This window comes from Tamandua tetradactyla, chromosome 7, assembly GCF_023851605.1.
Source record: "Tamandua tetradactyla isolate mTamTet1 chromosome 7, mTamTet1.pri, whole genome shotgun sequence".
NCBI lineage: Eukaryota > Metazoa > Chordata > Mammalia > Pilosa > Myrmecophagidae > Tamandua > Tamandua tetradactyla.
The window spans coordinates 20,043,185-20,115,273 of record NC_135333.1 but is presented as its reverse complement, the minus strand read 5'-3'; the positions used below and the strand labels follow the sequence as shown (position 1 = coordinate 20,115,273).

General features: G+C 43.9%; 2 long non-coding RNA genes across 2 annotated transcripts; one reads left to right on the top strand and one right to left on the bottom strand.

Moving 5' to 3' along the window:
- Nucleotides 1-31,577: 31,577 nt before the first annotated feature.
- LOC143689517 (uncharacterized) lies at nucleotides 31,578-38,892 on the bottom strand. The gene is made up of 3 exons (XR_013178814.1): nucleotides 38,664-38,892; nucleotides 32,744-32,940; nucleotides 31,578-32,361 (listed from the first exon to the last, which is right to left on the bottom strand). It is a non-coding gene; the product is annotated as an uncharacterized LOC143689517 (long non-coding RNA).
- Nucleotides 38,893-55,166: 16,274 nt separating this feature from the next.
- On the top strand, nucleotides 55,167-57,695 carry LOC143689516 (uncharacterized). The gene is made up of 3 exons (XR_013178813.1): nucleotides 55,167-55,215; nucleotides 55,544-55,931; nucleotides 57,586-57,695. It is a non-coding gene; the product is annotated as an uncharacterized LOC143689516 (long non-coding RNA).
- The last annotated feature ends 14,394 nt before the right edge of the window (nucleotides 57,696-72,089 follow it).

Below are 72,089 nucleotides of genomic sequence, written 5' to 3'. Positions count from 1 at the left end.
AAGGAAGTGTGTTGGGGTGCAAGGCCCCCCCATCACGTCCCACCATTGGGGGGCTGGGAAGGAAGGCGCCCGTCCGGTAAGGGGCTGCTGGAGCTGGGAGTGAGGCCACGGGCAGGCCGTCCTCTGAGTGCCAAAGGCAGGGGGCGAGGTGGCCGGGCACGAGGCTCTTTCTGGGGGCAGTGTGCTGTTGGCCAGATGGAGGGGCGGTGTCTGGAAGTCTGCCTCCTTCAGGGCTCTCTGCTCTCTGCAGGCCGGCAGGTCCTGAACCTGAGGTTTCTTCCCCGAGGAACAAGGGTCCTGCCTCCCCACCGCTAGGGACACCAGATTCGATGGGCAGGAGTCCTTGGAGCTTTTTTAAAAAAAACAAACAAATGCCTCCAGTTGCACCCTGACAGCAGCTCTGGCCTTGGGCAGAGGATGGCGACATGATGGGAGAACTTGGCCTCTCTACCTGTGCCCTGAGTACGCCACGCCACGTTGGGGGCTCGGTTCTGACGTCTGACCCTTGTGGGATCACAACCTCATGACAGAGATGTTGGGGAGCAAAGGGAGAGATGGGATGGTGGCATGTCTGTGTCTTTAGCACATTCTCTCGTTCCCCATCAGCAAGTATCTGAAACCTTTTCCCAGGCATTGCCAACGGGGAGTCAGCTATGGGCCACAGGGTGCCTCTTGCCATCCTGCGCGGGTGGTGTGGCGATAGAGTTGGTTGGTGGGACGGACACTGGCAGGGCCTTGGGATCGATGGGGCCGTGCTTGGCTCTGTTCTTTCACCGTGGCACAGGGCGCTTGGCCAAACCTTTCGCACTTGCTAGACAGTCAGGTACCCAAACACAGGGCTGCAACAGCTCACCATCACACCCCAAAGCTGGTCCCTCTTGGGGTTTGTGGTTTTGATTTGGATGGCTGTGAGCAGGCAGGGGTCCCAAAAAGGGATTGCATCTTGGGTGGACTTCCTTGCTTGGTCAGATAGCTGTTGCTTGGCACTCTTGAAGTTTCACAGTGTACATGCTATGGTTTGGGTTGGCTGATTGTTAAGACAATCAGTCACTTCTCTGGTTGGGCCATGTTTAAGAGTTTTTTTTTTAAATAAGTGAAGGTAAAAAAACATATAAGTCCACCTACAAATGAGGCATTGGCCTTTCCACACCTGCTGGTTAAGAATTTAATGCTGCCTGGCACATCCTGGAATGGCACAAGGATCATGTGGGGAGCTGGTCGGGGTAGTTGGGGCTGCTCGTCATTTGAACATCTGAGGAAGGGTTCACCAATGCCATGCCCACTAGAAGGGCTGTTGGAGTACTGGACAGGGTATTTATTAGAGGAGGGTTCCAGGCTGGAGGACACAGTACCCTGCGAGGACCCCAGGGCCTGCGAGGCTTGTGAGGCTCCTCGGACATGGCTGCTTCATCTGTCCATGAGAACACGAGACTGGGGCAGCTGCGAACGGTGGACCCTTTGGGGTGCTGGGGGAACCCCAAGCTCCATGTGCTGGTTTGAAAGGATGTATGTACCCTAGAAAAGCCATGTTTTAATCTTAATCCATTTTGTAAAGGCAGACATTTCTTCTAATCCCTATTCAGTACTGTGTGTTTGAAACTATAATCAGATTATCTCCCTGGAGATGTAATTCAATCAAGAGTGGTTGTTAAACTGGATGAGGTGGAGATGTATTTCCACCCATTCGGGTGGGTCTTGATTAGTTTACTGGAATCCTATAAAAGAGGAAACATTTTGGAGAATGAGAGAGATTCAGAGAGTGCAGAGAAGAACGACATAGCATGAGAAGCAGAGAGTCTGCCAGTTAGCAACCTTTGGAAAGAAGGAAAACACCTCCCGGGGAGCTTCATGAAACAGGAAGCCAGGAGAAGAAGCTAGCAGATGACGCGTGTTCACCACGTGCCCTTCCAGATGAGAGAGGAACCCTGACTGTGCTCACCGTGTGCCTTCTCACTTGGGAGAGAAACCCTGAACTTCATCGGCCTTCTTGAATCAAGGTATCTTTCCTTGGATGCCTTAGATTGGACATTTCTATAGACTTGCTTTAATTGGGACATTTTCTCTTCCTTACTTAGGACTTGTCAAATTCCCCTCTTTAAAAGTCATTCTGTTCCTGATACATTGCACTCCGGCAGCTAGCAAACTAGAACACTCCATGATAGGGTGGGGAGGTCCATGTCAGTCCCCAGCACCCCCCCCCCCACACACACACAGATATGAACCTGTTTGCATTCACAGGAAAGGTGGGGGTGGGGGGGCCCGGACGCCCATTTTTCCAGTCAGAAAATCACATGGTGGCACTACACTTCAGAGGGTTTTCTAGAGATCCCGGGGAGCAGCCCACACGCTGCTTCTCAGAAGTAAAGCGCCCAGAGACTGTCAGCTTCCCTCACTGAGGTGCCCAAGTCTGCCAGATGCAAATAGGTTTTCGTAAAACCCATGGAAACATCTGCTGAGAAAAATTAATGTGCTATAAAGTGCTTCTCTGGGGAGCCACATGCTTGCTTTTATCTCCTGCTTTTGTTTCTTGGAGGGGTCCAAGGTGTGGCTGGAGACCAGCCTGAGAGCCTTGGTGTCTGACCACGTGTGGGCCTGGGGGTCAGGACCAGCCTTCTGCCTTCCTGCCCTGGGTCCTCCAGGAGATGGAAACAACAAGGGGGACTGGCCGGGCTCTGAGCTCCAGGTGGGAAGAGTCTGGAGCTCAGAGACAGGGCAGGGCATGAAAGAGGCTGTCGTTTCAGGCTCCAGCCTCACGACATGTTTGGGGAGGGCCAGCTGAAAAGCCGCGATCAGTCGGCAAGACCCTCGTCGGTCCGCCCACATCCCAGCACTGATGGTGTCATGGTGTGCGGGCCTAAAGACCCCTGAGGGTGGCTGTGGTTGGGGTGGGTCCATGGGAGTAAGAGGCGCCTGATTCAACGTTCTCCAGATCCCAAACCGCGACCACCAGGAGATTTCACTGCTCTGACTGAAATGAAGAGGAAAGAAGCCAACGTTTATTGAATACAGTTTTCCCCTAAGTCTCATTTAATTTTCACAACAAGGGCCCGGCTGTGATGTTTCCTGGTGCCTGGTATACTGGCACACGGCAGCATTAAAAAAATATTCAGTGAATGAAACAATGAATGGGTATGTACTTTGAGGCAGGTGTATTTTCTCCATTTTACAAATTAGACATTGAGGTTTAAGGAGGCTAAACAATTTGCTGGAGGTCATCAAACCAGCAAATGACAGGAATAACATTTGAATCCATGGCAGAACTGCCAGGCCCTGCCTGTCCACCGTCTCACAAATCTGTCATGGCTGAAGCCCAGTGACCGCTGTGCCAGGGAGCCCTCTGCCTCTGAGTTAGCGTGGCTCCTGGGAACGGGCACAGGGTAAGCAGAGAGAAGCTGCGCTGATCAGTCTGGTGTCAAAAAACCTCTGGCCATTCAAATGGGAGAGGAGTCTGAGTACAGTGGGAGATTTGTCATCTGGACTTTTAGCGGTTCCAGCTTCCACGGATTCGTGTCTCAGTTCATGGGGAAGGGAGCACTAAAATTCTGTAATTCAGCTGAATCAGTTAGGCTATGTCCAGTTGCTTGTAAAGAAACCTCAACTCAAAATGTGACCTAAACAATATATATTATTATCGCATGAACCGGCAAAGTCCGTAGGCTCCACTGTTTGCTTGATTTTGGGGTTTGCCAAGGACCCAGGTTCTTTCCCTCTCTCTACTGTGCCACCATCAGTGTGGCATCCAGACACCACGATGCCCCAGCAAGGATGGAGAGAGTCTCTTCCAGGGTCTCTCCCTTAAGAGAGCAGAAACTTTTCTCAGAAATCCCCAGGTGGAGCTCCCCTCACATCTCAGTGGCTGGGACTGAGACACCTGCCCGTAGCTGAGTGGATCATTGGTAAAGGGGATGCAGTTACCAGGACTGGTTAGTTTATCCATCTGGGGAGGGATGGATGTTGGAGCGTCAACCAAGCTACTCCTAGATCATGGGTGCACGAGCAGCCCTGCTTCAGGAACTCTCGGGAAAACATTCCATTTAGAAACTCTCCTTCCTGCATTGCCACACACCTCTGCCCAGCGCGGGCAGCCTGAGGGGCCAGCGTGCCAGCCACACCAGCAGCAGCAGCAAGGGCAGTACCAGCAGAGTTGACGAGGTGACATGGTGCTTGGTCCCAGCAGCAGCAGTGATGCACCTTCACGAAGCTTGGTAGTCAGCCCAGGGCTCAGGTGGAAAAACCACCTGTGTGATCGTGGTATCTCTCCTGCCAGGTAAGTATGCATCTTTATTTTTAAATCGTTGTCCTTTGTCACGGGACATGATTATACCATGGTTGATTTTTAAAAATAGTCTCCTATCGGTATAAATCTGATAGCAATCAAATCTTTTGATTGTTTCCAAAATTTTGTTATTGCAAATGATGTTGCAGTGAAAAACCTTGTACCCATGTTATTTTGCATACATACAAGTATCCCTGGAGGATAAATTCTTAGAAGTGCAACTGCTATGTCAAAGGGTATATGTTTTGTTTTATTTGGCAAATTGCCCTCCATGAGTGTTGTACTGATTAATACTACAGCAAGGAATATGTAAGAGTGCCTACCCACCCCGGAACATTATCAACAGGATGTATTATCACATTTTTTGGAAATTTGCTAATCTGATAGGTGAAGGGTATCTCAGTGTGATTTAAAAAAATCTTTCTTGAGCTGTAATTTTCATATGATAAAATGGATTTTAATTGTACAGGTCAGAGCTTTGGCAGATGTGTACGCCCGTATAACCAACTCCCCAATCGTGATATAGAACATTCCACCACTCTAGAAGGCCCCGCCGTGCACCTTTCCAATCCACACCCCTATCCTGTCTCAGGAAATCATTGCTTTGACAATCCATCACTGCAGATTAGTCTTGCCTGTCCCAGAATTTCATATAAATGGAATCACACAGTATGTACTTTTTATGGCTGACTTCTTTAACTCAGCATGTTTTTGAGATTCATCCATGATGTTGCATGTATCAGTAGTTGATTCCTTTTTATTGCAGAGTAAAAACAGGAGTATTCCGCTGCATGAATATACCCCACTTTTGTTTTGTTTTGTTTTTCATTCACACGTTAAGGGACATTTGCATTATGCATTGGTTTCCTAGGGCTGCCATAACAAAGTACCACAAACTTGGCTTAAAACAAAGGAAATGAATTGTCCTACAGGTGGAGAGGCTACAAGTCTGAAATCATGGTAGAAGTCTGGGATCAGCAGGGCCTGTTCCTTCTGACACCTGTAGGGAAGAATCCTTTGCCTCTTCCTGGCTTCTCATGGTTTGTTGGCAGTCCTCAGCCTGTAGCTGCTGTGCTTCAGTCTCTGGCTCTGTAGTTGCATGGCCTTCATCTTTTTGTGTCTGTCTGTCTCTGTGTTCGAAATTCCCTCTTCTGTCACCCCCAGAGAACCTCTTTTGTTGCTCAGATGTGGCCTCTCTCTCTAAGCCAACTCTGCAGTGAATTCATTACCCTTCTTCCTATGTGGGACATGACTTAGAGGTATGAGTTTTGCTGGCAGTAGGGACAGAACTCCTGGCATAAGCTGGAACCCAGCATCAAGGGACTGAGAAAACCTTCTTGACCAAAAGGAAGAAGAGAGAAATGAGACAAAAGAAAGTTTCAGCGGCTGAGAGATTTCAAGCAGAGTTGAGAGGTTATCCTGGAGGTTATTCCTATGCATTATATGGATATCTCTTTTTAGTTTATGATGTAAACTAAACTAAATGGAGTGGCTGGAGGAAAGTACCTGAAACCGTTGAACTGTGTTCCAGTAGCCTTGATTCTTGAAGACGATTGGATATGATATAGCTTTTATCATGTGACTGTGTGATTGTGTCTGGTGCTCCTTTTATCCAGGGTATGGACAGATAAATTTTAAAAAAAGGATGAAATAAATAAATAAGAGGATGGTAAGGGGTAAAATAAATTCAGTAGATGGAAATACTAGTGATCAATGAGAAAGAGGGGTAAGGGGTATGGGATGGGCGAGTTTTTTCTTTTTCGTTTTGATTTCTTTTTCTGGAGTGATGCAAATGTTCTAAAAAACTATCATGGTAATGAATACACAATTATGGTGATGATATTGTGAACCACTGATTGTACACCATGTATGGAATATATGTTTGTGAAGATTAGTCAATAAAAATATTTTTTAAAAATTCCCTCTTCTTATAAGATCACTAGTCCTATTCGATTAGGGCCTGAATTAATCACATCTTCACAGATCCTATTTTCAGATAAGGTCACATTCATGGGATGGAAGTTAAGCCTGGAACATATGCTTTGTGTGGACATATTTTAACCCCTAACAGGTTGTTTTCAGTTTGGGACTATTACGAATAAAGCAGCTATGAGTATTCATGTACTTAGCAATTTGTATTAATCTGTTTTCACTTCTAGAAGTGGAGTTTCTGAGTAGCATGGAAAAAAGTATGTTTATGTTTGTAATAAACCACCCACCTGCTTTCCAAAATGGTTGTACCATTTTTCACTCCTACAAGCAAAGTATAAGTGCTCCAATAACTCTACATCCTCATAGCACTTGGTATTGTCTTAAAAAAAAATTAGTCATGCTATTGTGTGTATAGTGGTATCAATTATAGGTTTAATTTACACTTCCATGATAATTAATGATGTTGAGCATGTTTTCCTGTGCTTAATGGCCATTTTTGATCTTTTATGAAACATTTTTTCAAATACTTTCCCCAATTTTTATTGAGTTGTGCTTTTTAGTGTTGATTTGTGAGAGCTCTTTATGTATTTCTCAGTGAGATTTTAATTTGTAGTCTTTTATTATGTGTGAGGTTGAACATCTTTTTCCATGCCTTAGAACCATTTGTGCTTCCTTTTCTGTGAAGTGTCTATTAATAGCCTTTGCCCATTTTTTAATTGAGTTGTTAGTCTTTGTCGTATTTGATTTCTAGGAGTTATTTATATATTAGGAGGATTGACCCTTTGTCTGAAATAAGAATTGCAATTTTTTCTGCCAGTTTGTTGTTCACTTTTGACTTAGCTTATGATGTTCTTTGCCATGCATAAGATTTTGGCTTTTAGGTATTTGAATTTATCAATCTTTTCTTCTATGGCTTTTGGATTCTGACTCATAGTTAGAAGAATGATCTTCAAGCTTACAAAGGAAGGCTACCATGCTTTCCTTGATTGTGTCTTCTCTTGTGTCTTAGCCCAGGTTACTAGAGGATATAGAGCATGAGACAAAGCTATAAAATGTTTTATTATTTGTGTGTGTGTTTTATTTTTTATTAAAAATGTTTTTTTCCCAATCAATACTCCTCCTTCCCCTTTCCTTCCTCCCTTGGTAACTTCAAATTTACTTTCAAGCTCTGCAAATTTGAAATTTCTAGTTATCTCTGTCACATAATATTTGTTCTTATGTGCCTTGCTTATTTCACTGAGCGTAATTGTTTTCAAGGCTCTTCGTGTTGCAGCATATCTCAGAACTTCATTCTTTCTTAGAGTCAAACAATATTCCATTGTGTGAATGTGTGAATTTTCCACATTTTGTTTATCTATTCATTGTTTCAACCTTTGGGCTATTCTATAAACATTGGTGTACAAGGGTGTTTTAAGGCCCTGTTTCCACTTTCTTTGGGTATATAACTAGAAGTGGAATAGTTGGGTCTTATGGCAGTTCTATAATTAACTTTCTTTTTTAGCAAAAGTGTGGTTTGTAGGACAATCATATGTAAAATACAGAATTCCCTTGTATTATCCTATTATTAACACCTTGCATTGCTGTGTTACATTTGTTACAATTGATGAAAGCACATTTTTATATTGCACTATTAACTACAGTCCATGGTTTAACTTAGGATTCACAGTTTGTGTTGTGCAGTTCTATGGAACTCTTAAAAATTTATATTCTAGTAATATATATACAACCTATTTGACTTTTTGAGGAACTGCCATATTGCTTTCCACAATGACTGCAGTATTTTACATTCCTGCCAACAAATATCTAAAGTTCCAATTTCTCCTCATCCTCTGTGCTTTTTTTTTCTTTAATAATTGCATTTTTAAAATGCTTTACTGGGAAATGCAATTTCACAGCAGCAAGAGGGAGGATAAAAGAAGTATGAAGAGGGGGAGGCAGGAAGGCAAATTTAAGGCAGCACATAACCAAGCTGGCCACAACTTCAGGAGAAACATAGCAGATGTGTCCAAACTGGCCTTGCTTTAGACAAGCCCCTCGGGGTAGAAAGCCAGAGGCATTCCCCAGTGGCTCCTTCTGTCTTTGTCTCTCCTCGGTCCAGGCTCTGTACTCCCAGGTTGTATTATTTGGCCTCTTTGGAAGTCAAATCTCACATCCACAGTAGAGCGCTTAGGTGCTCTGGAAGAGCAGGAGTGAGCCAGAGACTCCTTGGGTTTGCTTGGGTTTGTGCTGGTCAGAGTGCGGTGTTTCCTGCTATCCTGGCCACTGGGGAGTCAATGCCAGGGTCTGGCTTTTACTCCGAGACTGAGATGGTGGCTGTGCTAGGCAGCAAGGCTGTAGCACAGCTCTCCATGAGCACGTGGCCCAGGCAGGGCCAAGTGGGTGAACTGGGTCCAGTACAAAGAGGTGTATCCATCCTCCCTCCCTCCGTCCCTTCCTTCCTTCCTTCTTTCTTTTCTCAACATTTAAATATTTAATCTATTTGGAATTTTTCTTGATGTGTGGCCATGAGGCTGCTGCTCCTGTGGGTCTTTTCTGTCTTATCTACTCCAGGCCACACATCACGGTGGATGGAATCAGAGGGAACCCTATGGCTGAATGTCATATAGAGTCTTTGACTTAATGTATTTAAGAAATGAAATCACTCTCTGTACTGCACCTACTGCCAGAGTGAAGACCATTCTCAGCAGCAGTCAACATTCCGGAAAATGTGGACATCTCGCTGAAGGGATGCACAGCTATTATGAAGGACCCCAAGGAACCCTGCCAAGGGACTTCAGTCATATGCAGGCAGAGCTCAGTCTACTTGGGAAGAAAAAGAAGAGGCTTTGGGTTGACAAATGGTGGGGAATAGAAAGGAGCTGGCTGCAGTGCGCAGTCTCTGTGGTCAGCCGGGGCTTCTCTTACAGGCTGAGCTCTAGGTGTGCTCCCTCCCCATTGATGCTGTTATTCAGGACACTGGGTTAAAATCTGAAATCTGAAATCTGAAATTCTTGGGTGAAAAATACATCTGCAGGTGAGGCCAGGTGTGGCCTGTTCAGTATCTCAAGTCCAGAAAGATAAGTTAATTCTTGGAGGAAATGACATTGAGCTTGTGTCAAATTCAGCTGCTTTGATTCAACAAGCCACAACAGTTAAAAACAAGGATGTAAGAAAAATGTTAGATGCTTGCTATGTGTCTGAGAAAGGAACAGCTCAGCAGGCCGATGAATAAGTTCTAAGGAGTTGTATAGCAATGGAAACAACAAAATACCAGACCTACTTGATTTTAAAGATGCCATCAAGTTCATTTGTTAATTTGGAAAAAAAGAAAGGAAGAAATGAAATCAAAATTTCTTTCTGTAGTCGCCTTACACTCATTTTTGAGTCAGTTTTGTACTGCCCTGTCTTTTCCCTTGTTTACCCCTCATTAAAGCATTTTAAAGATATTTTGAGGAATAGTTATCTCTGCAGATGATTTTATGCTTCAAAGAAAGGTTGAAGCAGTCTTGTTTAGGAAGGAGGCAGCAGGAATTCAAGAGAGACGGTGGGGGAGGGAGAGTGGAGACTTTGGGAATCCTTTGGGCTGGCTCGGGTCAGTGTTTTAGAATGAGTGTACTCCTTGCTCCATTCTCACTCCTCTCACACCGCACGTCCCCAGCACATCCCCGCTTCCCGGCCCACGCAGAGCCGTGGACCCCAGGCCAGGCCTGGAGAAGACCGACTGCACTCTATAAGTTCTCCTTAGCTTTTCATGTGTTGAGCTGCTGGAGTGACAGTCTGGCCCCAGTGGCCCAACCGTGCACAGCCTTATTTTCCTCCTTTTTCCTTTCTCTTGGGTTTGGAGAGGCTTTATGGATGGGAGGAAATAAAGGTTACAAGTTCCCGAATTAGGGGGTTGCTTGTGAGCACCCTCGTTCCAGCCACATTGGTTCAGGGTCTAATCAAGTATCCCTGTTAAAGGAGATGAGCCTCCTATGCTGTGCCCTAGGATATCAAACAAACACACCTGCCTCTTCAAATATTTCTCACATAAGGAAGTATTTTGGTCAGGTTACCTGTGGCTGCAAGGAATAAAAAACACAGCTCAACTCACTTAACAATAAAGACATTTATTGTCCTGCATACTCAAGTCCTGAGGTAGGGCAGGTGGCAGGGTAGACATGGTCCAGGCAGGGTGGATACAGTCCAGAGTCTCTGGCAGTTTCCCCGTCCGCCTCCCACTCAGGCCTTCTCTGGGTGCTGGCTTCATCTTCAGGCTGGCATTAAAGTTCAGCCTGACATTAAAAGAGGAGAGTCTTCAAAGGAGAAAGGGAGACAAACTTCCTTGAAGTCACGCATCTCATTGGCTTGAATTAGGTCACAAGTCTTTTCCTGAACCAATTCCTTTAAGGGGATGGGAGTCCCCTGAGACCTGTCACACCTACTCCCAGAGCTGGTGGTTTAACTTTCCTGCAGCACATGGACCGCATGGGGTAAGCATGATGCCTGAAAATAAACTGGGCTGTGTCAGGAGGGAGAAAGGGGGAATGAGTACTGGCTAAGCAATCAGCAGTGTCCATCAGAGATGAATTCCGGATTCTTACTTGCTTACGCTTATCTGAGTCTTTTGTTGACATTGGACTTGAATGATGTGAAGAGCTCGAATACCCAGGAAAGGAGGTGGAGAAGGGACATGCTGTGTGGATATGTAAGAATTCCTTAATAAATCTTCAGCTCTCTGTGGTGGAGTGGGTGATCTGACCTGTGGAAATGATGATCTGCCCTCTGGACAAGCATGAATCATTTGGTTATTCCGACTTGGTGAAAATGGGCAGTGGGACTAACGAAGATCATTAGTGTTCTCTCATATTTACCCAATGGCCTACTTGATTTAATTTCTCAAGTAGATTTTCCTACCAAGAAGACGATATTCAGACAGGCCAAAGTCAGTCCTCTGATCTTCTTGCTAATTAAATATTAAATGTTATATTTCTTGTTCCAAATAAATAATTCTGGCTCCTAGAGCAATTTCTTTGGAATTTTGATTAAATCAATTAGCCGAGGCCTGATCACCCCTGATGGATTGAGGACATTTGGTCCTCCTGATCTGAAAAACCAGACCAAGGAGATACCACATGTTTACATACCTAGACAAGTATAAATATGTGATATTAGCAATGTCATGATGCTGAGTTCAAGGTGACCATAACAGTTATAAAAAACTGAGCAGACCCATCCTAAAAACTATTTCCTCTTTTCAACCTAACTACACAGTCTTGATTAGCTAAGGTGGCATTTGATAAATCAACAAACAACAATATCATCCAGGGGGCATTTGAACATTTTCTAGATGCACTTTTCAAAAGGGCGGTGTGGGAGCTCCAGTAACCTACACTCCATGTGAGTGTCCTATGGCCTGAATCTATTGGAATTAACTTAGCTGCCTTATGAGGGCAACCATGAGTGTAGAAAAGCTTTAGTTCTCAATATCTTCTTTAATTAATGTCGATGAGCACTTACTAATTGCTGCCTATATGAACACCATGAGGAGATATGAAAACAATATCAGAACTTCTGGGCTTGCCAGAAAAACCAAACTAATTGCCTTGTAAATGGAAATCTTAGCAGCTGTGTAGCAGGATTGTTCTCACTTTAGACATAGCTAGATCCAGTTGCTCAGGCATGTTTTTCTGGGCCTCTCTCTTTTCCCATCCGGCCTAGCTGGTCCCTGCATTATTTGCAAGCATGCACTGGCTGCTGGCAGCCCTAGACTTCTATCCTCTTGGCTTGACAACTACGGTTGAAGGAGAATGAGTCTCTTGCAATGTACATAAATCAATCCCATGGAGACTGTGATTGGCCCTGACTGTGTCCCTTCATAAACCAGTCACTATACAGGAGGTTAGGGGTAAAATGACTGGCCCATTCTGATGGCCCAAATGGGATTCTGGTAGAGGACGTGCGCTGCTGCCATTATCATCCAAAGCCATTTTGGGTCACTGTGTAGTTGCTTGCAGAGGATGTCAAGCTAGGGATGTGGGAACCAGACAGACATGGCCCCTTGCACTCCAAGTGTTATAAGCTCTCTCTTTGGCTGGGAGGAAAAACTGATAAGGGTCTGGCTCCACTTCCCAATCATTAAGGGGCTATTGGGAAGTGGTGGGTGTGGGGGGATGTTTGAGAAGAGTTAAGAGAAATGGGATTTCTCTAACAACTTTGTTTCTATTCTAAGGGAGAGTAAAACATACATGTATACTGTCTGATCGTATGAACGATGGCTCAGTACCAACCCATGAGGGTTGCCTGTGTCCCAGGGAAGGCCATCTCACCTTATCTGCATCAACATATTAGGGTCATCTAGTTTGCATATTCACAAAACTCACAACCATCTGGGTGGGGGTGACAGAGCCAGTATGTACAGGCATCAAATCTAGGATCCATGTAATTGAGTTTGCCATTTTGCAGGTAACCTATTACAGCAATACCCCCAGGGACACCAATCATGGAAAGAGAGGTCCTTATGATAGCATATTGTAATGGAGAACTTAGGATTTAAAGGATGATTGTGGTTGCTGAATGATTATATAGATACTTCTTTTTGTTTTCTAGTATATGGGAACAGAGGGAATTACTTGAAAATTTTTAACTGTAATACAATCGCCTTGATAATGATTGTATAGCCTTTATCTTGTGCCCTTGTGATTGTAAAAACCGTGGGACTGACCTTTACTTGTACCCATTGTTTGACTTTGGAGTCTTTGATCACTAAAGACAGACCCTAAAGTATACTAATGAAGAAACTTAGGTCAGGCGGAACTAACCCATCCCAATTCCGAAGTTATCTCGAGAACCAAAACTGGATCTAACTAAAATGGGTCAGCTTGATATGCACAGTAGCTTAGATTTTAACCTACAAGTGACCTATACCTCATTATATATTAAAAATCATGCCCATCATCATATTAAGGCTGCCATTTTCTTCACACGTTCTGTGACTAAGCATGTAATCCATCTGCTCAATAATTAGATCACCTCTAACTATATCATCTGGAGCTAGTGTGCTCATTATCTTAAATTGCCATCTTCTGATACTGTAAAACTGTCAGAATCACTGCATTACAATTTGGACTGAGAGGCCATTTGATCTCCCGCTTTGCACATAGCAATAAACTCTTTCTCTCTTTGAAACCCTGGTGTCTCAGGAATTAGTTATTGTGTATTCGCCAGAAAATCCACAACCTTTGTCTGGTAACAACTTGGTGACCCAGATGGGATGCAGCCTGAGGCTCTGGAGCTCTGGTAGGACAGGGAAGTGTGGTAACTGAGATTTTTGTGGCCGCTGGCTGTCTGGAGGCTGAGCAATTGGGTTTTCCGTGTTCTACCAGCACTCTAGACCCTAAAGCATCAAAGAAAGAAGACGCTTTTAGTTCCAAGTCCAGACATCTGATGGGGTGAGTGGGTCATCAAGGGATAAACGTGAATTGGGAAGTTAGTTCAGTGGTTTGAGTCCCATAAGCCTAGGCTTGAAGACCTGGGTCTTGCTTCCAGAACAATCTACCTGGCTCTGACCTCTACACCTTTCTGGTTTGGGGTACCATTCCATAGGGGGTTTGAGACCCTGACCTGAATTTGTCTGTTAAGTACACCTCTGGAAATTAAGTAATCCAACAATTAATTGGTGTTCAATGAAATTAAGTATGCCTGTTTAAATCTTAACCGGTGTGCTACCTAGGTACAGTAAGTGTTTTTTTATTTTAAATATTTTTATTGAGATATCATCACGCACGATACAGTTCATCCAAAGTATACAATCAATGACTCATAATATCATCACATAGCTGTGTATTCATCACTATGATCATTTTTAGAACACTTGCATCATTCCAGAAAAAGAAATAGAGAGAAAAAAAAGAAAGAGAAAACCTGTACATCCATACCCCTTACCCTTCTGTCTCAGTGACCATTAGTATTGCAATCTACCCATTTTTTTTACCCCTTACCCCCACCCCCATTATTTATTTATTTTTTTGTCCTTATTTCTTTACTCATCTGTCCATACTCTGGATAAAGGGAGCTTCAGCCACAAGGTTTTCACAGTCACACAGTCACAGTGTAAAAGCTATATAGTTATACAATCGTCTTCAAGAATCAAGGCTACTGGAATACAGTTCAACAGTTTCGGGGACTTCCCTCCAGCCACCCCAATACACTAAGAAGGGATATCTATATAATGCATAAGAATAACCTCCAGAATAACCTCTCAACTCTATTTGAAATTTCTCAGCCACTGAAACTCTGCCTCATCTCTCTCTTTCTCCTTGTCGCATGAAAGGTAGCATGATATTTGTGGTCACTTAATTTACAGGTTCAGATTCACAGACAACACAGACTCCAGTGATATAAAAACAGATTTTAATAAGAAAGTAATTAAAAGAAAGTAGTTAAAAGAGCTTTCAAAAATAAGGTATAGTTACATCATCAGATAAGATGGCACCAACACCTGAAGAGATGTGCTGGGAAGTCTCAGAAGCAGCATTCCAAGTCTCCTTAGTAAAAATACACTGCAATCTAGGAGACAGCATTCAGAGTCTTCTTAGTAAAAATCCACAGCAGAGCATTATTCTCCCGGATAAGATTCTGATGAGGTGCTCTCTCTTTCTCATAAGATTCTCCTCTCTATTTCTTCTTCCTCTCTCTTCTTCTACTCCTCTAACTGCTTGCATGCAGTTTTTATGATATCTTTACACAATCGTGGCCAAATTCCAATTAGTTTACATGACTGGGCCCAATTTGGTCCTCTGGAACTGGCTAGGGACTGAGAGGAGCTTCCTGGGACCCAGATATCTTTATTAAGTTGCACCTCTGCAGTAGTTAGATTCAGTTGTTCAACTTGGCCAGGTGAAGGTACCTAGTTCTGTTCCTGTGGACATGAACCAATGGTACATGAACCTCGTCTGTTGCTCATTACATCTGCAGTCGGCTAAGAGGCGTGCCTGCTGTAATGAATGATGTTTGATTTAATTGGCTGGTGCTTAAATGAGAGAGCTCAACGTAGCACAGCCCAAGCAGCTCAGCATACCTCATCTCAGCACTCACAGCTCAGCCCAGGCCTTTGGAGATGCAAGAAGAAATCACCCCAGGGAAAGTTGTTGGACCCCAGAGGCCTAGAGAGAAGACCAGCAGAGATCACCCAGTGCCTTCCCATGTAAGAAAGGACCTCATTGAAAGTTAGCTGCCTTTCTTCTGAAGAACTAATGAAATAAATCCTCTTTTATTAAAAGCCAATCCGTCTCTGGTGTGTTGCATTCTGGCAGCTAGCAAACTAGAACACCCTCCTTCCAGGAGGATAGCCAGTCCTTCCAGCTGGAGTGCACACTTCGTTTCTTACCAAGGTCATACAATGGCAACATCAGTTGAACAGAACAGACTCTACAAATTTGTCTTCCCCTTACACTCCTCTTGGTCAAAAAGGCCTTCTCAATCCCATGATGTTGGGTCCCAGCTCATCCCCAAGAGTCATGTTCCATGTTGCCAGGGAGATTTACACCCCTGGGAGTCATGTCCCACATAGTGGGGAGGGCAATCAGTTCACCTGCTGAGTGGGCTTAGAGAGAGAGGCTACATCTGAGCAACAAAAGAGGTCCTCTGGAGGTGACTTTTAGGCATACCTATATGTAGGCTAATTTTCTCCGCCACATGCATAAGCTTCACAAGAGCAAGCCTCAAGGTCAAGGCTTCAACCTATTGAGTTGGGTGTCCCTAATGTTTGACACAGTATCAGGGGTTTCCCCAGTGGCAAAGTTTAATAGTTCCATATTTTTTCTGCTATCCCTCAAGGGACCTTGTCAATACTTTTGATTATCTGTTTAATATACAGGCGTTACATTAAACTGGTATAGTAACTGTTTAATGTTAATCTATGTATTACTTAGATATGGTAAGTTTTTAATGCCTGTTTAACTGTTAATTGGTGTGTTTGGTCTAGTTATTAATGGGTGTGTTATTTAAATATTTACTAAGTGTTAAGTGTCTTTAACTTCGATAGTTGGTATCTGTTCTAGTTTGCAAGCTGCTGGAATGCGATATACCAAAATGGAATGGCTTTTACAAGGAGGAATTTATTAAGTTGCAAGTTTACAGTTCTAAGGCCATGGAAATGTCAAAATTAAAACAAGTGTAAAAAAGCCCAAATCAAGGCACCAAGAAGATGTTACCTTCATTCAGGAAAGACTGATGAAGTTCAGGGTTTCTCTCTCAACTGGAAAGACACATGGTGAATATGGTGATGTCTGCTAACTTTCTCTCCAGGCTCCTTGTTTCATGAAGCTCCCCTGGGGATGTTTTCCTTTTTCATATTCAAAGGTCTCTGGCTGTGTGGGCTATCATGGCTCCAAAACTTTTCCAGAAATGTTTCCTCTTTTAAAGGATTCCAGTAAACTAACAAGACCCACCTGGAATGGGTACAGTCACATCTCCCTCTAATCAAACCCAAAATTGGGTATGCCACATCTTTGTGGAGATGATCTAATCAAGTTTCCAACCTGCAGTGCTGGATAGGGATTAAAAGAAATGGCCACTTCCACAAGGTGGATCAGGAGTAAAACATGACTTTTCTAGGGTACATAATCCTTTCAAACTGGCACAGTATCTTACTACATTTGTATTGCTCAAGTGTTTCTAATTGGTTACTCATTAAGGAAATTCTTTAAAATGGGAGACTTTGGGCTGTATTAAAAAAAAGGGAATAGTTTAATTATGAGCCTATGAGAAAAAGTTTGTATTTGTCACACACTCTGTTCTCAATATGATTTAGAATCAGGGAAGAAATGGCCTGAGAATGGCTATAAAATTGTCATGCAAAAGGGCAGAAATGGGATAAGATAATATGCATGTCCCTTTCAAAAGCATTTCTGTGTTGCTGTTTCTTGTGACTTTCTGTTTGTGTCTATCTGCCTGTTCAATGTATATTCTCATACCTCTGGATGGTAATAGAAAATTATCAAAAATTATTAAAGAGCTCTATTCAAATGGCTTCAAGATAAATGAACACCCATATATGTATAAATTAATACTCTAGGAGTCCCAGAGGGGGAAAACAAAAGAAAAAACCCTCTGAGCAGCAGGATTCAAAGCCTTTGTTTTTGTAATTACTATAAACAACCTGGGCATTAGAAAGAAAACACCCCTGGAATTTCCCTTAAACAGCAGAAGGATATCAGAGGGTTGCCTCTGGAATAGGTAAAGACCTTTTCCAATTGTCCAGGTCACAGCTTTAAGTGAAATAGCTCTGATGATTGGAAATAATTAAAAGAAGGGCATAGAAACTCTCAAATCCCACTGTCCTCACCTAAAACTTTAAAATCCAAGTTCAACAGGACAGGCCTCATTCTTTCAGTCTCACCTATTCCTGGCCTCAGGGCCTAACCACCTAAAGCAGCCATGGGGTAAGGGTTGGGTGCAGAAAGATGGAGAAGGTGTGGTTTAACTGATTTTTTTTTACTGGGTCTGGAGATTAGAAATGGTAGGCATAGAAAAAGTGCTTCAGAATAGGCCATGTTTGTCAAAACTATTTTTTTCCAATAATACGTTTGCAATGGTTACCACAGTAAACAAATCGTTATTAAAATATTGATAGCCTTGGGATAGGAGTAATTGAGTAAGCTCTAATTGCAGAATTTCAATAAGTAAAATGAAAGGTCCTTGAGGAATATGGAAAAGTTTTCCTGGATATAGGATTAGGGCAAATTAAACAATTGCAGCATATTTTCCAGAGCTTAATAGTCAATGTAGTTTTAAGAACGTTTGTAATTTTAGGATATTATGAAAACAAACAGATTTTTTAACCTCCAATAGAAGGTATAAAAAAGCAAATACAGCTGCAAAAAATTGTAGTGACAAAGTCTAATCTGATTCCTGTTTTTATGATTAATTTTTGAATCAAGCAAATGCAATTTTATTCTGTTTAGATATGTTCTTCCTAAATTTATACAAGCTTACTGATAAAATAAGCTAATATTATTAGTACGTTCTCAAAATTCCTCTTAAAAATAGCCTAACTAGGCAGATTGTATAAACTGAGCAATGTACCTGGAAATGATGACACATATAAGATACAATAAAAACAAAGATATGCTGTTGTTTCAAATATGTCTATTTAAGAAATTAGTTAAGTTTAGTAAGAAATATAAATTTTTGTAGCCTTGCTTACCTGGATTTCAAAAAGTTTGGCTTTTAATTGCATTGCATTTGGTACTATAATATGTGAAAGAATTTGAATTTGTAGTGGCTTTGTTAATGTCAATTAGCATATTTTCACTAGTAAGTGCTGTAATGAATGGAAAAGACATCATTCTTAGCTTCAAAGACTTTATATTCTAGTCAGAATATACATGTACTAGGGCATAGTGTAAGACGATAGAAATAAAAGAATAAAAATGCTGGAAGAATTTTAAAAAGCAGATAGATAAAGAATGGCCTAAGGAGACCTCATAGAAGAGATGACACTTGTAAGACCCTTAAATAAGAAAGTAGCATTTAAATGAAGGGAGTTCTGAACTGTTTTTCAAAAGCCATAATTTAATTTTGTGAACTGACATATTCCTGGCATTATTTAGTACTTAGGAATAATGTTGAGAAAAACTTGAGTCTTTCCCTGGAGATAAATCCCTTAATTTTTGAAGAGCTGATTGTTCTCTCAACTTGGGCTCTTCTGACCTTTCTGGGAGGTTTTTGGGTTTTTTTTTTGGTGCATGGTCTGGGAAGCAAACCCAGGTTTCCCGCATGGAAGGTGAACATTCTACCACCAAACCACCTGCACACCCCTTCTTCTGACCTTTGAAGGTAGTTTGGATTGGGCTAAAGGACTTTAGGCATATTGTAAACTAATCATTCGTGTGTTGTGAGCATAAAATATATAAATCCCTGGTTGTGTTCCAAGTCCAAGCATAAATTTCTTCCTTCTTCCATTATTTTGTAGTATCTCTGTCTTTTCTCCCCTTCATGAATACTGTTATCAGAAGGTAGTGTGCCTGTTCAAAGAGCTTTGTAAATTGGTTATCAAATTTCTATTTGTATGCAGTTTGGAAAAATAAAGACTATACGTGGGATGGAGAGTATTTTTATTATTTTCCATACTAAGATGATCATATTCTCTGATTAAAGTGAATTTTGTTTGTTGTTGTAGAAGGTTTGAGAAAGGAATTTTGTTTGCTGCAATCATTGCTGACTACAAGCACTGAGTGGATATGGAAAGTTGTAGAATGTTTATAACAGAAATTTCTGTCTGTCATAGTCAATGCTGACCCAAAATTTGATAAGCCTGTTTAAATTTTTTTTAAAAAGAGGTTTTTGTGTCAAACAATGTATTCATACAAAACTGAAGTTTGGTTTTCTCTCTGTTAAAATAATGTTCATTGTTAGTCTGCTCTTAATGAAAAGTTGTGAAAAGTTTTTCTTAGCCATACCAGTACTCTATCTAAAAGACAAAGATTTTATACCAGAATAATATCTTTGCTAATGTTTATGTTGATTGTATCATCCTTTATTTCAAAAGACAAGTCTTCTTTTAAAGGAAAACAGTTACAAAGGATTTGTTTTTTCACCTAGTAAAAGTGAGGTGCTAAAAAAAATGTTGCTTGGTACAAATTTTATATTTTGACTAGTGCATTTCCTAATATAACTTATGTAGATAGCTTGGTTGAGCACCATAAGTACTTGGAATCTCAGGTAGGACATGAGATTTTGTTGGTTTGTCCAGAGTGATGCCCCAGTGAATCCCAGAGTGATTCGATCAGTGAGTGGAAACGTTTTTGCAAAGTCCCCTTCGGGGAATGGTGAGAGCAGGGAGAAATTCAACTTCCCCAAGTTGAATTCTTGATATTCTCTCAAGCAGTGTGGACAAACAAAGCTATAGGCTGAGACCCCATTCTTGGGGTTTGTTCATATGAAACTTAACCCCACAAAGGATAGGTCAAGTCTACTTAAAATTTAGGCCTAAGAGTCACCCCCAAGAGAACCTCTTTTGTTGCTCAGATGTGGCCTCTCTCTCCAGCCAACACAACGAGCAAACTCACCACCCTCCCTCTGTCTACATGGGACATGACTCCCAGGGGTGTGGACCTTCTTGGCAATGTGGGACAGAAATCCTAGAATGAGCTGAGACTCAGCATCAAGGGATTGAGAAAACCTTCTCAACCAAAAGGGGGAAGAATGAAATGAGACAAAGTCTCAATGGTTGAGAGATTCCAAACAGAGTTGAGAGGTTATCCTGGAGGTTATTCTTATGCATTAAGTAGATATCACCTTGTTATTCAAGATGTAATGGAGAGGCTGGAGGGAACTGCCTGAAAATGTAGAGCTGTGTTTCAGTAGCCATGTTTCTTGATGATGATTGAATAATGATATAGCTTTCCCAATGTGACTGTGTGATTGTGAAAACCTTGTGTCTGATGCTCCTTTTATCTACCTTTTCAACAGACGAGTAGAACATATGGAATAAAAATAAATAATAGGGGGAACAAATGTTAAAATAAATTTAGTTTGAAATGCTAGTGATCAATGAAAGCGAGGGGTAAGGGGTATGGTATGTATAATCTTTTTTTTCTGTTTTCGTTTTATTTCTTTTTCTGTTGTCTTTTTATTTCTTTTTCTGAATTGATGCAAATGTTCTAAGAAATGATGAATATGCAACTAAGTGATGATATTGTGAATTACTGATTATATATGTAGAACGTAATGATCACATGTTAATGTTTTAGTTCGTTTGTTAAATTTTTTAAATTAATAAATAACTTAATTAAAAAAAGAATGGAAAAAAGTGAGGCGCTAAAATGGTTTAACATATTATATCGGAGATGTTTGGGAAGTATTACAGTAGTTAAGGGGATTTTCTATTTTTTCTTAGCTAAATTCATATGGGCAAAATGTTATTCATATATTTAGAGATTGTATGTGATTCCTAAGAAGTTGACAGTGTTCTCATTGTCCATGTTATACCCTGATGCCGATCAACTAGACAATGGTATGGGGCTGTTTGTCATGGTTTTAGTTATTCTTAGAATGACTATGAGATCATGGAAACATTCATCATAGCAATGTAATCAATGTAGTTGAGTTTGCTATTTCACATTAACTCATCACAGCAATACTCCTGGGATACCAATCACGGAAATCGAGGTCCCCACCGCAGCATGTAGGCACCTGGAGCTTTCACAGCTTGGTAACACTTGTTCTCACAGCAAAGTACATACTATTTCTCTGCTAAATTAACACTTGAAGGCCCTGGACAATCTCTGACAAAGTCTTCATAATGGATCCAATCTACAGATCGATGTGTACAGCTGCTGGGGAAAGAGAACATCTGTTTTACAAGGTGGTTAGAGAATCATTCCAAGCACTCACCTCCAGCTGAAGGTACTTTTACCCTTACTCCAAATACATGTGTATGAGTGTATAAATAAAAAGGGTTAGTTTTGCTAATTTTATTATGGATTATATGAATAATCCTATAATCAATATATGTAATTTGAAAAGTTGCCTGTGCTCAGTTTTTACTTACTATGCCCAAATCAGTGATAAAAACAGGCTTAACTGTAAGTGGCTCTCACTGTACCCACCCTGCTTTGATGATCTTTCTCCTGGATTGGAAACCTGCACCACATCTACTTTGCTGAGTGAAGGAGTGAAGAGGAAGAACCTGGAACGTAGTCAGCACCTCCTGGAGAGAACAAAGGTCCACCAAGTAGGCTGGGCCACCTGTCTCCAGCATGGTTCCATTGGGAGACCCAGCAACACAGGGCACAGGCTCTTCTCTTGCCAGTTTTCCTGGGGACTGGGGGCAAAGCTTCAGCCCCCACACCTGCTTCCACACAACTGGCTAATGGTGGTCTGCATCTCTCACAGTTTTATTATTCTTTTCAGATGTTTCTTTGAAGAGATGGAGGCACTTAGGAGACCTGTCATTTCAGATCTGGAGGACTGAGGCACTGAGGGGTGGGTGAGAGACTGGGTCAAGGTCACAGAGTTAGGCCAGCAGTGGTGGCTGAATTGGATCACCCAGCCATCCAAAGCTCATCACCAGGCAACAATGAGAGAGGGAGAAATCCCATTTGCATCAGGCAGCCTTTTGCAGAAGGATCATTGTCACAGTGAGAAGTTTTCTGAAAAACAGAAAATAGCCTTATGGCCTTGGTCATTTCCTGCTGTCAGCATAGAGGTTCGGGTGGGCTGATGGGAGGTGTGTGTGTGGGTGTGTAAAAGGCAGAGGGTTGGTCTCTGCTGAGCACATTAGCAGCACTTTCCTTCACTGTACCCCATTAACACACATGCCCTTACAGAGCAAGTTACACACAGCAAATTGCAGAAGAAAGAAGGTTTATAGATTTCAGCTCTGTGGAATACCTTTTCCCCTTGTTCTGTTTTTAACAGTTAGAAGTTCAAGAAGAGGCTAGAACACTTTCAGTCTTGTTGGGTTGGCTATTTTTACTTTTCCCTTGTTTGCTTTTAGGCCTGTAGAGGTATCTTAATAATAGCAATAAAAACCTTAAAGCCAAAGGCTCTCATTCAGAGTGGTCTTAAATCTATGATCTCATTTTAACAGTCATGGTAATCCTCTCTGAAGCCTCTTCAGGAGGCTGGAGCCAGCATTTCTGCATTCTTTGAGGCAGAGAAAGCCAGGATCACTTGGGAATGTATGTGACAAGGGCAGAATATTCCCAAGAATATGTGACTCCAGCAGGACTTCTGGCTGAGCGATGGCAGCTTAACAAGTCAAGGTGTGTCTTTCTCATGCCCTGACATCCTGTAGGGTAAGGTCGTGAGGTTGCTTCCACTTCACATTTTGTTAGGTGAGATCTCTCGGGGGTTGGGTGCCTATGAGCATGTGAGGCTGACTGCATTGCCCCTGGGACACCTTCCAGCTGGCAGGACAGAGAGGGTGAGGGGGCAGGGCAGAGCTGCCCCCCCTGCTCACCCTGCTGCCATTCTCAGCCGCAGACTTGGGCGAATGAGGCGATTAGCAGGCAGAGCACCACCAGGTTGGAATATTGATGAGCCAGGCCTGGGTCAGGCTCTTAAGAAAAAATCAAACATACAGGTTCACTTAGGAGGGGTGGAGGAAATCGACGGAGAAAGAGGAATTATTAAAGCCCGATTCTGAAGGCAGGTAAGTGTAGGTGGCTAGGGAGGCACGTGCGGAGATGATGGCAGATTCAAATAAGGCTGCGTTCACTGAGCAAGGGTTGGAATTCATTCTCAGGGATCACAGTGAGGCTGTCAGGCACTGGGGACAAAAGCACATTTTTCATGGGGTGAAAGAAGGGTAGGACCCAAGGGAGGGTGGATGGGGAAGAGACAGAAGTTACTCTCTCCAAGTCTGTGCAGAGGTATGCCAATCATATGCAGATAGGGTACAAATGAACTTGAGATCTCAGTTCACACAAGTCTTTGACCCTGGAAAAGTTCTAGATGAGATCAAGAGGTTCCCTGGGGTTGAGCCTGGCAGGGAGGTGAGAGGGTGTTTAAGGGGCAGTAGGTACCTCCATCACCTATCACTGGGTTACAGCAGATCCTGCAACTGGCCAGCTGCACTGGGCTCAGTTGGCTAGGCTGAGAAGTTTTCCCAGAAAATTGCATTGTTGGGTCAGCAGGGACCCCCTCCAGGTTCTGCTGGGATTTCCATTTCACGGAGAAGTGCTGGGCAGGTAGTAAGGCAGGCCCAGGCAGACGACAAAAGGCTCAATTTTAACAGTCACACCCTGCTGTACCGGAGGGTGCTTGTTAGGCTGTGCTGAATGGTGCAGAGAGCACTCAGGAGTTCAAATGTCTGGGTTAAGGTCGTAATTCCATCCTTCTGTGTTTTAGTTTCCCAGACTGCTGAAAGCAGAGACCGTGAAGTGGATTGTCTTAAACAACGGGAATTTATTAGCTTATGGTTTTGAGACTGAAAAAAAAAGTCTCTCTTTCTCTCCATCCCGTTTATAAAGGACTCCACTGAGAGGACTGAGAGCCATGTTGAATGAGGTGGGTCACATCTTAACTGAGGTAGCCTCATCGAAAGATCCTACTTGAAGTCACACCCACAGGAATGTATTAAATTTAAGAGCATGTTTTTCTGGGGTACATATAGCTTCACAGCACCACACCCTGTAGCACCTTTAAGGGCTAAGGACTAAAAATGCCACCTCTTCCTTTCTGCCCCAGACCATAAGAGCTTCGGGAAAAGCATAAGAATATCTGAACTTTCTTGGACAAGCTAAACATTTTCTTTGTCAACTTCATGTCTGCAAAGCACTTTAAGGGACTAAAGATAGCAATAACAACTTGCATTACAGAGGGCTTTTGCTTTCAAGGCACTTTTATCCCCATTATCTCATTTTAAACAGTCATATAATTCTATTAAATCAGAACAAACGTTTGTGGGGGAAGGGAACTAGCAGTTCTCGAGCTTTGTGCCACACCTGGAGCTGTGTCCAGTGCTTCTCATTTAGTCTTCATAATCTCACACCTGGACATCAACACAACCAGAAACCTCACACCTGGGGTCAGGAACCCAATTTGTCAGAGGAAGAAAGTGAGATTCAGAGAGATTAAATGGTCTTGCTTTACCTCGTCTTTTTTTTTTTTCTTTTTTTTTTTTTAAGGAAAGAGGCAGATATAAATTAATGAATACAAAATAGAAGTCATATGCCCAAGGCAACCCTGTAGAATTCTCGACCCCCGTGGTTCTGACCTGGAGCTGGGTCACATCTGAAGAAGCACTTACAAAAACAGGGAATAAATAATTGAAGAGTAATTTCACCCTGTGCTGGAATTTCTTGAAGGGCTTTAAAGAGTATCCAATTTATAATTCTCATTTTTACCTCTAGTAACCCCTTTCCTTCCTAATTCCGCTCACTGCACTCTCGATAACCTCACATTCATCACCTCTCCCATGCCTCCCCCAAAACCTCCCCCCTCAACCTCCCACCTCTAGTCTTATCTGGCCCAGCTGCCTTTTGCTCCCTTCTCTCTTTTTTATTCTTCTTGTCACTTACAATTTTTTATTTTATACTTATTAAAGGTCTTCCAGACAGATGTATGCCATTGATCACTCTTCTGCATACATCAAAAGGAAAATATAGGGTGCATGGATGGTTCAGTGTAGAATGCTCGCCTTCCACGTGGAAGATCCAGGTTTGATTCTGGGACCATGAACCCCTCCCCCCAAAAAAAAGAAAAAAAAAGGGAGATATATGTGAAAAAATTGATTAAGGCATTTCTCAGGCATCCTACTTGCCACCCAGCTGGCAGAGATTGTAAGACCATCTGATGTCAGAGTTAAACACCCATGGCCCACCACCTTGCCTAGGAAATAAAACAATTCCCAACACAATTTACATTAATTTCCTAGAGCTGCTGTAACAAATTACCACTAACTTGCAGCTTAAAACAACAGAAATTTCTTCTCCATAGTTCTGGAGGCTGGAAGTCCTGCCAGGGACTCCAGGGGAGAACCCGTCCTTGCCTATCCCAGCTTTGGTGGCGCCAATGTTCCTTGGCTTGCAGTTGCATCACTCCAATCGCTGCCTCCATGGTCATATTGCCTCCTCCTCTGCTGTCTTCTCCCCTGTGTGGCTCTTACAAAGACACTTACCTTGGACTTAGGGCTCACCTGTCTTATCCAGGATGATCTCCTCATCTCAAGTTCCTTAACTTCATTCCATCTGCAAAACCCTGTTTCCAAATAAGGTCTCACTCACAGGCTCCAGGAATTAGGAGTTAGACCTAGTTTTGAGGGGCCACCATTCCATCCACTACACTATTAAAACCTTTGAGGTGGATGTCCATGATCACATCTCTATTCTTTCTACCCTATAGATTGCTACTCTCCTGAATTTTATGTCTGTTCACCCCTTGTCTTCTTTACAGCTTTACAAATATGTACCCTACACAGTACATCATTTGGTCTTGGTTTTGAATGGCTCCGTAAGTGGAATTATATAAGATATATTCTTCTGTGATTTGCTTTTTTGACCTCAATATTATGTCGGATTCATCCCTATGAATGTGCACAGCTAGTATTTGTTTCCACTGTAGCACAGTATCACACTGTAATGCTACCAGTTTCTCTGTTAATGGCCACTTAGCTGATTCTAGAGTTTTGCTATTGCAAACTTTTTGCTGTAAACTTTCTTATAGTTTCTCCTAGAACACATGTGATAGTTTTTTAGGGTATAAATCTAGAAGTGGAATTAGTAAGTTTAGGTCAGTGCTGTCCAAGCAAACTTTCTGCAATGATGGAAATGTTCTATCCTGGCTGCTCTACACTGGCAGTAAATGGCCAGTAGCGGCATGCGGCTCTTGAGCACATGAAACGTGACTTGTTGTGACTGAGGAACTGAATTTTAACTTTTATCTCATTTTAGTTAATTTAGATTTGGATAACCATTTATGGCCAATAGTTGTCATACTGGACAGTACAACTCTAGATAAATTTTCTTATACTATTTCCAAAAAATGCTGCTGTACCTCTCTTCCCTCCCCTGGATACCCTGTTCTTGCTTAGTCTATGAACTGGACTGGATATCCATGTTTAGGGATATTGAAAGAGAGGAGGAAGAGGAGGGAGCGATGCTCCTCTACTTTCAGACTGTGACTCAGCCAAATCTCCGAGGAACCAAAGCCAGGGAGGGGTTGAGGCCAGGGGAAGGGAGAAGTACTCACAGATTCTGCGGGGCACAGTTAACATCACAGAATCCACTCAGGTCATACTAGAACATGGGATCTGGAAATTCAAACAGCAGATAGCATTTCATACTGATATTTACGTTTCTCTTTTTTATTTATTTAAACTGCAATAAAGAAAGCTGTAGTGAGTTTTCTGGGAGACTTCCCCTGTGACCTTGTTCCCTTTGCAGCTTCCTGCCCTTGTTTCTCTTTAAGGAGCTTCAGAGGTTACCATCCCCTGGTCTCAGATGTCATGGTATCAGCAATCACAGCCCATGCCACCCTCTGTGCCTCCACGCTGGCCTCCACGCTGGTCCTCTCCACCACCTTAGATGCCAGGTCCACCTCTCTACTTCATGGTTTGGCCTTTGAAGTGCCTGAGAACCAACCCTGCTGGGTCTTTCTGCAGAATCTGAACCAGTTGTAGATTGGATCCTATCTGATGAGGGGAGGACTCACTGCACCCCTTGTTCCCACTCCTGGGGCATTCAGAGGAGACGCCCCATGGGGGGCTTTTGATGCTTTCCTTGGTGTCATCCCCTTCACAGCTGCTAACTCTTGTCCCTTGACTCAGACCCAGATGTGTCCTTCTGCATGGGTTGTCCTGGGTACTGCTGGGACCTTCCACTAGTGTTGTCAGGAGAAAAGGTAGTTTTTCCCAATGGGCAAAGAGGGGACACAGATGCAGGTAGCTAGAACGGTCAGAGGCAAGCTTCAGATGTAGCAGCTATCTACCATGATTCGGAAGAGAGACCTCAACAGATTTCAAGAGAAGAAGCCTGGTAAGCTTTAAGATCTTTTTAACCAGTGTCTTCTTCCCCTGGGGGCCTGGCAACCAGCATGCTCTGCAGGGCTGGTGGCTGGTCAGGCCAGTGCGTGGATGGAGCTGGAGGAGGCAGTGCTTACAGTTGCTACTCAGGCTTGGCGGTGTGTATCAGTCACATCTCCTCTTTTGCTGATCTGGATAAAGTTGTCTGCAGACATCAGTGTGTGCTTGAATATATCATATTCTCCACGGAGATATTGAACATGCCTGTTGCCCTGCCTCTGCAACTGTACAGTATGTGCCCCTTTACCCTCTACTGCCCTCTGCAACCTGTTACCCATACACACGCTTTTTTGCCCACCCCCCTCAGCTGCCCCGCAAGGCAGAGCCAGGGATCCCCTCCCAAACACAGGGCTCTGCCACAGGGGACAGGCTGCCTCTATAGCAATGCCACAGGGATCTTTTCTTCTCCTGCAGATTCACTTAATCTCTTTCTTGCCACCTATCCCCATCTCCCAGGATTTCTCTGGGCTGTCTTTTTTGGGCTGTTTCTCAGTTTCTTTCTGTAGCACAGGAAGTCTAGGAATTGATCTCAAAGTCAGCCCCTCTGTAGAGGATGAGGAACTGGGCTGGCAATTTTAGAGGTCTTTCTGGGGGTTAGGAAGGGAGAATCTGTGCGGTCTCCCTCCAGCAACACATTTCAGCTGGGGTTTATTCAAACCCAGATGTTTGCCCTCTGTTGCCTTAGCCACCCCTGGGTTCATGGAGCATCTGCAAGTGGTGAATGCAGGGCTGGGAGGGAAGAAGCAGGGAAGGGACGTTCAAGGAGGGAAAGATGTTCCTCTTCTCAAAAACTTGCTGTCTAGTTGGGGACCCAATATGCACACACAAGAATAAGGATAATTTCTTCTATTTATTTAGCACTTCTCTGCCTACATAGCATTTTAACATAATTCAGTTTCTTCCTCTATTTCCCAAGAAAAGCCTCTAAAGGCCCAAGTGCAGGGATGGCAAAGGATGGTGATTTTGCTCTCAGGGGTCTGTGATGTAGCCCAACGTGGCTTGTGTGCAGACTTTAACTTGTTGTTAATGTCTGGTTTCATTTACAGTAATCATGGGGATTTCTTACTCTACTCCATACTAAACCTGCGTTTGGCATAAATGTAAAAATAATGGGTTAAATCATTACTCTTGGAGTAAAATTGAGGCACCTGTTGATCCCGCAGGTTCAGACCCCAACTAACCTTAGTGCTGAGGGAATGCTTACTACTGCTTGAGATGCCAGGAGATCTCTCCAGTGATCTCTAGGAAGCCCCTGGGTGGACCAGACACAGTAAATATGATCCTTCCTTTGTAAATAAAAGAGCTCATGCTCAGAGAGAAGGGACCAGCCCAGTTCCAACTGGCTCAGAAGTGGTGATTCTCGGACTTAAGTCCAAGTCTTTGGACTCCTAATTGAAGATTCTTTGCATGTCCAACCCAGCCCGACAAGCAGCAAACCACAACCGCTCCATGTTCACCAGGGTGGAAAGATCGAGATGAGCTTTAACATAAAGTCAGAAGGGGGTGCTCCTGGGCGGGGTGGGGGTGGGAAGAGGGGAAGAGAGAGAGAGAGAGAGATATGGAGGGAGGGGGAGAGAGAAAGATTGAAAGAGAGCACATGACCTTTCTTTTTCCCTCTTGGAGGGGGAGTAGAGCAGAGAAAATTGTTTTTTTTATTTGCTGGGAGATGAGGAGTGTTTTAATTGCTAATGCTGCCAGAAAGCAATATACCAGAAATGGAGCAGCTTTTAAAAAAGGAATATAATAAGTTACAAGTTTACAGTTCTAAGGCCATAAATATGTCCCAACTAAGGCATCCAGAGAAAGATACCTTGGCTCAAGAAGGCCAATAGGTCCAAAACACCTCTGTCACCTGAGAAGGCAGTGGCTGGCATCTGCTGGGGTCTTTGACTTCTCATTTCAGTTTCCTGGGGGCATTTTCTTTCTTCATCTCCAAAAATCTAGGTCTCCTGTTAGCTCTGAAGCTTCTTCCAAAATGGTTCCCTCTTAAAGGACTCCAAAAGCTACCCTACCTTGAACAGGTGGATATACATCTCCATGGAAACCACCTAATCAAAAGGTCCCACCCACAATTTAGTGGGTCACATCTCCATGGAAACAACTTAATCAAAAGGATTCCACACAACAATTCTGACCAGGATTAAAGAACATGGCTTTTCTGGGGGACACAACAGTTTCAAATACGCACAGGAGTGACTTTTTCCCGTGTGAAAAGACCAAATTTGCAAAGATAGAAGGCAAGCCCTCAATAATTCAGTTTTGATGATCCTGGGGGCTGCCATAGTCTTCCACAGATGCTTGAGTGACATCTGTAGAATTGTAGAAGTGTGGCCTCACTTCTCTTTCCCTAGTTGCGTTTCTCTGCCCTCACTCCATCTGCTTCCATTAACAACTCTCAGCTCCAGAAACACATAGCGTTCTGGGGGCCTGATATATCAACTATGATGGTGTGGTACACTGCTTCCGGTGCCCTTTCAGTCTAAGATTTGGTAGAGGCACTCATAACTCACCTCCACTTAACCAGTCACCTAATTGACCTCCACTCCCCATCACTACCCACATCCCACCAGCACCCTGCACACTTTTGTTCCCATAGTTATATGTATTTTTACCAAGAATCAGTGGTTCCCAAGCCTGATTATACTAATTGGATTTGTTATTTGTACCTACATAATTAATATGAATATAACATATATGTAAAAAGTTTTCTTTGAAGACTAACATAAATATTTAGGAAAGATTTAATAAGGGTAAGTCATACACAAAAAAATCAGATGTGGGTGAGGGAATAAAAAAGACTGAGTAAAAGATATTGAAAAACCAGGGTTCTGACCTCAGATTACCTCACAAGGGTCTTTAAGTCTCGTTTCATTTTAAAGAAACAGAAATCCTTAGGGATAAATTATAGTCATTTCTTGTAAGAAAGAGGACACATAACTCCACATGGCAGACCTACACACAAAGTCCCCAACTCTAAGTAAAAAATTGGAGAATATTTATGTGGTTTACATAAAAATAAAGTGTTTAAGGGATTTAGAAATAAATTTGAATTATTTCACTCTCTATTTTAACATATCAACTTCTAGATTTGATTGTGTTGGCTAAGAGGGTGCCAACTCGCTACAGTTTGGGATGATGATGTTACACAGACATGTGAAATTACTGGAATTTGAGAGAGAGTGAGGCCTTGGGGAGCCTGTGGAATCAGTGGTACTTGAACTTAGTCCTAAAGGAGGTCAAATCTGGAGTGGTGTGAAACAAAACTATAGGGGCCATGTTCTCACTGAGCGGCGCACCCCTTTTCTTCCAGGTCCTTACATCACCCCTAGGGTGTAAGCAACATGAATGCAAGGACCAGATGTGTTTTTTGCTTCCTACTGCATCTCCACAGTGCTGAGCACATAGTAGGCTCTCAATTGATATTGGTCAAATGAATAAAATAAAATGAAAGGGTCTCATGAACATCAGGGAGTTTCTTGGGTTATCTGTGTTTTAAGGAGTCCAGATCTACAACCCCTTGGAGGAAAACAAGAAGAATTATCCTGAGGGCCCTTCCTTGGAGTTGCCTGGGAACTGCCTGAGGAAGTGGAATAGCTGCTGATGTTTATTTTACCTGTTCTGTTTCATCCCTTGATTTAGCATGTAGAGCATAGGAGCTGATGCCAACCAAAGACCTTTGGTCAACATGAGGTGTTAAAAAGGAAAGAATGAATATAAGGTATTGGTATATTAAAGTATCAGCAAAGTCCCTGACTACAGAAAGTCTATATTAAAAAAACAAACAAAATCAGAACTAAGTTACTGATAGACCAAGGAGCAGTTATTTGCGTTGCAAGAATGTTTTTACTTTGCAAATGAAGTCAACAGAAGTGGCTTAAAAAGTGAACTTCTTTAGCACTTTAAAAATACAATGCAATTTACAATTTAAAATATTTTCCGAATTGAGAAATGATTGTTGAAAGGCCTACCTCTGGTCAGTGAACTGATGAATGTGTGTGTGTGTGTGTGTGTGTGTGTGTGTGTGTTGTGTGGTTGTTCCGGAAGAAGAGACTTTCACTACACCTATGTAAGCCTGTAGTGGCCACAGACTTGGTCTTACAAGCACAGCTTGGGTCATTTCCTACAGAACCTGGTAAAATGGGCATAATATAAATTCCTTGCAGGGTTGTTGGGAAGGTATATCTGTAGTAGGCCAAATAATTGCCCCCAAAGATATTAGGTTCCAATCCATTGAATCTGCAAAAGTTACCTCATTTGGAAGAAAGGGTCTTTGCAGATGTGATTAAGTAAGCCATCTCGAGGTGGGGAAATTATCTTGAATTATCTGGGTGTACCTTAAAATGCAATCACATGTGTCCTTACAGGAGGGAGGCGGAGGAAGATCTGACAATGCACAGAGGAAAAGGTGGTGTGAAGACTGAGCAGAGAGAGATTTAAAATGTTCTGTCTTGAAGATTGGAGTAATACAGCCACAAACCAAGAAATGCCAGCAGCCACCAGAAGCTGTAAGAGATAAGAATAGATTCTTTCCTAGATCATCTGGAAATAGTGTGGCCCTGCTGACACTTTAATTTCAGCCCAGAGATAGTGACTTCTGACTTCCGGTTTCCAGAACTGTGAGAGAATACATTTCTGTTGTTTGTGGCAATTTGTTACAGCATCCCTGGGAAACAAACACAGTATATAAACTAATTAGCACAGCACCTGGACACAATAAGTGTTTAGGAATCTGACAGATATTGATTTGAAATTCCCACTCCATCCACTTGGTATGTGACATTGGACAAATTACTAAATCTCAACCTAACCTTAATTTTTTCAGCAACTATTTCATAAGATTATTGTGAGGATTAAATGAAAAAATGTAAAGTGCTTAGAGCAGTTTCTCAGCCTCGGTACCCACTGACATTTTGGACTGGATAATTCCTTGTTTGGGGGGCAGTACTGTGCTCTGTAAGATGGCAGTAGGACCTGTGCCTCTTCTACAAAACCAAAAATATCTCTAGACATTCACACATGTTCCCCGGGGCGGGGGGCAGAATCACCCTCAGTTGAGGACCTCTGGTATAGAGACTGGCTTCTAGAAAGTGCTCAATGGTCAGTGACTCTTTGCTGAATGAATGGTTTCACAGTGCTTAACATCATGAGCTCTGGCCTCACACTGATGGGTTCCTATCTGAGCTCCATCATGTACCATCTCCATGGGCGCACCATTTTGCATTTCCTTTCCTCAGTTCCCCATCTGTGAAATACAGAAATAATAGTATCAGCCTCATAGGGTTATTGTGAGGATTAGATGAGATGATCCATGTAAAGAATTTAGAATAGAGTCTGACACATTGTAAGCTTCAATAATAATAACAATATTTGTTATTTGTTGCTATTATTATTATTATTACCTCTGAGTAAGCATTTGGGAGTTGGAATGGGGACACTTCTCAGGCACGTAGGCAGAAGTCTACCAACCATCTAAGGCTGAAGCAATTCTTCCCTGGTTTCCTCAATCCTAATTTCTGTGGGAAGCCTGTCTAGGTTGCCTCCTGTCCCAGCAGCTTCCCAGGAGCCCCATGGTCGCTGCATTTAGAAGGAGGCCCCACTATGGGCAGAATTTGCCCATTCAGTTGTTTTCATTCTGTCTTGGACACCTCAAATGGAAAAGCACAGAACCAACCCTTAGCAGAGTTAGTGCATGAGCAGAGGGCAGTCCTGCCCTCCAGAAGTAGCTCTGAGGATGCTCGAGGCCAAACAGACCAAGGAAGCCAGGATTCCATGTCTAATAGTAAGAGTAAGGACCATAAGGACACTCTGTGGGGTACTGACTAAGCACTGCACCTGTGCTTGTAGTTTCTGCTGTCAAGTGCCTCAGCATGTGTAGGAATGCAGACAAGTAAACATGGACAAGGGCTCACAAGGCCATGGGTGAAATGTCCTGATAGCAGGAGCACAGGGTGCCTAGCATGCACCTAGAAAAGCAGGCAACCCCATTCTGGGGGCTATTCAAACAGGGTATGTTTCAACTGCCTAAAACAATAATACTCCAAGTTACAGAGGCTTAAGCAAGTTTCATTCTCTCTTGTTGCATAAGCAGTCCTGAGTCAGGCAGCCCAGGGTTGGCAGGATGTACCATCTAGTTTTTGAGCCCTATTTTAAGGCAGCTGGAAGAATGAATAGAGATAGGTGCATCCCCTCCTTTAACAGGAGATTTCCTGGAAATTTCACCCAACTTCCCCTCACTTCTCATGGGCCAGTACATAGGTAGAAGTCCACATCCATTATAAAAGACTGGGAGCAGCATCTTTTAGCTGACAGCATTGGTAGAAATCCTAAATAAAACCTGGATTCTGTTAGTAAAAAGAAGGGGAGAATAGATGTTGGGTAGGCAATTAGCTGGTCTTGTTTAGAGGGTTGGGTAAGATTTCTTAGAAGGATGCAGTTTTCACTATTAAACATTATGATTTTACAGAAGAATCCTGGAACCCAAAATTATAAGCCAAAGGAAGTATACCTGGGAAATAATTTTGGAGTGGGAGGTAGAAGGGGAATAAGGTTTTCAAGCTGCCACACTCCTCCAACTAGCCTTTAGAAATCAATTTCCTATTATCCAGCCTCAGTTCAAGATCAGATTATTCCTAACCCCAGTAATAATTTTAACACCAGCTCTAATGTTGACCTTAAATCCACTCAACTCCTATCCTAACTTTAACTATAACCCCACCTCTAACCCTAACACTCATTCTAACTTCAACCCATTCCTAATCCAAACTCAAACTCTAATTCTAACCCTTACTGTTAATGCCTAACTCATCCTCAACACCAACCCTAAATCTAACCCAACTTTGACCCTAAATCTAATTCCTTCCCTGAGTTTAACCCTGATCTCAACTCTAACTATACCCTCTTCCCTAACTCTACCCCTAATCTTAACCCAGAATCCAATCCCAATCCCAACCCTAATCTTAATCATCTCCAGAAAGAATCCCTTCTCCCCATCCATTCAACTTCGTCCCTGCAGTAGGGCTGGTCTGACAGGACTCAGGTGCGCACCGGGTTAGCATTGTGATCTTGACACCACAGGCCCATGCAGCAGCCTGCCTTAGACATGGAAGGTGACAACATGGGGGAGCAGAGAACAGTGCCTCCCGGGACCCAGGGCCGGGCAGTGTGAATACTGGCAGTCCTTGTGCTCTATGGTGGCAGAACTTTCACAAATTTAGCCTTCATGGGAGTTTAAATACAATTGTAGCAAATTGTGCTGATTTCTATTTCACAGACTTGGATTTACTGGCTTTTGAATTCATTATCTAAATGTATGTAAATTATCCACTGTGGACCAAAATACAGCAATTTTCATGAGGACTGTGTTTTTTTAAGAGGACTGTAATTTTTGTAGGAGGACTTTAGAACGCCTCCTGCTTGCACTGGCTAGCTGAGCATGGGCCCAACAGAAGATTCAAATGAGGACTGAAAGGAACAAGGAACACCTTTTAGAGAGCAGAAGAAAAGCAATAGATGGTCTCGAATCTATACAATTCCGCAAATATTTGTTGGATCCATGCAAGACACAGGCTTGGCACTGCAGGAAATAAAATACGAGAAAGACTGCTATCAGGCATCATCAGATCTAGGGTAACTGGGGAGGGGGTGTCAAGACCAATACAGAATCACTTCCCACTCCTTCAGCTCTCTGCTTAAATGTTACATCATCAGAGAGGCTTTCCCCAGCACGCTATAAAAAATGGTGATCCTGCTATATGAGTCAGGATCTCCCAGGGAAACAAAAGGTACATTCCACAGGGATTTTGAAGAGGCAGGGACAGAGAAAGGCAACTAAGTAGGGGTACTGAGGCATCCAGAGACTGGAGTCATTGAGAAGCCATTTCCTCTCCTGGGCCTGGAAGGGGCAGGGGGCAGAAATGATGTTATGAGTGTTTGGTGGGAGATGAGCTGCTGAACAGAGCTGTTGTCCTAGAAGAATGCAGGCTCTGCCAAAATGGAGGCTGGAAGCAAGTGGTGAAGACCTTCAGTGCTCTTCTTCCACTGGTGGTGTATTGGAATTGGATCACATTGGCTCAGGGGAGCTGATTGTATACATCTTTTCCCAACTTCAACATCAAATTGAAGTTTGAAATCTCTCATGGTGTAAGTATTTATACAATGGACATGGGCAAAAGCTACTAATCAGGACTTTTTTACTCTGGAGAGAAGGCTGGGAAAGAAAGCACCACTGCTTCCTACTTCTTTCATCTTCTCATTGGCTGAATCCAATAGCCGAGCAGGGCTTAGAGGGAGGAGGTAGGATGGGAGGGGCAGGAAACAGAGAATAACCAGCACACACCACTGTTACTTTTTATTTCCTTACCCTGCTTTGATTTTTTTTTTTTAAGGAACTTATCACCACCTATCATATTACATAATTGTTCGCCATCTGTCCCCCTCACTAGATTGGAAGCTCCATGAAAGAAGGGACTTTGTTTTCTTGTCTAACATGTCTCTAGCATTTTGGGACAGTGCCTGACAGCTGGCTCAGTCATTTTTGTTGAATGAAAGAGTACAAGGCAGAATTGCTCAGTGGCTTAAGAGAAGTAGGAAGTGCTGGGTTGTGCAGAGAAGAGACTACATCTCTGGAGTTTGAGGTGCCTGTAGAACACCCAGAGAGAAATGTCTAGCAGAGAGTAGGAAATGCTGAAGACAAAAACTTGAGGGCCTGATCCTAGAAGACACCAACCACTCTGCTGGAGACCAGTGGAAGAGTATAGGAGAAAGGGACAAATGCCAAAGACCGAGCCGTGAAGAAGTCCTATAGCAAAGAATGAGGAGAAGAAGGGAGAAGCAAGGAAGTAGACAGAGAAGGCCTGGAGGTGTGGAAATTAAGGAAGAAGTATTTTAGGGAGAAGGGGATGAAAAATGCCAATGGGAACTGGCATTTTGTCAATACTCAACTAACATTTACTGCTGAATAGGTTGAAGCTAGAGAAATAGCTACTGGACTGTAAAAGGAGGAAGACTGTGACCAACATGAGGCATTTCAGTAAAGTGGTGATTCAAAAATCAGATTCCAATGAGTTGAAGAGCAAATGTGCTACTGAGAAAATTAATTATGATGCTACAGCATGGATAGACTTTGAAAACATTAAGCTAAATGAAAAAGCTATATGATTCCCTTTATACAAAACCTCTAGAATAGCAAATCAATGGAGACAGAAAGTACATTTGTAGTTTCGTGGGGCAGTGGGCAGTGCATTTGAGGGAGAGATAGCGAGTGACAACTAATGGATACAGGTGAATGAAAACGTTCTAAAACTGATTGTGCTGATGATTGCACAACTCTAGGAATACAGTAAAAACCATTAAATTGTATGGCATTGAATTGCTTCTCAGTAAAGCTGTTATTAAAAATTAATTATGTAATTTTTGTACAAATATATACCCTGTACTTTGTCTATGCTAAGGCACCATTAATTATCAGCAGCACCATTATTTTATCTCCCACAAAGAAAGCTGATCCTACCTGTACTGGTTTGAAATGATGTATGGACCCTAGAAAAGCCATGTTTTAATCAAAATCCCATTTCCCGTGGCAGAATAATATTCAATACTGTATGTTTGAATCTGTAATTAGACAATCTCCTTGGAGATGTGATTTAATCAAAAATGGTTGTTAAACTGGACTAGATGACTACTTGTCTCCACCCATTTGGGGGGGTCTTGATTGGTTTACTGGAGTCCTATAAAAGAGGAAACATTCTGGAGAATAAGAGATTTGGAGAGAGCAGAGAATGCTGTAGCACCATGAGGCAGAGTCCACCAGCCAGTGACCTTTGGAGATGAAGAAGGAAAATGCCTCCCAGGAAGCTTCATGAAACAGGAAGCCAGGAGAGAAGAAGCTAGCAGATGATACCGTGTCCACCATGTGCCCCCCCAGATGAGAGAGTAACCCTGACCGTGCACCATGTGCCTTTCCAGATGAAAGAGAAACTCTGAGCTTGCCATGTGCCCTTCCACGAGAGACCCTGAACTTCATCTTCCTTCTTGAACCAAGGTATCTTTCCCTGGATACCTTTGATTGGACATTCCTATAGATTTGTTTTATGATCCTTTTTTGTTTGTTTGTTTGTTTTTACGTGGGCAGGCACAGTGAATCGAAAGCGGGTCTCTGGTATGGCAAGTGAGAACTCTGCCACTGAGCCACCATGGCCCGCCTATAGACTTGTTTTAATTGGACATTTTCTCGGCCTTAGAACTGTAAACTAGCAATTTATTAAATTCCCCTTTTTAAAAGCCATTCTGTTTCTGGTAGATTGCATTCCAGCAACTAGCAAACTGGAACACTACCAAAGGAACAATGGCACATGGTTCCTTTTTTTTAAAACTCACATTGACTGTGGTATGCATCCCCGTTTCAGAGAGGTTAATTTCTCAAAATGTGTCTTAGAATCAACAAAACAAGGTAACGTAGCAAATACGCGGCTGAGGGAGGCAGGCTGGTCGGAGAGAGGTGAGGAGCTAAACACGTGTCACAGAAGGAGCTCCTGGGCCTCTCAGCAGCACACATCGTGGCTCTGTACCCCTTCCCAGACCATCCGTTGCTTTTATGTATGGTTTTACTATATTTATGTACCTCCAAACAACTTATGACTTAGTTTTGCATGTTTCTGAACCTAATTCCAAGAAATCAACTCAACAGAAAGTTACTGAGCTCCGCTGGGTGCAGGCCGGGTACTGGGGGCCTGCTTCTCAGGGAGGGAACTGCCAGTGGTGTGGGCTCAGGGGTGTGCCCTACTCCGAGGCGTCGGGAAGGCTGATGATAAAGAGGAGCCGGCCAGGGGCCCGTGGAGGGCGGGTGCGGGGCCGGGGGCTGCCGGCCACCATCCCGCCAGCACGTCCCGCCGGCCTTTCCTCTCCCTGGACCCCGGGGGGTCTGAGGCCCGAGAATGGAAAAGGCGACCCGTGCTTCTTCGCCCTCACCCCCTGAGGCCTTCCGCAGGCTCTCCGGGAACACGCGAAAGCCAGTTTCTCAATGAGGAAAACTAGTCAAGCGGGTTGAGGCGATGGCGCCGCGCAGCGGAGTCCCTCACAGACGCGCGCTGACTGAGAAGCCGTCACGCCTGCCCCTGCGTCCGCCGCGCGGCCACCTCCTGGCCTGGCCTTCTACTGACCGGTTCCGGGCGCGAGTCCCACTCAAAACACAAACCAGTCCGGGTCTACGGACGCGCGGGAACCGCAAGCAAGGGGCAGCGCCGAGATGCCCCGCCCCTGACCTTTCACCCCCTCCCCTCCGACCAATGGGCAAAGAGCCGGAAGTGGCCGCCCTGCGGCCAGGCCTCCTTCCGGCGGGCCCTGTGGGTGGTGCTAGGGGAGGGTCCCAGGCAAGTCGGTGCGGAGGAGCCGGGGCCCGTGGCCTGGGCGGACCTCAGGTAGACGCTGCTTGCCGCGATCGCGGACAGTGGCGCCAACTTCGGAGCGAGGCCCTGAATTAACCTGCCGGCCGTGTGACCCGTGGAGAGTTACTTGCCCTCTCTGACCCTTTTACCGGCCTCCACGGTCAAGTAGACTGCCTTGGTTTCTTGCAGACCGATTTGAGAATTAAAGAGATAGTGTATGCAAATTAACTGGTACAGACCCTGACATATGGAAAGCACTTAATAAAAGAAATTATGTTCCTATAATGGAACATCATTCTAATAAAAATGAAATGCACTACGGATAGCATGTGGCAATGTGGATGGATCTCAAAATAGTTATGCTGACTGGAAGAAGCCAGGCAAAAAATGAATATACGCTGTATGGTTCTCTTTATATAAAATTCGAGAAAATGCAAACTAATCTATAGTGACAGAAAACAGAAGTTGCTTGAGGATGGTGGAAGGAGGGGGTCAGGATTACAAAAGATCCTAAGGAAACTTGAGGGTGGTAAATGCATTCACTGTCTTGATTGTGGTGATGGTTTCATAGGCATGTCCATGTGTCAAAATGCATCAAACCAAATACTTTAAATATGTACAGTTTATTGTATGTCTATTATACCTCAGTAAATCTTTTTTAAAAAACTCAAAAAAGTAATGATGATGATGGTATTGAGTTGTCCTGCCCACCACCCACTCTCCCCAGCCCTACATGATCACATTGTCAAAAACAGAAGAAATTCTCTTGCAAGTAAGGGCTGGAGAGACATTCTCTTACATAGAAACAACAGCAGAACTTCTCCAGGATCCTAGCAGGGATCAGTCCAGCTTCTGTTTGAATCTCCCCTCACTGAGAACTATGGGCAAAGGGAAATGATGAGAAGGACAACTGCAGCTCTTAGGAGATGTTCCCTCCCGTTGAGTGCACCTGTTTGTTCAGAGGAAGAGACTGCAGCGGTAGCAGCTTTAGTGGATACACCTTGGGGCAGTGGGACCTGCAGAGAGCAGCTACTGGAGCTCCCTAACCCTTTAGAGCTCTGTTTCTGTTCCTTTGTGTATGCTCCCACACGTCTATTGTACCCAGTGCCATCTTCCATTAACAATGCTTCACTAGAAGCCTGGATCGCTGGTCCCACTAGAGAAGATGAAAGGTGGAAGGGCCCTAATCCAATTCAAGCCCATTTTGCTCAGGGAAGATAGGCCAGGGAGACTCTCCTAATCCTATATGACCAGCAGCTTCTGCTCCTTCCTCCCATGCAGAGGATGAGCCCATCTGTGCTTCTGCACTGCACTTGGAAACAGTTTCTTCCTCACAGACAGCCGTGCCCCCCTCTGCCCAGCTTGCGCCCTGATGCTCTCCTTGCCAGCCCCTCCTCAGGCTCAAGGATTCAGGTGGTCACACTGCAGCCCCTGGATAGTTCCAGAGTCCATGGGCAGGCTGGAGGGGGTGGCAGGACACAAGAAGGCTTGGAAGACTCTGCCACAGCCAGTTCCTAATCCTAGAGGGTGAGGAGTCCTAGTCACAGAGCTTCTGCAGCAGACGCTGCGGCAGAGGTTTTGAACTGGTTGGGGGTCTTCACACTGATGCTGCCTGCAGACTAATTTTGTCTCTAGCCCACACAAAGGTTTGTTTTTGTTTTTATTGCATTCATTGCCAATATGAAAACATTGAGAGATTTCAAATAAAAAATTCAGATTCTCAACTTCTTTTGACAAATTGGATGAACTGGCATCACTGTGCCCACCTTGCCAAAAGCCAGTGATTGTCTGGGACAGCGGTCCTTCTGATAACATTAAGGATAATACTATCTGACACTTATTGAGCTCTGCCAATATGCCATGTACACTTTACAGGCAATTCATTTGTGGTGGCCTCACGGGCCTGCTTCCCCTTGTTGAGAGTCTGTGCCTGACACCTGTAGGCTTTGAACTTGCCACCCCTGCTCCAGAGGAGGAGGGGAGGCCTGTAGGGGGGACCCCTGGGGCAGAATCCACCTTCTACGCTGGTCCTTTGGACTGATGAAAGCAGATCTCAAGCACCACGCCCACTACTTCCAGAGGCATTTTAATCTCCCCTTCGCCATTTGGCAGAAGCCATCAGGCTTCACCCTCTTCCTCCTCCAGCTGCTCTTTATTGCTTTTATTATTTTAAAAGAATTTAAAAAATATATAACAACAAACAAATGTAAACATTCTTTATTACTTTTAAGCATCACCAGCTCTTTTGATCTGGGTTTCAGTAGGGCCAAGTTGCTAACCTGAGCTGGGGCCAGGCCCTCCTACCAAATACAACAACACAGTCAGGCTCGTGTGTGGGAGCTGCTGAGCTCCTGTCTGTTTATTACTCAGGTAGCCTGGGAATGGAAAGCCGTGATGAAATCTTGGCTATAGCCTTGATTTTAGCAAGGCGTCTGATGAAATGCCTCAAGTCTTTGCAGCAGAAGAAATGTAGGTCAGCTGATAGAAAGATGCAGTGGCTTTTTAACTGATGGAAAAGTTGCACCCAGACAGTTACAATTATTAATTTGCAGTCAGTGTGAGTTATTAATGAGGCCTACACTCACCAGAAAGAAAACAGAAAATATATTTACCACACATTTAGAGAACGATTTTCACAGCTCTGAGATCAAGAGCCTTGGTTCTGAAGACAAGCAGATTCAGGATTAAGTATCTTTCTGCCTCTTAGCTGTGTGAGTGCAGGTGGACTACTTAAACTTCAGAGTGTTGGTTTCCTCATCTATGAAATAGGGATGGTGCCGCACTGTGTGGGACTGTAAGGGTCCTAGAAAAGTTCATGTTCAGAAAAGATCAGCTAATCCTTTCCTGTGGGTGTAGACCTATTGTGGGTGGGGTCTTTTGGTTAGGCTATTTCACCTCGGTGGTGGGGTCTTAATCCCCTTACTGAATTCCTTTTTAAGAGGATAAAAGACAGAGAGAAACATGTGGAAATGAGCCCCAGAGAAACTGAAAGAGGTAGCCACTGAAGCCAGAAGCAGAAAGCAATGAAACCCAGGAGTGAAGGATCAGCAGACATTGCTATGTGCATTACTATCTGACGAAGAAGCCCAAGCTCACTGGTATCTGGTCTTCAGGGAGAAAGCATCACCTGTTGAGGCCCTGAGTTGGATATTTTTATGGCGTAAGAACTGTAAGCTTGTAAATTAATAAATCCCTATTATAGAAGTTAGTCCATTTCTGGTATATTGCATTTTGTCAACTTTAGCAAACCAAAACACTGTCTTATAGGATTGCTTCAGAATGAAATGTTCTAATGCTTGAAAATCACCTGGTCCACGAGTGTGCTCAATAAATGTCGTTCCTTTGATGATCAGGTTCAATATGATACATCGTCATGTGGAAACTCACGCAGAAAACTTGGCATGAAAACCTAATCTTTTTTCCACTTCAGTTATCTAGATGTGCCTACTTTGCTGCCACAAATGCTAGACCCTATTGTCCCCTTAAGACAAAAGGAGATGGCAGATGGGAAATAGAGTCACAGTCTTGGCTCCCCTTGGACACTCAAGGATGAGGCTGAAGCCCAGATAGTCACTGCGAAAGAAGGAGAAAATGGGAAAAGATTGCAACTAAGGAAAAATCAAAGCTAAAAGAGGAAGGGGGAAGAAAAGGAAGGAAATGAAGGGAGACATGGAAGTTCTCCCTGGTCTTGCCCTTTCATAATGGGGATTCTTTTTTTTTTTTTTTTTTTTTTTGCTTTTGAAAAGAGAATTTATTAGGTTACAAGTTTACAGTTATAAGGCTGTAAAAATGTCCAAACTAAGGCATCCAGAGAAAGATAGCTTGACTCAAGAAAAGCTGATGTCTGTCACATGGTGTGCCAGTTTTAACTGTTGTGTACCCCAGAGAAGCCATGTCCTCTAGTCCTGATTCAATATTGTTGGGTGAGTTCTTTTTCATTAAGTTGTTTCATGGAGATGTGACCCACCCAATTGTGAGTGGGACCTTTTGCTTAGGTGGTTTCCATAAGGATGTATCTCCACCCATTCAAGTTGGGTCCCTTATTGGAGTCCTTTAAGAGAGAAACATTTTGGAAAACTCTTCAAAACTGACACAGACAAGAGACCTAGGAGATGCAGAAAGAAATTGCCCCCCTGGGGAAGCCATTTGAAATGAGAAGCAGGGAGAAAAAGCTAGCAGTTGTTGCCAGGTGCCTTCCCAGCTGACAGAGAAACTCCAAAAGTCATCAGCCTTTCTTGAGTCAAGATATCTTTCTTTGGTGCTTCTGTTTGGACATTTTTATGGCCTTAGACTGTAAACTTGTAACTTAATAAATTCCCTTTATAAAAGCCAACCCATTTCTGGTATATTTGATTTCCAGCAGCATTAACAAACCAAAAACACATGGGAAGGAATGTGGTTGGCTTCTGCTGGTCCTTGTTCCTGGTTCTGCTGCTTTCAGCTTCTGATGCCAGTGGCTTCCTCTTTAAGCATCTGTGGGCCTTCACTTAGCTCCTCCAGGACAGAACTCTGGGTTCTGGCTTGCTTAGCATCTCATGGGAAGACACATGGTCATGTCTTTTGGGCTCTGTATCTCCAAACGCCATGTCTAGGCATCTACTTTCTCTGTCAGCACTCCAAGAATCTCCAAATGTCTGCATCTCATTTGGCTCTGAAGCAACTGTTCTCCAAGTTTCTGCATCTGAGGTTTCTCCAAAATGTTTCCTTTTTTAAAGGATTCTAATAAACTAATCAAGACCCAATTTGAATGGTTCATTGCTTCCACTTCTGATGCCGGGGGTTCTTCTCTTAAGCATCTGTGGGCCTTCACTTAGTTCCTCCAGAACACAACTCCATATCCTGACTTGCTTAGCATCTCATGGGAAGACGCATGAGAAAGGTATCTTTCTCGGGATGCCTTAGTTTGGACATATTTATGGACTTAGATCATATATCAAATATCCCAAACAGTTCCTAAAACCTGCAGGGAAAACTCCATTAGAATTCAAAGTCTGAGTGTCATTTATGGAATGATGTCTCATCCTTGGGGCTTCAGAGAGTGGCAGTCCCATTCTCTCTAAGAGCTTATGCAGCAGCCCTCCTCTGTGCAAATGCTGGGATGAGGGTTACAACATTGGGGTGACTTGGGGAGACCACCTTTCTCTTGATTCCACCCTCTTCAAGCATCAGGGCAACACTCAGGCTCTCTGCCATCTCTGGGTACATGCTCAATCCCCTCAGATGATTGCCAGTCTTCCCCCAGTTCCCAGTTTGTGTGCTCCACTCTCTCCGAGGCCTGGGACACTGACACTCTTCCTGAATATTGAGGTGGAAGGCCTGTCCTCTGCTTCCAGGGCAAAGTCACCCTTCTAATACAGATGGGTAGGTCCACTCTCCTGGCCTGAGATTTCTTGGCTTAAGGCCTCAACTTCCATAAATCTGCCTTTGTAGTAATTTTTCCTTCAATCTATCCCTTTTCTGTCCCTTTTCATCCAGACTGGCAGTGGTTTCACTTATACAGATACCACAACACTCTTGTTGGTTTTCTATCCAGTATACTGGGATCATGCCCATCAGACAATAAGACCTTCCACAGATCCATTCTGGATAACTCCATCTCCAATCCTTGTTTGTCCTGTAATGGCTGACTGCTTCCATGTTTGGTTAAGTTCTCATGTGGGGCTCTATTCACTGGGGTCTCATTTTCTGGAAGCTCAGAATTTCCCAGACCATCAATTTCTGGTTTCTTTGTACCCAAAAGTTGAGTTCTCAACTTATCTCATTCCTGTTGTGTTTTATTATAACCTGCAAGGATCAGTGTCCTAGTTTGCTAGCTGCTGGAGTGCAATATACCAGAAACAGAATGACTTTTAAAAGGGGAAATTTAATGAGTTGCTAGTTTACAATTCTGAGGCCGAGATAATGTTCCAGTTGCAACAAGTTTATAGAAATGTCCAATCAAAGATATCCAGTGAAAGATACCTTGGTTCAAGAAGGCCGATGAAGTTCAGGGTCTCTCTCGCATCCGAAAAGGCAGATGGTGAACACAGTCACAATTTCTCTCTTGGCTGGAAAGGCACGTGGAGAACATGGCGTCACCTGCTAGCTTTCTTTCCTGGCTTCCTGTTTCATGAAACTCCCCGGGAGACATTTTCCTTCTTCACATGGAATCTCTGCTTCTCGTGGCTATGTCGTTCTTCTCTGCTCTCTCTGAACCTCTTTCATTCTCCAAAATGTTTCCTCTTTTATAGGACTCCAGAAACTTATCAAGACCCACCCAAATGGATGGGGACATGTCGTCAACTAATCTAGCTTAACGACCACTTTTGATTAAATCATATCTCCAGGGAGATGATCTGATTATAGTTTCAAAAATACAGTATTGAATAGGGATTATTCTGCCTTTATGAAATGGGATTTAGATTAAAACATGTCTTTTCTAGGGGACATACATCCTTTCAAACCAGCACAATCAGCTAAGCTGCATTCTCCACATTTAGTTTGGAAATTTCTTCTGCTAAATATCCAAGTTCATCACTCTCAAATTCTCCTTCTATCCATTATCAGAATTTAATTTTGCCAAATTCTCTGCCACTTTAAAACAAGTGGACTCCTTCCAGTTTGCAATAATACATGCATTATTTCTGCCTAAGGCCTTATCAGAAGTATCTTTATAGTCCACAGCTCTACCAACAGTCTCTTCAAAGCAATTCCAGCATTTCCTATTCTCCTCCTCACAATTCTTCCAGAGTCTCCCCCTTATCCATATAAAAAGCCATTACAACATGTTTGGTATTTGCAAAGCATAGCCTTAAAATCTGTTTTAGTTTGTTAGTGCTACCAGAATGCAGTATACCAGAAATGGAATGGCTTTTAAAAAGGGAACTTGCTAAGTTAGCAAGTTTACAGTTCTAAGGCATAAAAATTTCCAAGCTAAGGCATCCAGAGAAAGATACCTTGACTCAAGAAAGGTCGATGTCTGTCACATGGGAAGGCATATGGCTGGCATCTGCTGGCCCTTGTCCCCAGTTGTGTTGCTTCTAGCTTCTGATGCCAGTGGTTTCCTCTCTAAGCATCTGTGGGCCTTCACTTAGCTCCTCCAGGACACAATTCTGGGTTCTGGCCTGCTTAGCATCTCATGGGAAGGCACATGGCAACATCTTTTAGGCTCTGTATCTGAAAATGTCTGCGTCTAGGTGTTTGCTCTCTCTGTCGGCACTTAAGCATCTTCGAATGTCTGCGTCTCTGTCAGCTCTGTAGCAATAGTCTCCAAGTGTCTGCATCTCCATAGTGGGGAGTCTCATGGTTTGACAAAGAGGGTCCTCGAGGGGCTGGCAGTGTTCCAGAAGAGACTAATGGGATCCAGAAGGAATTGGAGACTGTGATAAGAGAAGCACACAGCTGTGTAGGGCTGTCCCTCAGACCCACTAGAAAGTGGGATTTTACCACCAAGACAAATTCCCACAGTCCCAAACTCAGAGGCCCCTTTGCTGATGTACTTCTTGCCCTCAGTGGCTCTGGCTCCAGCTGAGGGAGTCAGGAGGTCCATTTATCTGCTGAGGGCCTGGGAGAATTTTGCTTATGTCAAGCTCATATACTAAGAGGAAAAAGTGGAATATTTTGCTGCAAAGGAGAATTGTTATTTTTCTCTAAAAATATGTGCCTGGCACATAGCAGATGCTCAATAAATGTTGAGTGAATGAGAGAAATGAAGACCAAATGGGAGTAGGAGCTGGCGGTTCAAAGGCTGGCATGCAGGCTGCTCTGACGGTGGTGGTGGTGAGGACAGCGAGGGTTCCCACATTGCCAGCATCCCCCGAGGCACTAGCCTTTTTTCTCTGTTATCAGAGTAATATGGGCATATGGTAGGTCAAGTGGTACTAAAAGGCTTAAAAACAAAAACAGTAGGTCCCTACCTTTTCCTGTCCCACCCCCCAGTGGTACTGCTATTAGCAAAACGACCTCTTCTCAAAGATATTTATTGCAGCATTGTTTGCAGTAGAAAAAAGGTTGGAAATGCCTTAAATGTCCATGGAAAAGTCAACGAACTATTGCAGCAGCAGCAAAAAAAAAAAAAAGATCTCTTTATGTACTGATATAATATGATCTTGAGATACAGGAAATGCAGAAAGCTAGGTGCACAGTAATCCAGACCATGTGATACTGGCATAAGGATAGACATTTAGATCATTGGACTGTAACTGAGTCCAGAAATAAGCCTTTGCATTTATGGCAATTGACTCTCAATAAGGGTGCCAAGATGATTCAATGGGGGAAAAACAGTCTTTTTAAAACCTAGTGTGAGAGGAAACTATATATCCACATGCACATATGGAGCTGGACCCCTACCTCATATCATGTCATATACAAAAATTGAGTCAAAGTGAATCGAAGGCCTAAATGTAAGCACTAAAACTATAATAATTTTAGGAGAAAATGGATGTAAACCTTTGTGACCTTGAATTAGACTATGGTTTTTCAGATATGACATCAAAAGCAGAAGCAACCAAAGAAAGAATAAATAAATTGAACCTCATCAAAATTACAGACTTTTGTGTTCATAGGACACAACCAAGAAAGTGAAAACACAACCCATAATGGAAGAAATCCTGTCCTGTTCCAGGACAATTTCCTCCCTTCTGTTAGTTTGCTATTGCTGTGTAACAAATTACCCCACACCCAGCAGCTCAAAAACACACATTTATTATTTCTGTTTTTATTATCCAATCTGGGGTTTCAGGGTTTCTCCCCCATCTCCTGATGGTTCTGAGTAGCGGCCGAGCTCTCAGTATAATGGGAGCTGCTGCCCCACTGCCAGAGCTCACCCTGGACTCCCAGTGGCATTCGTGTTTTCAGGGTCTCATGTCAGGAAGTCAGGACCTGCAAAATATCAACTCTGCTCTCACTTTGGGGAATTTCCCCCATGTCTTATTCATCTTCAGGAGCAGCATCAACTCCTTCCATAGGAGTCTTGTAACATTAATTTTAACAAGACTCTGCTTGTCAGGGCCACTTCTAGGCAGCCCTTGACCCAGGGCAACATCAGGGTTATCTGGGGGTGTCCCAGCCTGAGCCTGGTCAATGGAGACATACATCAAAGGCTGAGCCCCAGAGCAGATGTTTCAAGGGATCCTGGCAGCAGCGAAAGAAGAGGCTGGGGAGGGAGACAGGAGGCTGGTGGTTCTGGAACAGCCAGCTGTTGGGGGCAGGCATCGGTCCCAGCCAGCAGGCTCTAGGCATGCAGAATCAGGCATGATAGCAGAGGCAGAGACAGTGAGCTGCTCTTAGAAGTAGGGTTTAGTCTGAGGACTGGGGTCTGGGTTTAGGGGGAAGGCAGGACACTTGTTCCCAGGGGATGGGATGGGGGCAGGCACAGCTCAAGGCAGGGAGACTTAAGCAGATTGTTGTAACACAGGGGATAGTTCTTAGACTGAGATATGGGGGGTGGGGGTGGGGCAGGGTAGAGGGACAAGGGCATAAGGCAAGAGCCCTGGAATCTGAGCCAGAATAGCAGCAAGTGGGACCATCAGGCCTCCTGGTCCAGTCTAGGTCAGGACTGATTCCCGAACACGGGTGAGAGCAAATGCACAGGCAGTCCTGGAGGGACATCAGATAGACACAGGGACATGTAACAAACACTTACAGAAAAGTCTGGTTCACCACCAGCAGCTGAACTTAACAGAACGGATTCTTCACTGAGGACCTTTCCCTTGTAGAAACTGATTTTGACATTTCACGAGCTCCTCAACAGAGCGTGGACAGGAGAGAGATGCACTCTGTTGATGTTTGCTGGCAATTCTGATGGCCCTGATGAACTGAACTAAGGGAGAGAATGAGCTTCTATTGAGCAGGAGCTTTACACACACTATTTCTGAGATGGTTTTCTCACCCCTATTACATAGATAAGGAATCAAGGCTCAGAGAGGTTGAGAAATTGGCCAGAATCACACAGCTAGTAAGTGACAGATCTAGGATTCAAACCAGAGTTTGCCTGAAGCCAAATGCAATCACTCCCCACTCTACCTTGACACCTCCTGAGGCAAGAGGTAGGTGGTCTCACAAGCCTTGGTGTAAAGGGCTTCCTGTGGAAGGAATTCCTGGAGTTGCTGTTGAAGGCCTGGAATCAGCTGGTGGATCTCCTCTAATATCGCAGCACTTATTAGGTGGGAGAGGCACCTAAGCAGAAGCTCTGTGTCTGCTTCTGCCCAGCACACAACCCTCAGTTCTTTGGAGCCAGTAATAGGATTTAATTTGCAAACCTGTGCTGAGAGCCCCCAAGTTTACCAAGTTAACAGATTATGGGGCACCTGTGAGCTGCATTATCCAGGAAGAGCAGAGCTCAGCCAGGGCTCTGCTAGTCCTGTTAACATGTGGCCAAAGTTGCAAACCAAACCCCACCTTGAGGTGCCACCTGGGACTGCCTCTGTTGGGTTCTGAGGGAGATTCCAATAGAAGAAAAAGCTATAAAGCTGGTGATCTGATGTAGAAATAGAAAGAAAATATACGGATGCAGATGTACATAGATATACTGATAAAGGTATGTGGTTATACAGGCAGGCAGGCAGAAAGATAGAAATAGAAGTAGATACAGGTTTCCCAAAGACAAGCCAGGCAAACATACACTTTGAAAATAGCTACCATATACTAAACTCATTTAATCTTCATAAAGACCCTGTAAGGTAGGAACTTTTATACCTACCTGTAACCTGGAGGAGAGACCACCACACCCCCCTTGCTGCCTGCCTCCCTTTCCTCCCTGATTTTCAGCCCAGCTCAGAATTGTTCAGAATAATGACATTTCCCAGCCACCCTAGCTGGAAGGTGGCTAAGTCCCGACCAGCAGGGTGTAAGCTAGCATGGTTTATGAAACTTCCAGGAACTGTCCTTAAGGGGAGGTGACTTTCTTTGTCCCTTCTTCCTTCTAGCTGCCTCGCATGTGGTTTTGATGGCTGGAGCTAAAGCAGCCCTGGAAGCCATGTGATAAGGAGGGCAGAGCCATACGAGGGAAGGAGCCTGGGCCCTTGGTGACCCCGCAGTGGCCACACCACCCACGGGCTGCCTGTGTTTTCAGGAGAGGGCAGTAAAATTCTCTCTTGGTTGAGTCTCTGTGTTTTCTGTCATAGACAGCCACATGAATTCTAACAGATTCCAAACCTTTAATCCCTCTGACTAAAATCACCATCCCGCACTGCAGAGGCCCCACTGTGGTCCTTTAGGTCTCAGGTTTGTTCTGAAATGAGCTTCTCCACCTTGGAGGTGAAGCAAATGTGTGTCCCTAGGGGTGAGCAGGAAACAGGAAAAATATGTTCGTTTTAAGTGGGGAAAGCCATTGCATGCCATGATGATACAGAGGCTGGTAGTCAGAAGAAACAGATTCACAAGCTCCGTCAGCCTCTGCCTGGCTCCCTGGCCCCTCTCCAGGCCCCCTCTGAGCCCATCGCAGTTTCTACCTGTGGCTAATCCATCAGTTCTAGCCCTGGGCAGGAGGCACATCGGGAAGGTAGCCAGCTCAGAACCCAGCTCTATGCTTACAGCCGGTGCTCCCTAAATGATGCCAAACCCTGTGCCTGGCATCAAGTCCTCATGAGTAAATGAACTAATGAATAATAACAATGCCTAGTCACTGGCCCTCATTCTTTAGCCTTTGATTCTGACACTTTGATAACCAGACCTTGGTCTCTGCCGAATAGTGTTGCTCCCAATTCAGGCTCACCTGGAACCTTGGAATGCGACCTTACTTCGGAGCAGGGTTTTATTTATTCTTTTTTACAACAATCTGCTATTATTTAAAATGATGTAATTAAGGTAAGGTGAGGTCATGCTGGATTAGGGTTTGCACCAAATCCTTAGGAGACACAGACGCAGAGAAGGTGAGGTGCAGATGGAGGCAGGGATGAGAGTAATGTCTGCAATCCAAGGATTAGTCGAGGATTGCTGGAAACCACCTGGAGCTGGAAGAGAAGCATGGACAGTCTCTCCCTCAGGGCCTTCAGAAGGGAGAACCTGCTCACACTTAAATTGGAATTTCTGGCCTCCAGAACTGTGAGACAATAGATTTCCGTTGTTTTAAGCCACCCGGTTTGCGGTACGTCATTATGGCAGCCCCAGGGAACTAATATGGTCCCCAACTCTTCCATCTTCCTTGTCCCCACTAGGGGCCATTTAATGCATGTGCCCTTCTCCCTGCCTCCCCTGGGTAGACCTGGCCCTGCCTTCTGTTCCCTGGTCCACTACTGACCTCAGGCTAAAGGAAGTTAACCACATCTGTCCTCTGTGCTGTGATTCAGCCTCAGGCCATTGTTGGAGGCAGCTGGCTCTGGTCCGGGGGGTCTGTTCTCACACCTGAGCTTTGCCTTCTTGCTGAGACTCAGACCCTACCCCAGTGGACTGGATGTCTTCCTGTCTTGTTCCTGGGGCCTGGATTCTTTCATGGGAGCTGACCAGGCTGGGGTACCCCTGGGATTTGGACCTTCCTTGCTTTAACAGGGGCTGGAGTCCTGCCACCTCCGGGAAGCCCTTCCTGTCCCGCTCCGTCCCCTCCCTGCTGCGATGGCCTTCCTGGGCTCCCTTTCACCTGGCTCTGTGCTCCTCACAGGACCTTACAACAGAATAGTTCAGCTTGTTTGAGTCATTTATTTCTTACAAGGTTGTTGAACTGTTTCCACATGCCAGGCTCTTTAGTGGCACTGGGGATAAACTGGAGAATAAAACAAGTTGGTCCCAACTCCTGGGACACTTATAGGGACCAGGGAAAAAAGATACCAAACTTAACATCACAATGGTGATCGGTGCCCTGAAAACACTAAGGTATATAAAAGTAGGTTATAGGGGAACTGACAGATCTGAAGGGGTCAGTGAAAGCTTCCCTGGGGAAGTGACAGCAAAATTAGGGGTCTTGAAGAATAAGATCTAGCCAGGTGGAAGGGGAGAGTGTTTGCAGCAGAGGGAACAGCATATGCAAAGGTTCTGAGGCAGGAAGGTGAGTGGCAGTAGACCTGAGTTTCAAACCCCATGAAAGAGGGGGAGAAGGGTGTGGAAAGGGCGGGCACGTGGGCAAGCCCCTTTTAAGTCAGTGACTGTGTGTTAAGCCATTGAGTCTGCTGGACGGGGCCTCCCCTTGGTGTGGGCCAGAGATTTGTCCACAGCCTGCGGCACCCCAGGCAGGCCCCTTCCAGGCTCTGCCACCCTCCACCTGCCCCACTGTCCCACTGTTACAGGTGTTGTGCCCAGCTGGGTCTATGATTTCATACTTTATCTCTCCCCAGTTCCCTATATCCATAGGACCCCCAGGTCACAATTTGTGGTCTTTTAGCAAGGTTTACTCCCTTTAGGAACTTGAGGTAAGAAAAGACATATAAAGGACAACCCCTATCAGCAATGTTCAAGATGTGGGGTGGAAATTCTGGGTTCCATCTTCCCTGAGGTGTCTGGTGAACATGACAGCTGGACCTGGGCCTGCCCGCTGCCTCTTGTGCATGTGAGAGGTGACTCACCTCTGAGACAAACTTGTGGACACAAGGTTGGGGGAGGAAGATTCAAAGAAAAAAATAGGAGAGAGACTTCATCACGAGACCCTGCCGGGTGCTTCAATACATCCTGCAGTTCTGGAACCAGACCGATTCTGTTACTTCCTCTGATTAAACTTCTGTTTTCCCTTAGCCCACTGGATTCGTCTTTCAGTTATTTAATTCTAACTGTAATAAAGAATCCATTGAACTGCATGCTGACACAATATGAGGCTGTGAAGCAAACAGCAGGCCTGGGAGGATGGGATTGAACTGGGTGGAGTCTGTAGGGCTTTGTCATTTTTATGAGCTCTGGTACATAAAATCTAATTGCATTTTGCCTCAGAACTCAGAGATGGAGATATACTCAGGTCAAACTGGGGACCTTGGAGCAGGAGAAGAGACCAGTGCTGTCCTTGCTGTCGGCAATCTAGTCCTTTTCCCAAGTCACAGCTCCCTGCCTGTAGCTTTCCTGACCCCTGTCAGGGTGTCAGCATCCTGGTCCCGGACTCATCCGTGTCTTAGAGCCTGCAGGCAACCAAGACAGGGCTTCACTGTCCCACCACATTCCCAGTTTTAGACTGGAATTGCTTGCTCTGACCCACCTTTCAATGCTCTACCAACTTGTTCTGACTCTTCCAGCTTCTGTCTTTGAGGCTCATTTCCCCACCTCTGGTCTTCCCCACTCCCGCACACTTCACACTCAGGGCTGCTTCTCCAGTTATGACTTCCTGAGTTTGGGTCGCTTCCTTGCTACCACAAGAACTCTCCCCTGGACCATTCTCCCAGCCAGCCTGGCTTGCCACGTGCCTCAGCTCTGGCATGTGTGGGTGTCACCAGCCTGGGTGGCTGAGAAAGACACAGCTGCTCCAGTGAACCACCTGCCTCAGGAACCAACCCCCTGTGCTGGCAGAGCCTCTCCCCACGGCTGAGCCCACAAGCATCGTCCCTCAAAAAACAATCCCAGAGTCTCGGGTGAAGAGGGGTGCCTTGCCCCAAAGTCCAGGAGCTTTTGGAGATGCTCTTTCAGACAGAAGTTTATGTGGAGGGCCGGTCTCTAAGGAGAATTTCAAAATAATAAAAAACTGGCATGTATAGGATGTGACAGCACTGGCCAAGCCCCAGCCAAGCACTAGAGGTCCCCTGCTGGGGCCAGGTGTTAACTCTGGACCTCTGGGACCACAGGAAGTTCCTGGGGTTCCAGTGGAGGGGCTGGAGCTGGCCAGAGTGATGGGCCCAGGAGGGCAAACATCAGCTGCTCACCAACTGGTGTGAAACTAATTCAACATTTTAAAAACAAGTGCAGCTGCATTGGTACATACCAACTGCCTAGCAGTCCTGGTTGGTCCTGCTGTATGAGCGTTAGGTAGAAAAACAGGCCTCATTGTGGAAGAGCTTCTTCATGGAAGCAATGGCTTTGCCTGACGGTTCCACTGGAGCCACACCCTGTCAGAGGCTTCTCCAGTGTTTGGTCAGGTTGCTGACCTGAGGTTCCAGGCCACTATTTGTTCTTCCTGAGAGGAGGAAGAAGGACACAGTGGTTGAGAACTCAGGCTCTGGGGTCAGACTGTCCTGGCTATGTTATAAGCTGTGTGACCTTGGGAAAGTTGCTTAACTCCTCCGAACCTTGGTTTTCTCTTCTGAAACACCCCCGTGTTTCAGAATGTCCCTCTCACTGGGGTACCATATCGATTCACGTTAAAAGTCCGTAAAGCACCTGGCATAGAATAAGCATTTAATTGGCAATAACTAATATTATTTTAATCAATTCAGCGCTGTTGGCGCAAATTGACCATTTTTTCCTTAACAACCTGATCACAACCATATTCAGCTCCAGCCCCCACCGGGAGCTTACCATGTGCCGCACACATGCTAGATGCTGGGGATTCAGAAACGAATGACAAACTATGTGTTAAGCACTACAAGATGCTTAAATAAATAAACAAATACTCAAAGATTAGCACCCTTTTCACACCCATATACCAATTCCTCACTTATCTCATGTGGAGACAATCCTATACTGGTCTCACTTTTCTGTGGTGATTTAGAACTGTATAGACCCCCCCCAAAAATATGTTCGTAAACTCAGTCCATTCTGGTGGGTGCGAACCCATGGTAAGTGGGACCTTTCAATGGGCACCTACTCAATCAGGATGCGTCTTAATCCAGTTACTGGAGTCCTTTATAAGCTGAGTGAGATTCAGATAGGCAGAAAGGAAGCCACAGAGGGAGCAACTGGAAGCTGAAGGTCAACGGAACCTAGAGGGGCTGCCATATGCATTGCCATGTGGCAAAGGGACCAGGACCAAGCTCCCTGGCAGCCGGCCCCAGAACCCCCGTCTTCAGGAAGAAAGCATCACCTCGATGAGGCCCTGAGGTGGACTTATCCTCGCCTCAGAACCACGAGCCAATAAATATCCATTGTTGATGCCAATTGCATGGTATTTGCCTTGGCAGCCAAGAAAATGAAAACACCTGCATTCCCAGAAAGGCCTAGAGGCAGGAAGGTGGACCCGTGCCACCTCATGGCCTGTGTCCTCACAAAGGCGAGTGGCTGTTGGCACAGAGAGAAACCTTTACCCTTCTTGTCAGAGTTGGACCCTGGAGAGGGGGCCTTCGCAGCTGAGAAGGGGCAGCAAACAATCTTGGGGGGTAGGTGGTGGGATGTGGAGGGTTGGAAGGGCAGGGCTCCCTGCAATGGAACAGGCCAAGGGCAGCTTCCTGGCAGTCACGGCTGGGCAGGTACCAGCTGGGGGTAGAAGGATGGAGGGCAGGCTCTCTCCACCCTGAGGACAAGCTGCCTGCCCTGTGGGCTCTTTGTCAAGGAGAGCCAGTCACTGCACCGAACAGGCCTGTTTCCAGTGGGCCAGCTAGATTAGAGTAGCTATGTTTTATTTAAGTCTTCAAATGTGTGCACTTAAACAGGCCACCTGTTTACTCCGTCTCTCCATCCATTTATCTATCTGGTGTTGATTCACAGGTCACATCTCAAATCTTGTCGCCCCCCTAACATTGCCAGTAAAATCAGCCCAGCCTGGAAGAATCTTATTACTGGCAGCATCGTTTACACTCGTCAACCAAATGCTGTTGAAAACATCAAAGAGAAGGGTCCTTGCACCTTTGAAATGGAGATAATTGCTTGATTATCTAATATTGCTAATTTGCAAGACAATATTGATATATTGTCTGAGACTGATACCATGAGTCAACATGCTGGTCAACTGCGTTATTTTATAGACACCACATCACGCTCCACGTCGTACCTGGTGCCTCTGTCTACATTGTGTACTTGGTGTGAAGCTCCCACAGGAAGGCAGAGCAAGGCAGCCGAGAGCCCATATGTTTCTCACATCAGTAGATGTAAAGAGGTGAGGCTGCATTTCCTACTTGTCAGGCTCTAAAGCTTAATTGGGCCAGAAATATTCCCTGGTTCCTGCTTCCATAAGACAGATCTCATCTGTCACTAAGCATCTGTGGTACCCGGAAGGGACAAATGGAAGTCTGTGGGCTGGCAGCTTTGAGAGGGAGCAGACTTTCCCCTCTGTGCCAATTCTGGGCACAAGGTTTGGTTTTCTTTGTTTGAATGGCTGTGTCTGAACCTCGGGCCTTGGAACTGATGCTTTGAGCATGCCTGGGTACCAGGCACTCTGCAACTGGCAGGACCTACAGGGAAACTGCCCACAAAATCCATGGCAGTGCAGTTCTTAGAACAAAGTAGGTCTCCGAACGAGGGACACTGATGAGGAGAGGCGGGTGAGGTTGAACCAAGGATCATGACCATGGATCAATGAGGAAGAAGGGGGGACAGTCAAGGGAGGTGGGGGGCAAAGGCTTGGAGGCAGCACCTTCATGCATTCACTGGGTCAACAAGTATTTATTGAGCACTTACTGTGTGTAGCAGTTCTGAGGGCAGACCCTGTTCCTGTTCTGGGAGGGGAGAGAGACGCACAGAAAATGCAAAGGTATCTTTGATGTCTGGTAGTGAAAGCTAAAGCTAGTTAAGGGGAGATGGGGCAGTCCTGGAAGAATGCAGCAGTGAGCAGAGGGTCAACAGGTAGGCAGGGCATCGCCTCACCAGGGGTGTTTGGGAACTGGAGGGTTTGGAGAGGTGTGGTGTTGGCGACAGGGATGCAGGCTGGGGAGGTTTTGTTTGTTTGTTTGTTTCCTTTTGTCTTCCCCCCCCCACTTTTTAAATTATATAATATAACATACATACAAAGCAAAGAAAGAAAAAAGTAATAGTTTCAAAGCACTCTTCAACAGGTAGTTACAGACAGATCCCAGAGTTTGTCATGGGCTACCATACCATCCTCTCAGATTTTTCCTTCTAGCTGCTCCAGAATATAGGAGACTAGAAGGCATAAATATTTCTTTTCATCACGATTGACTTTTTTTTTTACTTTTTTTGTGAAAAATAACATATATGCAAAAAAGCAATAAATTTCAAAGCATAGCACAACAGTTAGTGTAGAACAGATTTCAGAGTTTGGTATGGGTTACAATTCCACAATTTTAGGTTTTTATTTCTAGCTGCTCTAAGATACTGAAGACTAAAAGAAATATTAATATAGTGATTCAGCAATCATACTCATTTGTTAAACCCTACCTTCTCTAACTCCACCATCACCTTTGATCTTTCTATCCCACTCTTTAGGGATATTTGGGTTATGGCTCTTCTAACTTTTTCATGTTGGAAGGGGCTGTCACTAATACGGGGTAGGGAGATGGACCTAGCTGATGTTCTGGAGAGGCTGGGCCCTCTAGGTTTCAGGGCTTATCTGGTCCAGGGACCCATCTGGAGGTTGTAAGTTTCTGGAAAGTTACCCTAGTGCATGGAACCTTTGTGGAATCTTATATATTGCAGGCTGGGGAGTTTTGATGGGGCCTAGTGGGCCATATGAAAGGGCCATCTGCCCCTTCTCTTCTCTCTAAGGCCCCTACTCTGTATTTCTCATCCCGGACCCATGGTTGTGGTGTGAGGGTGGAATGCAGGACTGGATTCCATTTTTGTCCTCTATGCAGAACACCAAGATCCTGTAACTTCCCTGGGTGAGGACGTGGTGTGTGAGAAATATCTCCCCCTTCACCTGGGGCCTTGCACAGCCTGGTCTCCAAGGCTCCTGCACACTCCGGCGCCGTGCATGGGTGCATGGGTGCAGGGGCCCCGCAGAGGCCAGGGGCTTCCAGGCAGGCGCATGGTGTGGCATTCTCTGTCTGATGATGTGGAAAGCTGCCCGTGTCCTGGAGGGCCTATTAATATCATCCCAGGCCAGAGCCCAATCATCACTTGGATTTTCGCCGCCGACTGGAGTGATCCTTCAATCCACAGGAAAGCCCAAAAGCCTCTCCTTGGAGATGTTAATTAGCTCCCAATTAATGTAAGACAGAAGCTCACTCTGGATGGAGAGCAGGATTAGTTCCAGCCCTGGAATCTGTCCCTCATTTGTCTACAAAGAGGCTTCAGTTCTTTCTTATAAAAAAAAACCCAAAATAAAAAATTAATATGAATATTAAAGAGGCTTTGGAGGTTTCTTTCCTTGGCCCATACAGAGTTGAAAACTTCCCAATAAGGGTCCAGCCTTGTCTCAGACTGTCTCCTGCTCATCATCATGGTCTGATCCCAGCTCTTAAGCAGCATTTAGGTCTTCAATTAGCAGACTTGAAACGAAGTAAAGCGCCTTCGTGGAATGGAGATGCCAAGGTCTCTGAGAATGACCCTTAAGGGTGGTAGAGGGCCTGTGGGGCCGCCACAGTGATCTCTTCTAATCCGAGAAGATCCTGTGGGCCAATTCAAGTAGCTGGGGTGTGTGGGGGGGTGTGGGGGAGGAAACCTGGATTTGGTTCCCAAGTGGGCTTTCATTCCCACCACGAGCAGCGACCAGACACCCACACTCACCGCATAAGCAGTCAGGAGACAGAACGATGGACTCTTGTCCTGAAGAGCTCAGCTAAGCAGAGGAGTGAGGCACAAACACAAATCACCACAATGGAAAACAAAATATGAAAACAAGTAACCACCCTTACTCCCTAAGAAAAGTTTGGAATTGGCCACTCATTTAGTCCTTCTTCTTTTTCTTTATTTCAACCCCAGGAAACGTGTTCCCAGGAGACCGATCCCCGTGGTCTGTGAAGGGAAGGGAAGGCAGCGGCTGGAAGGCCATCTCCATCCGGGGCTTTCCCATCCATTCCTGCCTTAAGCAATTGCCAGAGCAGGGAGAACAGACTAGCTTTTAGTAGCTTAAAGGACTAGAGGCAGGGGTGGGAAAGAAGATGGAAAAGGTCAAGGCATTGAAAGAAGGGGGTTTATGTTGGATGGAGAGTCTTCCTCCCTGACTCCAGCTAGCATGCCACCCTCCACCCCAAACACGTAAAGATGCGCACTCAGATGCAGACAGAGAGGAAGCAGGCTGGAGCAAGAGATGAGAGGAGCCAGTGAGAGGATGGAGGGTTTATGATGGGATAAGGACTCATTCTTTAATAACCCCTCAGGCTCTCACCATAAAGCAAATTGTGGCCCCTTCTCACTGTTTTGGAAAAGTGATTGTAGTTGGCGAACACCAAGAGTCCTCGATATATCAGCTCTTCTGTTAAATGCTGGGCAAGAGAAAGCTGCCTTTAGGGAAATTTGCTGTCCCTTTAGGGGAGAACTGTTCATGGAGAACTATTTTCAAGCTCGGCCATGGTGAGTCTGTACCAAGTAATGAGTTATCCTATTGAGAACATTGCTGTATGCATTCAGAAATCGTTCATCTATTTGCATTTTCCTATTTTGGCATTTATTTTTAAAGAAAGATTAATTTCCAGTTGAATTCTGAAGAAAGGCTTGGTTTGGGTAGGAGGGTCCGGATCATTTCCTGAGCTACCGTGACACTTGAGAGTCCTAGTCGGGGACCCCAGGGGACTGGGCTGGCCAGCCCCGATCTCTGCCTTCAAGGGTCTGAGCCATGGGTGGCCCCAGGATTTGAATAGGGCTGGGGAGCCCCCTGCTTAGTATTACCAGGCTGCCTCTCTTACAGCTGGACCATCTAAGTCCAACAGTGTCAGCTGCTTGTCAGCACATGGGGTGAGTCCAAACCTCCTCCTGATTCCTATGGTCCAGGTGTCCCAGCAGTTGGGTGACCAGCTTTGCTGCTCGGAAGACAGGGGCTCCTGAGCCTTTTCTTCTTTAAAGAAACAGGGAGCATATAATGATGCTACATGTGCACAAAGCTCTGCAGACAGATTGTAACGAACACAGACTACTAACGTAATAAAAGCCACACGCCACAGTTATTCTAATACGTATTCAATATTATAGGCAATCTTTTTTTTTTTTAATAGTTGAGTAATAGAGAAGTTCACATAAGTGATTCACTTTCACCATGGGGGCTGCACCTGCCATGCTCTGCCTTCTGGGTTGTCCTGGGGTGGGGGTGTCTGGGGTTTTAGCCTGGCCCTTGGGACAACTGTGCAGCAAGAACCCCTCCTGCTTAAATCCAGACTCTAGAACTGCTCCTGCTGTTCCTGAGCTCAGGGTAGTGGTGAAATTTCTGCACTCACTGTGCCCGAGCCCCTGTTGTTGTGACCTGTTGAATATCAGTCCTTCTAGGGAGATGGACTTTCTTCATTATTGCCAGCCCCTTTTCTTATTCCTAAACCTCCCTCCCCACCTATGCACCCCAGAGTGCATCTCTATCTATATAATATAGGTCAGCAGATGTCTGACTCCCTTTCCAAGAATATTTGAATGTTGCCTGGCAAAAGGCTCTGTTTCTTGCTAGAACCCCCCTTACCTCCTTCCTGCTTTACCCTGATGCCAACCTCTTGCCTGGATTGTCTGCTACCTGTTTCCAGCGGCATGCGTTTCAGCTTCTGGGACCTACTTGCTTTGCCGGATTTTTGCCTGTGTCCAGCAGCTGAGCTGGCCCTCCTTTTCCTGCCCGTGCTTTCATCACTAGGCCTGGAGCCTAGTGCTGTTGGCTGGCATCTCATCTGGCTTTCGCCAGCCCCTTCTTCCAGAGGATTGTGTGCCACCTGCACTTGCCCAATCCCTTGACCCAGGTTCTGACAATAACAACAATGATGATGGTTGCTATTTGTTGAACACCTGCAACGGACCTGTATAAAAATTTTCTGTTATGGGAAAATTTCAAATGTATACAAAAAATAGAATAGTAAGAAACCCTCATGCATCTATCACTTAACTTCCACAATTTTCAATTCGTGCCAATCTTGTTTCATTTATCCTACCTACTCTGGTTGCTTGTTCATTTATTTACTGGAGTATTTTAAAGCAAATCCTAGATGTCATGTAATTTCAGGCATAAACACATAAATATTTTCAGTGATTGTGAGCTGATAATTAACTCTCCCTCTCTATCTAGATAATATATATATATAACTGCCATGTCATTATCACACCTAACACAACACCAGCACCTTTATATTATCAGTCCATACTCAAATTTCCCTGATTACCTTCTACAGGTGCTTTGTTCAAATCAGGAGCCAATTTAGTTAGACTTCTTCATTCCTTTATTCTATAACAGTCCCTTCCAGATTTTTCATGATTCTGATTTGTTAAAAACCTGGGTGATTCGTCTAGAAGAATGTTCTACATTCTGGATTAAGATGAACACTTCCTTAGGCTGCCGCCTGATTTATTCTTCCATAAGTTCGTGCTTCTACAAGCTGTGGTTGAGGTCTATAACCATGACCAGATTCAGGTTGGAGGTTCACTGGGAGCAGGCACCCTGGCAGCAGGGGGTTTTATCACTTTTATCACTGACAGTATTAAGAATTGCTGGTGCATGGTGATTACATAGAGCTGACTTTTGGTTGGTTTTATTGTTGTCTTAACATTCTCTTCCAAGTGCCCTGCCATTGGGTGCTGTCATACCAGCCCGCGTGTCGGCAAGTCACTGAGTTCAGGTCCCATTAGTTTTCAGAAAAAGGGATTTGTGCCGTAGTAATTGACCAATGAGTTTTACCATTTTTGGTGTCATTATGGGCACACAGATTTTTACATGATTCTTTCGTGCTGCTCAAATTGTTCCATCTTAGGCCAGCGGGTACACTTTTGAGTTGGTTCTTTTGTTTGTCTTCTGACAAGACCTCAGTGCTTCCTTATTTTCTGGTCCAACAAGATATTCCAAGCTCCTCTTATATATTTCCTGCCCCAAACCTAGAATCAGCAATTTCTCCTTCTGGTGGGAGATGGTATTTGGATACCCCAGATTGTTGACAAGGATTGCTCATTGCTGTTGGCGTAACCTCTAGGCCTTTCCCAAGGTCAGAGCTGGAACTTTCTTTTCATTGAAGTATAACTTACATATGAGAAAAGTGAACAGATCATAAGCAGACAGGGTGATGGATTTTCACAAAGTGAGAAGCCTTCTTTTGTCAGCACCGGATCAAGAAATAAAAAACCTACCACCACCCAGAGGCCCCTCCCAGTTTCCTCCCAAGAAAAAGTGTTCTTTTGACTTCTTTTTTTTTTTTTTTTTTTTTGAAAGGAAGGAAAGAAAGACAGAGAAGGAAGGAAGGATGGGAAACATTTTCTTATTTTTTTATTATATTTTGTTTGTTTGTCCGTTTTTTGTTACATGGGCTGGGGCCGGGAATCGAACCGGGGTCCTCCGGCATGGCAGGCAAGCACTCTTGCCCACTGAGCCACCGCGGCCCGCCCATTCTTTTGACTTCTAACATCAGAGATTAGCTTTGCCTGTTTTTGAAACTTATATAAGCACAATTGTGCTGTATGTACTCTCGTTCTCTCCTAAAGAGGAAAACAAACAATAATCCACGAGTTCATACTGTTATTTCTAATTAAAACTTTAAGAGTATGGACTTTTTTTTACTTAACTTTGTCAGTTTTACACTGTCAGCTCTTTTCTCTTTTGCTAAAAAGCTTTGTTTTTAAATGACTTTAAGACAGTTACTTATCTGCTTTATTCTACAATATAACTGTAATAGTTTAAAAATATCTATGTGAATACTGATGCCAACAGTAAAATTTACTGAATGCTGTTTATGATTTCTTTGTGGTTTATTTTGTTCTTAGAGTACATCCCACTGGGATTATATAATCAAAATTCTATATTTTAAAGTCATTTGCAGTAATTATTTTGCTCATGTTATAATGCCACCTGCTTGATATGCATTAGGCACCTTTCTTTCCTTTTGTTTGGAATTTCTAAGACTTGTGGCTCTTTGTCTTTTTGATTTTTTCAAAATTATGGATTCAAAGTCAAAACTATATAATAAGATAAAATCACAGAATCGAACTTCCATTTCTAGCCTCTCCACCCTGTTTCCTTCCTTCCCACCCATAGGTAGCCATTTGTATTAGTATTTAGTTTATTTGTTCATCAATTTTTACAAATATAACTAAGTATGTATATATATTCATATTATCCCCTCTCATTTTGCAGTGGATTAATGATCTCCCCAAATTCTTCGTCACTTTCCCCATTAAGAGACGGAGTTTCTCTCTCCTCCCCTGAACCTGTTTTGGTCCCCGACTGCATCACCAGAATAGCCCTAAGAGGCCAGGCAGCTGTTGTTTCCTCCTTCTTGGTACACGTGCCTTTGGAATTCAGCGGCCAGTAAACAGCTAAGTGAGCCACATGGGGAAGGACTGATGCTAGCCTGGCAGCCAGGCACAGGCAGATGAGTGGAGCTGTCTCAGACCCTCCAACCCGGCCACTATTTGGCTTTAAGGGAAACCAGCAGAAAAACTGCTCAGCGATGGTATCAAGATGTGCAGTTGTTATTAATTATAAATTGTGAGATACTGAGCGTTTGTATCTAACATGGTCTTTCCCAGAAACTTTGGGTACCTAATGATATCTGAGACTCAGAGTTAGAGCTCTGAAGCTATGAAAATGAGCAGCACCCCATACAGGAACTATTTAAAAAGTTGAAAAAGTGATCCAACTTCAACTGGAGATATGAATGAAGCTGATCTGGATAGGACTAAGGTATACTAGAAGACTGGGTAAAGGATGATATCATCCATATTTTAAAACCTTTACTCCTGGGTATGAGACTAAAGGGAAAGATGTTTATCGGGTTGAAAATTTATATTTTGGGTAGCACATTTCCTAATTTCACTTGTATGGTCAGTTTAGTTGAACACCATAAGTACAGGGAATCTTGAATAGGGAGTGAATCTTGAATAGGAAGTGAGATTTTGTTGGTTTGTCCAGGTTAGTGTGATGTCCTGAAAAAATCCCAGAGTGATTTGGGTGGTGAATAAAGAAACATTTGCAAAGTCCCCTTGGGGCAATGGGGTGAAAGGAAGAAATAGTTGACTTCCTATTTGGAGAATTCCTGATACTTTCACAAGCAGTGGGGACAACCAAATCAATAGGCCAAGCCCTTGATCTTGGGGTTTGCCCTTATGAAACTTATTCCTGCAAAGGATAGGCTAAGCCTACTTAAAATTAGGCCTGAGAGTCACCCTCAGAGAACCTCTTTTGTTGCTCAGATATGGCCTCTCTCTCCAAGCCAACTCAACATGTGAACTCACTGTCCTCCCCTCCCCTCCTACGTGGTACATGTCTCCCAGGGATAAAAATCTCCCTGTCAACCTGGGACAGGACTCCTGGGATGAGCCGGGACTTGGCATCATGGGAATGAGAAAGACTTCTTGACCAAAAGGGGGAAGAGAGAAATGAGACAAAATAAGGTTTCAGTGGCTGAGAGATTTCAAACAGAACTGAGAGGTTATCCTGGAGGTTATTCTTATGCATTATATAGACACACCTTTTTAGTTTATGGTGTATTGGAGTGGCTAGAGGGACGCATCCTGAAACTGTTGAGCTGTGTTTTAGTAACCTAGATGCTTGAAGAGGATTGTATAGAGATACAACGTTTTCAATGTGACTGTGTGACTGTGAGAACCTTGTGTCTGATGCTCCTTATATCCGGGGTATGGACAGATGAATAAAAAAATATAGATAAAAATAAATAAATAAATAATAGACAGACTAAGGGAAAATAATTTGGGTAGATGGAAACACTAGTGGTCAAAGAGAGGGAGGGGTAAGGTGTATGGTATGTATGAGTTTTTTCTCTTCCCTTTTGACTTCTTTTTCTGAAGTGATGCAAATGGTCTGAAAAATGATCATGGTGATGAATACACAACTATATGATGACACTGTGAACCACTGATTGTGCACTATGTATAGAAAGTATGTGTGTGAGGATTTCTCAATAAAAAATTTTAAAAAATAAAGATTTGCAGCTGTGCTTGTTGGTCTCCAAAGTCACTGACCTTCACTCTCTTCCATGCTCCCTTTTGATTGATGGAGTGATTATATCAAAACTGAATCCTCAGGCCTGAAGACCCCTTTCTGGGGGCTGAGGCAGACACTGGGAGGAAGCATCTGAGCAGAGCTCCAGGCTATTTGAGAGCTCAGTGTTGATTAGGAAAAGGATGACAAGCTTGTCTCATCACTCATGGCATTATTTTGACTGTCACTTCTTGTGCTGGGTAAGCACGCTCAGTCTTATGCTGAGTGCCTCCTGAAATCTCGATTTTCCTTTCCTATCTAGCATAAGCCCTCCTCCCCTTCTCCAGAGAGAACTGCAGTGGCAGCATGGAGGGAGGAGAAAGTCCAAGCGGGGCCAACGGCTCGAACTTGAGAGTTGACAGTTAAGGCAGGAAATCAGAAGAGATTCTAGGGTGTGGCAGCCGTGTGACCTCCAAAGATGAGTTCATCTCTTGGTTGCCAACCATAACATTTCTTTCCTTTCATTTTACTCCACTGTTTCTACTTCTTTTGATTCAGAAAACTTGGGTGGTCTGCAAAAGATCATTTTCCGCAGTGGTGCTGGTAACCTGGCTTTGAGCTGGTGCCCAGGACCCAGCTTGGGGGCCTCTGAGAAGGTTTTCCAACTTCCAAGCTTTGGTTCATACTGTTCCACCTGGGATGCCACCTCCCTCCCTTAGCTGTCCAACCTTCACTGCCCTTAGTGCTCAGCTCAAGTTCAGTCAACTTCTGGAAAACTTCCATAATCTAAACCCCAGCCGAGCCCAAAGTTGTTTCTCTCTCTTCTATCAATTCTATGGTACCTATCGATTCTACCACTCATGACACTTTGCACATCCTTGTATTATTAGTTACCTGTAACATGATATTGAAATAATTCTCCTCTATCTCAGAGTTTTTGCAGAAGCCCCAAGGCTGAGAACAATGTAACAGCTGTAATGTACCCTCACATCTTAATGCAAGGTGTTGGACCCTGCGTAGCTCCTGCTAAGATTGTGCAGCAGGTTGTGGCAGCATTAGCTCATCACTAACCTCCATGCCCTCAGAGAAGATGAATCACTGGGAGGTCGAGGAGGGCAATAAAGATGATTTCTTTGGGGAAGGTAGCACTTCCCCTACCTCCAGCTAATTATTCACAATTGCCAAAAGATGGAAATAATTCAAGTGCCCATCAACAGATGTGTGGATAAACAAAATGTAGGATATACATATGATGGATTATTATGCAGCAGTAAGACAAAATGAGGTCCTTAAGTATATGACAACAGGAATGAATCTTGAGGACATAATGCTGAGTGAAATAAGCCAGACACAAAAGAATAGATACTGTATGATTTTGCTTTTATGACCTTGATAAAGGAAAACTCAAAGGCTTATAATAATGAACATATGGAACCTAGAGATACATGGAAGCTAGAGATGGGTGACTGGTTAGCTAACGAGGATGAACTCAAATTTAAGGGAATGGATAGAAGTGAAGGCAGTCTATTAGTTCATTAGAGGGAACTAGGTCAACTTTCTTCTGGGCCCCGGGTGCACAAGGCTGCATTTTGTAAGCCTGTATCACCATGTATGGACCATGTAATTCCCCGTGCCTGTCCTAGCCTGTCCTAGCAGGGGTCCCCACCAGCCTGCGTGGCCTCAAACCTCATGTTCAATAGGAACCATTGGAAAGGAATGGCCAGATTCAGGGTGGTCAAGTGTTGACAGCAGCTTTTGTTTAGTCTAGATGAAGCTTAAAACGGCAGAAATAGGGAAAATGTTGTTTAAGAATTGTTACATTTACCTATTTTCAAATTCTCAGAAGCATAGGAAGCGGACTTTTCGGTCTCATGTTATCTTGGCTTTAGAATATCTGAACCGTCCTTAGATGGTAGATTTTTCCATTGCTTCTATTTCTTGATTAAAAAAAATATTTCTAAGGAAGGTAAAGATTAATTTAGGTCAGATAGTTCTGCTCTTGAAGTATATAGGATCATATCATCTACAAATTGTGAAAGTTTTACATCTTCCTTTCCAATTTGGATGCCTTTTATTTCTTTTTCTTTTTTTTACCTAACTGCTCTGCCCAGATCTTCAAGAACAATGTTGAATAACAGTGGTGACAGTGGGTATCCATGTCTTGTTCCAGATATTAGAGGGAAAGCTTTCAGTCTTTCATAATTAAGTTGATGTTAGCTATGGGTTTTTCCTATATGCCCTTTATCATATTGAGGAAGTTTCCCTCTATTCCTATTTTTAAAGTATTTTTATCAGGAAAAGATACTGGATTTTGCTGTCTTCTATGTGTCAATCAATATGATCATGTGGGGTTTTCCCTTCATTTTGTTAATGTGGTTTTGCCAGTTTGAAGCTTTTATGTACCCCAGAAAAGCCATGTCCTTTTTTCTGATCCAGACTTGTGAGGGCTGACATGTTTCCCTTAGTCTTGATTCAATATTATAGGGTAAAAACCTTTGATTAGACTGTTTCAAGGAGATTGACCCACTCTATTGTGAGTGTGACCTTTTGATTAGATGGATATGTGACTCTGCCCATTCAAGGTGGGTCTTGATTAGTTTACTGGAGTCCTTTAAAAGAGGAAATATTTTGGAGGAAGCTCAGATGCTTGGAGAACAGTTGCTTTGGAGCCAGCAGGACACAGACATTTGGAGATGTTTGGAGTGATGACAGAGATTTTTTTGCCTGAAAATGTTTTAATTTCTCCCTCATTTTTGAAGGACAATTTTGCTGGATATAGAATTCTTGGTTGGCAGTTTTTCTCTTTTAATAATTGAAATATATCATCCCACTGTCTTCTTGCCTCCATGGTTTCTGCTGAGAAATCTATGCATATTCTTATTGGGCTTCCCTTGTATGTGATGAATGGCTTTTCTCTTGCTGTTTTTAAGATTCTCTCTTTCTCTTTGACCTCTGACATTCTGATTAGTAAGTGTCTTGGAGTACATCTATTTGGATCTATTCTCTTTGGGGTACGCTGCACTTCTTGGATCTGTAATTTTAAGTCTTTCATAAGAGTTGGGAAATTTTCAGTGATAATTTCCTCCATTAGTTTTTCTCCTCCTTTTCCCTTCTCTTCTCCTTCTGGGACACCCACAACACGTATATTCATGCGCTTCATGTTGTCATTCAATTCCCTGAGTCTCTGCTCATATTTTTCCATTCTTTCCCCTATATTTTCTTTTGCTTGTTGGATTTCAGATGTTCTGTCCTCCAATTCACTAATCCTATCTTCAGCCTCTTGAAATCTGACATTGTAGGTTTCCATTGTTTTTTAATCTCTTCTACTGTGCCTTTCATTCCCATAAGTTCTGTGATTTGTTTTTTCAGACTTTCAATTTCTTCTTTTTGTCCATTCCTTGCCTTCTTTGTATCTCCCTCAATTCATTGATTTGATTTTTGGTGAGGTTTTCCATGTCTGTTTGAACATTCTGAATTCATTGTTTGAACTCCTGTATCTCATTTGAATTGTTGGCTTGTTCCTTGGACTGGGCCTTATCTTCAATTTTCCTAGTGTGATCTGTTATTTTTTTGCTGGCATCTAGGCATTTAATTACCTTAATTTGTTTATTCTGGAGATTGTTTTCAGTTCTTTTACCTAGGATTTTCTTGCTGGATGACTTTGTTGTCTATCTGTTCTTTGACATTCAGTTCAGCTTTTTTCTGGACCACTTAGTTTTGTTTAACAGAGGAGAATTTTTCAGTTCTTGTTTTCTTGTTTCTTACGCTGCCTGTATAGTGCCTTCCCCCTGCCACCCTTAGGAGGGTCTCCTTAGGTATTATAGACCCAAGCCATATTTTCCCAGACCAAACTGACCTCCTGTCAGGAGGAAAGAGTCACCTATTTCAGTTTTTCCTGAGGGTGAGACCCAGCAGTTTGAAAAACTTTCCTGTGAAGTCTCTGGACTCTGTTTTTCTTATCCTGCCCAGTATGTGGCACTTGTCTGCCTGTGGGTCCCACCAGCATAAGGTGATGCAGTACCTTTAACTTTAGCAGACTCTCCCTGCTGGGGCATGGTGGAGACAGAGGAGATGTAGGCTGGCTTTAATTGCTTCAAATTTCCAAATCCTGGGGTCTGAATTCCTTACAGGAGGGATTCCACCTGAGCTGGGCCCTACCCCTCTCCTGGGGAAGGCACAAGCTCCAGACAAGCTCTCCAACAAGCTTGTTTCTGCCTATACCTGGGGCAGTTGCAGCCTGAGAAGCATTGCAGCTGTATCCAAAGGCAGTCCAGCCTTTGTAGAAACACAACCACAAAAAAAAAAAGAGAGAAAAATCCTTCTCAGAGCAGGACCCACTTTCCTCAGATTTGCCAATCAAGAGCATAAATTGATATATTGCTTTGTGTACCTTCATATCCTATGTGAAGATCCTTTCCTTCAGAGCCCAGACCCTTTCAAGTATTATGTGCTATCTGATCCAAAAAACCTGTTTCTTTTTTCTTTTTCTGTCAGCCCTGCCCCCTTGGCCCTGGGGCAAAAATCAGCAAGCTCCACTTTGACCAGGTTCAGTTGGGGGGGGGGGAGGCTATTTTTAGTAGTCAGAATTTGTGAATTAATTCCACAATTGAAGCTCAGTTGCTCTCAGCCCCTGCTGCTGGTAAAGTCCCTTTCCTTTCTCCTCTGGGAAGCAGCATGTGGGGGAGGGGCACAGCTTGGGGAACTCATGGCTCTGTGGGGGGGGGGGTCGCAGCCAGTCCAGCTGGTCCAGACTGGGGTACGCTGTATGTCTGGTCACTGACATGGCCCCAGGAGTTGTTCTGTACTGTTCCTGGCTATTTAGTAGCTGTTCTGGAGGACGAACTAAATCCCACACCTCACTAAGCCACCATCTTGGCAATCTCTCAAGTGATGACAGAGACAGCAGATACCTAGACGCGGACATTTGGAGATACAGAGCCCAGCAGACATCACCATGTGCCTTCCATGAGATGTTAAGCAAGCCAGAACCCAGAGTTGTGCTGCAGAGGAGCTAAGTAAAAGCCCACAGATGCTCAGAGAGGAAATGATTGGCATCAGAAGCTGGAAGCCATGGAACCAGGAACAAGGACCAGCAGATACCAGCCAGGTACCTTCCCATGTAAGACATTGGCCTTTCTTGAATCAAGGTATCTTTCTCTGGTTGCCTTATTTGGCATTTTTACCGCCTTAGAACTATAAACTTGTAACTTATAAATCCCCTTTGTAAAAGCTGTTCCATTTCTGGCATATTGCATTTCTGGCAGCATTAGCAAACCAAAACAATGGTGTATTACAATAATTGATTTTCTTATGTTGGACTGCTCTTGCATACCTGGGATAAACCCACTTGGTCATGATGTACAATTCTTTTTTGTGCTATTCGATTTGACTAGCAAATATTTTGTGGAGGATTTTTGCATGTATATGCATAAAAGAAATTGGCCTGTAATTTTCTTTTCTTGTATTATTTTTATCTGGTTTTGGTATTAGGGTGATGTTAGCCGCAGAGAATGCATTAGTAGTGCTCCTGCCTTTTTATTTTTTTGAAGAGTTTGAGCAGAATTAGTATAAATTCTTCTTGGAATGATTGGAAGAATTCCCTGTAAAGCCATCTGGTTCTTTGTTTTTCTTCTTTGGGAGGTTTTGATGACTGAGTCAATCTCTCTATTTGTAATTGGTCTGTTGAGGTCTTCAATTTATTTTTGAGTCAGTGTAGGTTGTTTGTGTGTTTCTAGGAATTTGTTCATTTCATCTAGGTTGTCTAATTTGTTGGCATACAGTTATTCATAGTGTTATAATTTATTATTTCTGTAGGATCAGTAGTAATGTCTTACCTCTCATTTCTGATTTTATTTGCATCTTTTCTCTCTCTCTGTCAGTCTAGCTAAGGCTTTGTAGATTTTATTGATCTTCTCAAAGAACTGACTTCAGTGTTTTTTTTTTGTTAATCTCTCTATTGTTTTTGTTTTCTTTTTTCTATTCTCAATTTCATTTATTTCTGCACTAGTCTTTGTTATTTCTTTCTTTATGCTTGCTTTGGGATTAGTTGCTGCTCTTTTTCTACTTCCACTAGGTGTGCAGTTTGATCTTTGATTTTAGCTCTTTCTTCTAATTTAATGTAAACATTTAGGGCTACAAATTTCTCTCTCAGCATTGCCTTCACTGAATCCCATAAGTTTTGATATGTTATGTTCTCATTTTATTTGTCCCAAGATATTTACTGATTTCCCTGGCAGTTTCTTCTTTGATCCACTGATTGTTTAAGAGTGTGCTGTTTAACCTCTGTTCTGGTTTGAAAAGATGTATGTACCCTAGAAAAGCCATGTCTTGATCTTAATCTGTTTCTCCTAATCCCTATTCAGTATTGTACGTTTGAAACTGTAATTAGATCATCTCCCTGGAGATATGACTTAATCAAGAGTGGTTGTTAAACTGGATTACATTGAGTTGTGTCTCCACCCATTTGGGTAGGTATCGATTAGTTTCTGAAGTCTTATAAAAGAGGAAACATTTTGGAGAAAGGGAGATTCAGAGAGAGCAGAGCAGAATGACACAGCCACAAGAAGCAGATCTACTAGCCAGCGACCTTTGGAGATGAAGAAGGAAAATGCCTCCCTGGGAGCTTCATGAATCAGGAAGCCAGGAGAAGAAGCTAGTAGATGACGCCGTGTTCGCCATGTGCCCTTCCACTTGAGAGAGAAACCCTGAGCTTCATTGGCTTTCTTGAACCAAGGTATCTTTCCTTGGATGCCTTAGATTGGACATTTCTATAGACTTATTTTAATTGGGACATTTTTTCAGCCTTGGAACTGTAAACTAGCAGCTGATTAAATTCTCCTTTTTAAAACTCATTCTGTTTTAAAACAACTAGAACAACCTCCATATGTTTGTGAATTTTCCATTTCTCTGACTATTGTTGATTTCCAGCTTCATTTTATTATGGTCAGAGAAAGTGCTTTGTGTGACTTTTAAATATATTGAGACTTATTTTGTGACCCAACATATGGTCTGTCCTAGAGAATGATCCATGTGCACTTGAGAAGAATGTGATCCTGCTATTTTAGGGTGCGATGTTCTGTATATGTCTGTTAGGTTTAGTTCATTTATCATATTATTCAAGATCTTTGTTTCTTTATTTATCTTCTGTCTAGATGTACAATCTATTAATGAGAGTGGTATGTTGTAGTCTCCAATTATTATTGTAGAGATGTCTTTTTCTTCCTCCAGTTTTGCCAGTTTTTGCCTCATGAATTTTAGGGTACCATGATTAGGTACATAAATACTTATGATTGTTGTTTCTTCTTGGTG